This window comes from Ictidomys tridecemlineatus, unplaced genomic scaffold (assembly GCF_052094955.1).
Source record: "Ictidomys tridecemlineatus isolate mIctTri1 unplaced genomic scaffold, mIctTri1.hap1 Scaffold_600, whole genome shotgun sequence".
NCBI classification, from domain to species: domain Eukaryota; kingdom Metazoa; phylum Chordata; class Mammalia; order Rodentia; family Sciuridae; genus Ictidomys; species Ictidomys tridecemlineatus.
In genome coordinates, this window is record NW_027524086.1 from 22,257 (window position 1) to 93,999 (window position 71,743).

General features: G+C 44.4%; 1 protein-coding gene across 17 annotated transcripts; it reads left to right on the plus strand.

Annotated features, from left to right (window-relative positions):
* Positions 1-4,384: 4,384 nt before the first annotated feature.
* LOC144374164 (uncharacterized) lies at positions 4,385-27,965 on the plus strand. Of its 17 annotated transcripts, none has more exons than XM_078037092.1 (15): positions 4,385-4,840; positions 6,229-6,443; positions 9,509-9,717; positions 9,965-10,090; positions 15,407-15,594; positions 17,074-17,267; positions 17,504-17,709; positions 18,782-18,896; positions 20,204-20,319; positions 20,486-20,716; positions 21,795-21,909; positions 24,211-24,308; positions 24,474-24,590; positions 25,560-25,674; positions 27,594-27,965. In XM_078037092.1, the coding sequence occupies exons 4-15, from the start codon at positions 10,049-10,051 to the stop codon at positions 27,797-27,799; spliced, it is 1,743 nt and encodes a 580-aa protein (XP_077893218.1). In that variant the 5' UTR covers positions 4,385-4,840; positions 6,229-6,443; positions 9,509-9,717; positions 9,965-10,048; the 3' UTR covers positions 27,800-27,965. The 17 variants fall into 17 exon arrangements, with proteins under 17 accessions (XP_077893218.1, XP_077893209.1, XP_077893206.1 ...); XM_078037083.1 differs by lacking the exon at positions 4,385-4,840 and adding an exon at positions 5,009-5,109 and having other exon boundaries at positions 9,878-10,090; XM_078037080.1 differs by lacking the exon at positions 4,385-4,840 and adding an exon at positions 5,009-5,109.
* Positions 27,966-71,743: the final 43,778 nt, after the last annotated feature.

The window sequence follows — 71,743 nt, forward strand, 5'->3', positions numbered from 1 at the left end:
ATTATTATTGGCTGACAGACCAATCTTTTACTTCCCAAGTAGTAATCTTCATCCTTGTATGAGTAGACTTTTATTTATTTATTTATTTTGGGGGTAATTTTTCTTAAAAGGCCATAACTCTAATGTAATAAGGATTATATTAATATCCCCCAAAGAGACTTTATATGACTATGCATATTAACTGCACCCCACAGAACCATCATGCTGAGGAATAAACTTAAATGCTAAGTAGGGTACCAGGAATTGTCCTGTCTCTTTCCTCTATGAAATGTGAGCTCACTATGCATATAAAACACACTGAAGCATAAAGCAGTAAAGTGAACCCTGCCTAGTGCAGTCTGGATAATGAAATGGAAAGTTTGTGTCTGAGTTGCCCAGAATCTTCCTTTTTCCCTTGTTACTACAACAATCATGCTATTCTCTAGAACTTGCAGAGAATGCCTGGGGCCCTTCATGGGGTCAGGCTTGTGAAACACTGAGTAGGTTCAGTAAAGCTTGTCAAGGTGTCTGTGCAGAAGGGATGTTACAATAGTAAAAGCACAGCTTAATTTTAACATGTCAATGTTTTATTTAGACTTTACTGAAAATTTTCTTGTATTGGTCAATATTTTAATTGTAAAATTCCTTTAACCCCCATACTAGAATAAAAATTTTAGTGTAAGGAAAAAATGGTTACTAAAGGTTTAAGATACCATTGAACAGTGGCTTTTTAATTTTTTTGAACACTGGCTATTTTTAAGTGCTTTTAATTGAATGAAACATGTTAAATTACACAGATATGTGCTTTTTAAAAATATATGCTAAAGATTTATTGTACTTTAATGATAAATTTAAATAAAATTATCAAATTAATAACTTTATTATTTAGTTTGTTAAGATAATATTGAATAGGTAATATTTAATAGGTGTGACCTCTGGGATGCTGAAATGTCCATAATATAAAAGTTTTAGCTACCTAAGACATGACATATTGCCGCAGTCCAGCTGCAGCAAAATAATCCCGGGGGGTGATGAACAACTTGTGTACATTGATACAGCAGGAGTGAGAGCCCTTTATTGTAGGACAGAAGGAGTATTTATACATTCCACACAGCTCATCTTAATTAACATAAACTAGATACAGCAGTCAACCAATAAGGAATCTCCACACTCAGGGTTGCTGGCGTTACCTCACAAACCACTCTCTCTGGCAAAATGCCAGGCACCATCCAGACTTGTTTACAGACTCTAACAACATATATCAATATATATTACAATTTTTCTATTATAAAATCTAAATTAAAACTTTGTACCAGTTCTAACTTCAGGATTATTTATTGTGCCTCATGTAATATGTTCCAGTTGAGATAAATTTAGTTATGCTATTCACAAAATTATTTTGTGAATAGCATAACTAAATTTATCTCATTTACATATTTATACACTTGCAAGAGACAAATGTAAACAATTTCTTATCTGCCATATGTTGAAATGCTTTAGTGAAAACATAACTGCCTATACAACAAAGATGGCATTGAATATCTGTATAGGAATGTAAAAAGTTATGTTAGCATATATCAGATGTGTGTTTGTATGTTTGAGTTTTTTTATCCAGCTAGTTTTGAAACTTAGATTGAACAAGAAAGTGCTATCATGTGGCTTGTTTTTGATGATATATTGTTATGAGGGAAAGCATACCCTGTGAACTCGCCATTTACTAGCTGTGTGACCTTGGGCAAATCACTTAAACTCTCGGAGTCTTCACATTCTTACTTGTGCGAAAATCAGGGAGGAGTTTTAGTAAATGACCTTTTTTAGTGATATTTGTGTCTATAATTCTGTGAATTGGCTAATAATACATTTTGTATTTTCATGGTCATAGTAAATATTTAAATAATTTCTTGTGTGGGTTTGTTTTTTTAAAATGCCATCATTTGGGGGGACTTTTAACAATTAGTCTAGGAGAAATTGTTATGAATAAACATTGGTTGAAAAAAAGCTTCTGGTCTTTTGTAAAGAGAAAAATGAGATTACTTTGGAAAGTTGTGATTATCATTGATGTTAGATCTGAGCTGTCAATGGACACATCATTATGATTTCTCTTTGTTTTCTTAATAATAAATTTCTTGTCAGGTTTCCATTAGAATAATTACATAAGTCAAAATTCCCTAAGCCCAACTCCAATTTGTTTCTCTTTGGTGAGTATACCATGAAATATTTATATAATTTAATGCATCTTTATTTGCTTAAAGTGCTTAGGCTGCTTCTTTCTCTTGTCATTTTAACCCTCAAATGATCCATCTGACTATTCTTTTTTTCCCTGAATATCTTTATATCTTTTATTTTAGGAATTGTATATTTTTCTGACTAAAATGCTGGTCCAGAATGACTACAATTATTGTTTCTTTCATGATAGGAAATTATTTCACAATTATAATTAACTTGCCATTTTCTGTATGTATGATTTAAAATGAGCTCACAATTAAATGCAAGCATTCCTCAGAGTATTTGAGTGGCTATGTATTGTCTTCTGTGCTTTTCTCACAGATTTGGCAAAAAGATCGCTCATCCTGAATGAATGGCTCTTGCAAGGTATTTTGCCAATCACAATCCTAATTATATGAAAGGCCTAAAATATTTTTGAAAGTGCTCAAAAGTGGTCAGAAGCAATTTTCTTATCAGCCCTTGTGTCTGATTAAAATGCCCATAAGATTCTCTTGGGAGTAGTGGGGAAGGTGAATTTTAAACATGGTACTTAACATGGTATGATTCTTCTTTGTGGCAGAGCAAGTTTGATCTTTAAGGAATATAGTATTTTGGAAGACTCTGTTAAGTAAATTGGGAATGATTTTTTACTTCATCCAATTCTGTTAGGATCTGATTTGTTGGATTCTAGTGAATCAGAGTTTTAGTGAAGTAGGTTTCATTATATCCCCAAAGAAAACACTCTGAATGAATTTTTACTCCATAGTATTTTTCTGAGATGACTGTAGGTTCTAGCTTTTTTTCTTCTTCTTTTTTTTTTTAAAAAAATAAGAAGACTAAGTCTCTTGAGTGTTGAGTGACTTATGCAAGGTCACCAAGAAGGTCAATGGCAATGCTGGAAATAGAATCTGGGTCTTGTGACTTCTAATGTGTTTCTCTTAGATACATGTTACCTCCTGAAATTAATATGTTAATGAAATTCCCTTATGGTGTGTATAATTACCAACTTTAAGTCTGAAGTTAGCTTAGGCAAATCCTTTCATCTTCCTCTGCACCTCCACCAACTCCCATATGTTCCAGAAAACATTTTATGTAGAAAGCTATTGTGTGCAAGTGTGTGTGTGTGTGTGTGTGTGTGTGTGTGTGTGTGTGTGTGTGTTTGAGAGAAAAAGAGGGGTAGAGGAACAAAATAGATCAGGAAAGACAATTTGTACCTGGAACTCCAGATTGGCATATACCATCAAGAAAATATTTTAAGATCCCAGAGTTTACTCCAGCACTGTAAAGCTTAAATTAAACACATTATTACATTTATATTCTTTTGTAGAACAAAGGCCAGATGTCCATGTCTTGATTCCATGGGTAGACATGTTCCACGACTCTATTAGATCAGCATTATTTTGAAAATTATTTGCAAGCATATTTACATTCTTTATCCAAATTACATTTACACAAGATTATCATAAGCACACAGAAATCTAAGAGAAAAAGCCAAATCTTTTATAATATATATTTTCGTAATATTTAAGTCCTTTTGAAAATCATATAGTATAATGCAGTGTCATTTATAAGATATAATTCCCCATTCATACAAGGATAATAGTTTACAACTATCTTCTTCAAATGATCAGAGTCAATGCTATAATTTTCCAAAAAACATTTTGAAGAGGAAAGAATACAGATAATAGTGTCACTGTTTATCTTGGGCCTGCCTTTTTCCTCTTAGCAATTTTGTCTTCAGGCTGCCTTCTTCTGTAGTGGCAAATTCTGAAGGCAGCAATCAAAGGTTTAAAAAAAATTACGATTAAACCAAAATATTAAGCAGAAGTGCCCAACCTCAGTAACTGTACATCTTACCACATCTGTTATCCTTGGACCAACCACAGCCAAGCACCAGAATGCTACACACTATAGAAGGGGAAGAGTAGAGGATAGAGAGGGCACCCTAATGTCTCTAGTAGTCATTCTCTTTTAGTTGACACTTCCTTTACCTAATACAATCAACTACCATCTATCTGATCCATACCGTATGCTGCCTCTTCGCATCCTTTTGGCCATTTGAAAATACAGGGAACTGAGTCATCTTTCCAGGTGACCTTAGTTATGGGATTGTATGGGGAACACTGGTGGAAGGTCAGGGTGACAGCAAACTCTTCGGGACTTCAGCAGGAAGGCTGCTTGGGGAACTGGAGGGCCCATCAGGGCACAGAAGCAGCTCTGGGGACTCCAAGGCCCATCTCATGGGGAGCCTGGGAAGCAGGGTCCTGGGCTTTCTTTCGGTTTAGTTTTTCTTAGGTGCTTAGTCCCAGTACCCTGGGAGAGTCTACCACATCGCTGACTGCACAGGGCCACCAGAGGGCAGTGCTACCCTGAGTGTCGTGCCTGCTTGAAGGAAGGTCCCACTTCCCGACCTGAGGCTGGGGGTGAGCTCACCACATTGCCCAGGAAAGCCCTCGCCCGCAGCTGGCTGTCCAGGAGGCCCTCGGAGGCGGTCCCTAAAGCCAGGGGAGTGGCGGGCGCCTCCCCAGGGCCCTGTCCTCCTGGGCAGCAGTCCCCTCCCCCTGGCTGAGGAAACCCGAGCATCGGGGCAGAGTCCACAGGGTCCCACGGCCACGAGGGGCAGCCGCAGGCCTCACACGAGGGGATGTGTATCCAGGTGAGGACCCTGCGGCACCCTAGGTCCCCAGCTGGGGTGACAGCAGGGCAGGCGGCAAGGGCGCAGGGCCCCGCCCCCAGCACGCAGACCAAAGGGGAAGCGCCTCAGAGGCGTCCCCGGGAGACGGGGGCGGGGCCTGTGCAGGGCGGGAACTTTGAGCCGCGGTCGCAGGGAGCTCTGAGAGGGAGGAGCCCGGAAGTAGCGCCCTGGAGGCGGGGCTGCGGGTCCCGGATGGAGGGTGCAGCTCCCGGGATCCGTGACAGGAGAAGGTGAGTGGCCGGGAGCGGCCCCGGTCTAGGTGCCCACGCGAGGGGGGACCCGGAGGACTCTGCCGCGCCCTGGAGCCTCGGTACCGGCTGCCTGTCCCCTGGAGCCGCCGGGGCGGTCCCCTCAGCGCCCACCGCGGACCCCGCGGTCCCGGTTCTCACCTGAGGGCCCTCCTCCTGCTGTTCACAGCGGGTGGAGTTTGACCTACAGGGTCCTGTTCAGGACGCGGTGGCCTCAGCCGGGTGGCCTGCGCCGCGGACCTCAGAGGAGAAGAGGGGGCCTGACCCGCAGGCCCCTGGAGAGGGGAGGGGAGCCCAGGTGACCTGGGGGCAGGAGGCGTTTAGAAGGGAGACCCGCCCAGGTTTCAGGTGTCACTGACTCTGTGTCCTTTTGTTTTCCTGTGGCACCTGTGGATTCAGGGGTTTAAGTCCTGTTTCCTTCCTGCTCCTGGTGGACATGGGAAGAGACCCTGCGGGTTTTAAGGATTCAGCAAAGCAGTGCAGTTCCTGGAAGTGCCATGGAGAGAGCAGCGATAGGGTGGGCATCAGGGGAGGGAGTCCTGGGGCCCCAGGTTCTCCACTGTGTGTGAGAGAGTCGCCTGGGGACAGCTTTTGCAGAATGTGCCCTGGGATGATTCCCAGTGACGGCGGTTGATTGCTAAAATGGGTTGTTTGCATGCTTGGCTTCAGACACCAGCCTAAGCCTGATTCCTCTAGGAAACTCCAGGGAAATCACGAGGTGGACAGTCCTCTTGGACCTTTCGTTTTAGAGATGAGAAAAGTGAGCTGGCAGGGTTTAGGTGATTTTCAAAAGGGTATTTTAATGAAAACCTCAGTGTTTCCTGATGCATGCTGTTGTGGGAGATATGCTTCCATTCTCAAGTGACCAGGGATTTGTATTCAGCCTGGCAGAGATGAATTGAACACCTGTAAGGAATGTGAAGTAGCACGTGTTCTGACTGCTCAGTGTCCAGTTAAGTCAGAACCTAGGACACGTGAGTCTGTAAAAGAGCACAGTGTAAGAGGTTAAGGTTGCATTTTGCCTAATACAAGTTATTGAGTTGAAGTTGCATTTGATAATTTTAAAATATTTAAGGAAGTACGGTGTTTGGTCCGTTTCAGGATTTATTCAATAGAGTATCGGATGTTGTTTCTTTTGACGGCACTGCGGAAATGTGAGCGAGAACAAGTTGGAGACATCTTTCAGGTGGAAGCATTGCCTGAGGAGGAGGTCATCAAGTTGGCCAAGAAGCCATTTTGTGAAGCCCCTGTTGACTCAAGGCTTTTGAGGAAGAATTCATGTGTGGAGACTAATTCTTCATGGGCCTTTGCATTTGGTGAGTCACGGAACATATCTGAGTAGATAATCATTTACCAACATGTCCACAATAATCTCACATATTATGTATGACAGGTCATGGCTCAGTAAATATTACCATTTCCTTTTTTGCATTTAAGAAAACTAATGATGGCATAATACTTTCTTTCATTTTTGCCTTGAAGTACGTCAGTATCTTGACCAAGCATGATTGTTGGTAGGTAGGATAGCAAGAACTTGAACTCAGGGATTTTATTGTCATGTATCAATCTATTGTTTTTCATTTATTTCTATTAATATATCCAGGTTGGCATCCATTACATTTTTAGCTTTTGACTTTCCCACCTATGGGCACCCTGACAGCCCTCAACTCCCTGTAAGCACAGACAACTCTGTAAGGAACATGAGGATAAATTTCCCTGTGCATGTCCCCTTTTGAAACTGCTTAAGCACTATGTGGGTAATCTATAGACAGGTGGAATTTCTAGGTCAAAGTATGTATGTTTACTTCTTTGACTAAGCACTGCCAAGTGGCTCTTCTGAATAGCTCTGTATGTGGCCAGGATTGTATTATCTAACTTTCTAACTTTTGCATGTTGAGTAGATACAAAGTGAGAGGACACTGTTTTTGTTGGTATTTTTCTTTTCTTTCTTTTTTTTCTTTTGAGAGAGAGAGAGAGAAAATTTTAATGTTTATATTTTAGTTTTCGGCACACACAACATCTTTCTTTGTATGTGGTGCTGAGGATCTAATCCGGGCCGCATGCATGGAAGGTGAGCATGCTACAGCTTGAACCACATCCCCAGCCCAGTATTTTTCTTGATATCTATTCTGATGCTTTTCTTTGGGGTATTTTCTCCTGTGAAAATGGGCTTCCTCTGGATGCCTCTGCCCGTTCCTCTACTTGACCTTATTTTCTTCTTTTTTTTTTTATTTTTATCAAAGTGACTTCTTAATTCCAGTTTTATTAAAGACATTGTCCCTTGTTTGCATAGTCTATATCTAAAGCACTAGTCCTTGCATCAAGGCCCAGCTTGCTCTCAGCTGCCCCAGGAGGGGAACAAACTTTGTCAGTAGCCAAGAGACACCCCTACAGGGGCCACAGTACTCTGGTCCTCTGGTATCTTGCCAGCAGTTCTTCCCACGCTCAAAGAGGGTTTCAGACACTGAGTCAATGGTCCGGGTGGTCATTTGTTGCCTTCTAATCTCAAGTTGAGCTCCTCTGAGAGGTGATATTGAAATCCTTCTGTGTACCTGACCCATCATTTTAAATGATGTTCCAAGTTCACTTTTTGGTATATGTGTGGTTCTGGGGATTGAATCCAGGACCCTAAGCCTGTTAGACAAGTGATGTACCTGAGCTACACATTCAGAGACCCCTATAAATGTCTTTCCCCTTTGCCACAGGGTCTAAATTGCCAAGGCTGACATCAAACGTTCCTCTTGCCTCCCTGGTGGCTGGCATGACAGGCGTGCACCTGGGACTGTCACACTCTAGCCTGTAATGGGAACTCATGTGCCTCTGTCCAGGGCTGAGCATGGTTCTGCAGAGCTGTGCTCCAGGCTCCCTGCAGGGCTGTGGAGGCCTCTGCTGCCCAGCAGCCCTGGTGTCCTCTCCAGTGCTCCTCCCAGCCGAGGGCAGGCAGCTGCCCATTGCTGTAGGCTGACTTTATTTTCTTCTTATGGCACTCATACGTTCTCAAGAGTATGTTGGATTATTTGTCCATTACGAGTCTAACAGGTCCTCTAGAACGTTCAAACAATTAGTAAAATTCCTAAATAGTAAGTGAGCATGCACAGAAATTGGGCTAATGTTTTGGGAAGAACAATGTTGGATGATATATTCATGGCTTGAATATATCATCCAACATGAAGTTATATTTTATTATTTACAAAATAATAAAACAATGAAGCAATACCATGGGCTGAGCTAAAATATATCCCCAGGATCTTAGGCATTCTGATCATCTCTGGGTAATGAAATGGAAGTAAAGGTATCAAAGCCAATGATCATCTGTTTCCAATTTTCTGTGATTTGGTTCAAGTTGTAAAGTGGTGATATTTATTAATTAATGGATCAAATAGGTTCATAATTGTTTTAGAGTATAATTAGGTGCCTTCAAACTTTTGACTGTATGTGCACATTTGAGAATGGTTCCAGCCATTCTGTCATCCTTTGGGTCATTCCCCTTCTATGTCCTGTGAGACATTTTCTATGTGAGGCTTTAAAAAGAAGAGAATATTGTGTAAAGAAACCTTGGGATCTGTGCAGTATAAAATTGAATGGGTTAATTCAGAAATCAGAAATTCTATTGAAAGATATTTGCATGAGCCAAATAAAACCTATTTTTAGGCATCCTGGTGAAGACAAGGTTTTATCTTTATGTCTCATTTTCTATGTTTTGTTGTTGTTGTTGTTGTTGTTAGAATGAAATTCATATGTTGCCAGACCATTCTATCAGATGTGTAACTAGATGTCATTTAAATTACCCACTTTTACATGGTAGACATTTTTTAATGAACGCTGCCTGTCTGCACCTTTTTTAAAAACAGGACTGGGATCAGAAGCCCAAATACCAATGGTCAGCTGGAACATATTTTTCATTTGGCCTACCTGTCAGTATTCCCTGAGGTCATCTGTGCAATCAGCTTTGTTACTCCTGCTCCCTCACTGGATTTCATAGAAACCATTGCTATGTATCGATCAGGGACACAAATCCCACAACATTGCGTTCTTTGAATATCCAGAGTCCCACTTTTCACTTTGCCATGCCTGAGATCAGCAGAAATATTTATCAGCAAATGTGAGATTTTCAAAGATCCAATTCTATGTGCTCCTTTCCCAAAGAGCCTTAGGCAGGGATATAGCATACATAAATATTAAGTAAAGGCCATAGTTTTTAAATTGTCATCCATTGAATAGTTGACACATGTCTGAGATACTTTTTATTTTGGAGAAGGTATTATTTAATAGGGAATTCCAACAGCTACGTAATAGTGAAATGAGAAGTCTTGCATCCATTTAATTTTGTTTCTGATGATTTTTATGTGAAAGGATAAGATACTTCCTTGTTCCCTTGCAGATGTTGCCCACTTCTGTTAATGGATGCGGGGTGTCACCTACTACTTGCATATCTGCATGTTGGGCTTGACACTGCTATCGTACTTGGTAGTTGGCAGAAAGTCAATACTGAAGTTAAGTTCTTGTGTTCTAGCAGCAGAGCTGAAGATCCTTGGTGTGCCACATTCTGCAATCCATGCTGCTTTGTTCATGTTCCTTATTGACTTCCTGGTGAGCATCATGGTCTTCTGGTCTTGAGAATGGCCAAGCATTGCACTGTGAATGTGGAAGATGGGCATGTGGAAGGCTCCAGGGAGGAGGGATCATTGATCATGTACTCTAACCCATGTGCCTGTTTAATGACCTGCTTTTTTTATTTTTGGGTTTTAAGGGAGACACTGCACTCAAACACTTCTGTGCAGCTGGGAATTCAGGCTTCTGCTTCACCTTTAAGTAAGCATTAATGATTCCTTTCCAGAAGACATGAGAAGAGAGAGTGAGCCTCTGATATCATGCAGGTTCCTTGCATTGCCCATGGGCTAGAGGAGAGAAGAGTTGCTTCATGAGATTTGATCCCCTTTTTCCTGAAGAGTTCCACACAGAGGTGAGTCCCCAGCATATTTAGACACCATTTCAGACCCCTTTGTTGACGGAAATGAATCAGAGCCCCTGATGATGTGGATGAGCTAAAGATGGATTTGCTATGAATTTTCTATTTCGTTTCTCAGGGCCTGAGTCAAGCCAGCCTTTGTGCTGTCAGCACATGAGCTGCTGGTCAAATGTGAGGAAGTGGTCTTGCTTTATGAAAAGACCACCCTGATTCAGTGAGCCAGAGGCAATCTGCAGTACCTGTTTTCCTGTAAAGGCAGATTGCTGTGGATGGCCTCTGGCCTCATCATGCAGCCCTGCTCAGAGTAGGGGATTGAGGATCCAGGCAGATCCCTAGTTCCTTTTAACCTTTATTACCATTGGGCCACCCCAGGGTACTTGGACTGTACCTGGTCTTCTGGCCTGGGTCAGGGGATGTGAGGTTTGGAATCCCCCTCTGTGGCAGGATCCCAAGGCCCCCCAGCCTCTTGAGGGCAGGCACATCCTTCCCTAATTGTGTTAGAGGGGGAGACTTTTCCCACCCATCCTCATTCATGCTCATCACACATTTTGTAGCTTGACACCTGAGGACCTTTATTCATTAACTTAGTGGTTAGTGGTGATGGTTGCTAAGACTAAATGACTCTTTCAAGGTTACATCACTTGTATGGTAGGGCTAGAGCATGGATCTTTCTAATTGATTTCATGGGACTCTCTCATGGAAACTGTGACTGCCTCCTAAACACACACTCTACATTTGGAGTGTCAAAATTCTTGGCACTGCCTCCTTGGAAAGTGTATCTTGTCTTCTACATGGGAATTTCACAAATATTTTCCTTTGGTTTGTGGAGGTCATGCAGAAGTGATTTTATTTGAAATAGCCCAAACAAGAAATACCAGTTGTCTTTTTCGCACATGGATATGTGTAGTGAACACCCCTTTCTGTGTGCTTGCATGAGTTGCTCCTTTGAATTTGTTGAAGAATGGTTGGTGGGGGAGCAAAGAAACGAGAGATGGATATCAATGCTTGTCCAGTATTCTGAAGTGAAGAATGTATTGAGGATGTGAAGGCTTTTCTAGCCAGTTCCTATGGCTCACTCAGGGATCAGTCAGAGGATTCTGTCTGGTAGACTCTTTAGAGTAGATGTCAAAGTGGCCTGGTCGTACCCTGTCCAGGACTGAATGCTGAGCTTGAGTGGAAGCTTCTTGTCAGTTCAAGCATTTCCATGAGTCTGTCCTCTGTTCTCTTTGTTTGTTTGTTTGTTTTATTTTTTCAGTTTTCAGTGGACACATCTTTATTTTATTATATGTGGTGCTGAGGATCGAACCCACTGACTCGCGCATGCCAGTCGAACACGTTACCACTTGAGCCACATCCCCAGCCCCCTCTGTTCTCTTTTTTCCCAGCAGTTTCTAACAGGAAAGGAGAACAAACATTGAAAGTACGGTGATTGATTATTTATACCAATGTTATTTGAATCAACTTTGTATAATTCAAAATTAACTTTTTGCTAGTAAAATTTCATATGTTGAGGAAATATTGAAAATATTGGGGTTGGGGGATGAGGATGGGCAAATCAAATATTTTTGAGCACCAAGACCTGTTTTTTTTTAACTTAAATAATAAACTGCCAGAGGACCACACCAAGTAGATATTTCCAGAGACAGTGGGAAGGTAGTGGCACATGAGGAAGGGAAGAGCTCTCAGGATGGGAAGAGGGGGCCGCTTCAGGACTCACTGGGCATGGCACGAGGCTACTGGCCATGATACATGCCTGGGCCCATTGAGTGGGGCAGATCCATGCTCTGTGTCCCTCTACACTCCTCTGTAGCCTGTGTTGGCAGCAGATCAGGGAATTGGGGTCAGAAGTGCTCCCAGTAATATAGGCACCAGCCCCCAGAGTGTGTTCCTAGCCCTTTCCCCACCTGGCCTGACTTGGTGCTTGTGTTGATGCAGGGCTGAGACTCTACAGTCATCAGAATGTGTCTGTGGTCCAGATCCATCCTGCATGGCCAACATGCTCAGACCTTCAGCTGGGTCCTAGGCCTGCTACAACCAAACTCTGTCAACTGGGTGGCCAACCACAGAGGAAGGGCCTTCCCTCAAGCTCCAGGGGCTCAACACACTAGGTGTTGGGCGGTCCCACTGCCAAAACACCTCACAGGTTCCTAGGGGACTGTCTCCCCAACTCTCCCAGCCCTTGCCCACTCTCCTATTGCTGCCCACGATCTGTGGTTCCCATATGGGCATCCCGTCCTGGCTCCAACCTCACATAGCTGGTATTCCCCAGTCTTCCTGGTATCTGGGTCCAGACTCTTCTCTTCCTACAAGAATATCAGATATTGTATTTGGTCCCAGTTGAGGCTGTGTTCCATCATGTGAGCTCTTAGCTTCATCACTGTGCAAAGACTCTTTTTCCACACAAGTTCGCACGACTTTTGGCTGGCTAAGAATTTTCAGGCGACACTTTTGTAATGAGTACACTTTCCTTCCTTCCGATCTCTCCCCAGTGAGCATTCCTCACACCCTTGTCCTAGTTCTTTTATGGCAGTTTCCCTCCTTATGGCTGAGAGGACCTAGTGACACCTGGATTCACACGTTCTCCTTAATCACCAACACACTGCAGAATTCTCCAAAGGGCCATATATGCTCCTGGAAGTTGGTGGTGGAAATAGTTCTCCATCCATTAATCACTAGTCACTCACTAATGTCCTTGTGTCCTTGACAAAGGCTCTCCCTTTCCTGGTTTTCCTGAATAGAAATCCTCTTGCATCTTGGATGAATAGGGTTATACATTGTGCAGAGGTTGTTGGTCCACTGAGCATCTTAGAGACTGTTCTTTATGGAGCCTAATGATCCTCATTGGGGAATGAGGCCAGGGTCCTAACTGTGGTTAGTGTGAGGACACCATGGGTTCAGAAGAGGGAAAGAAGGACAAGGGAAACTCAAATGTCCCTTCATGGCCCCTGGAGTTAGAGGACTTACCTCTTTGCACCTGGGATCAGGAGACCTCATTTCCTTGAGGACATGCACACTCAGACGTAAATCTTGAGTGTGGGTTCCTTTCTGGGGTCCAGGGCTGTTGTTAGCCACCAGGAAAGACAGTGCTCTCCATGCTGAGTGGAGCCATTTTTGCCAGGAAAGGGAGCCCATGGTCACGCCTTGTGCAAAGCATCCCACGCCAGGGGCTCCCATCCCTACATTCCTGTCCTGAAAGGAAGCCACTCAGAGGCAAGGTGGGTCCAACCACCTCCCATGTGTTCACTCAGCACTGTGTTCCGGCATCACCCCAGTTAACAGTCTTGATGGGATTGGACGTGGCTCAGAATGTCACCCTCATGAGCTCTACCCTGCTACAGCTGCAGTTCTGCAGTGGGAGAAACTCAAAACCTCGAAACACATGCACATGAAAGAAAAGAGCAAGAGCCAGAGCCCAAACAGGCCAGGTGTGGCAAAGACAGCTGGAGTGCCTAGATTGGGACTCAGAATTATGTCAGTGGGGTGGCATTGCTGCTGGCACCAGCATGATAACAGAGAGCCAGCCCTGCTCAATTTGGGGAGCAGTGTGTTGGGGAAGGCAGCAGAAATTGAGAGGCAGGATTGAGTTTGGACCTAGGAGGAGGTTGGGTAAAAGGCCAGTGTGGGTTGGAGGGCCTGGGCAGATAGAGAGAGGCCAGGGCACACCCCAAAGCCTGGGGACTGCACTTGATGTCCAGGGTTGTGAAACACTGCCTCCCCTCTTACTCACAACTGAGAGCAAGAGGCATTGATGAGTTCAGTTTGTGTGCAGCTGCATCCAAGGTGGCTTGGCTAGGTACCTCTGTTTCCTTGACTCAGGAGGCTGGGAGTCCAGGCTCCACTGAGTCTCAGCTGGGAGGATCAGAATCTGAGTTTATGCCTGTGTTCCTAGTAGGATCCATGTTGGCTGAGCCTCAGTGTTTTTGTAATGAGAGGATGGGTGACTGTCATGTCTTTATCACAGGACATACTTGCTAAATGGATTTGTTTGCTCTGAGGAGGAAAGAGAGGGGGGAGTGGTGCTGGAGACAGGGATGCAGACAAGGGTCATGGACTTGGCATAACTCGGTCTTGGAGATGATATCCCATCACCTGTACCCACTTCAATTCCCATGAATCAGGAGGCTGAGCCCCCTTGAGGTGAGGGGTGAACCGGTTCTGGGCAGCAGGATGCTGTGGTACCTCGGAGTCTCTGTGAGACCCCAACACTAGACACACTTGGCCCTTTTGAAATCTTAGGAGAAGCTTTGGGAAGTTGTAAGGCAGAGGGGAGCAGCCTCTGCATCTCAGTGCCCTCCAACTTGCCATGGTGTAGAGAGGGAACTGCAGCCAGGATAGGACAGACATTGGCCACGTCCCTGTGTGGGACACAGGCGTGATTGAGTTAGAGTGCATTATTTTTCTCTCTCCTTCTTCTGATTGCCCCATCTCTACATTTGTGCTTTAGCCACCTGTGAGTCCCATCTCTGGTTTCAGAGAGAATAGAGGGTGTTATGGGCCAATAGACACAATAAACCCTAGAGATTAGATGCTACCTTACTTTCCAGAAAAGATTGGGCACACCATGAGTTGCACAATGATGGGACCAGGGTCCAAAAGCTGCTGAGAGGGAAGGACTGGTTGTGAATGCATTTTTGAAGGCTCCAAGCTGGAACTCTAGTGGTACCAAGCAGGGCAGATGCTGGTGGGGATGTTTGGGTAGTTGTTGGTGAACACATGCGCACCTGAGATGGGTAGGCATGGAGGAGAAATCAGCAGCCCATAGGGCTTTTGAAAGTGGTCTTATGTGAAAAGAGGCTCAGGTATGGGCACAGGAAATGACATCATTGCCTTGACAATGGATCAAACAGAACATGGAACCCTGGTATCCAGGCACCCACTTCACTGACCAAGCCATCCGAGCTCATTTGGTTGGAGAAACTGGAGTGAGAAGGATGTTCCCCTGTCCTTGTAAACAATGCCGAGCCTCAGGCTCCCAGGAATCTCAGGGGGGCCAACTAGCCCTTTCGTGGATACACTGGGTGAGGCTTCATCTTAGACGCCAGATCCTCTGGCGATTGTTGCAGAGGAGCTCAAGAGTAACAGTGAGTAGGACAGGGCAGGTGAGCCCAGCAGGCCCTCTAGTCTGATCCCTGATGAGTGGCCCAGGACTCCTATTCTGACTGTGTGTGTGTGTGTGTGTGTGTGTGTGTGTGTGTGTGTGTACTGATGGGAACTGTCCCATTGTGCTTTGACTCTAGTGTATTGGCACAAGTCATTTTTCTGTTTGTCACCATTTCCATTTTGAACCCACCATTCTTGGTCCCAACCCAGGGTGAAAATGATCAAAACACGGAGGAGCCCTTCAGCATACAAAGCCTTGAACCTTACAGGCAGGACCAGCTTAGGAATGAGCTCCTGCCTGACATTGGTGGGAGGAACCTACATTTCAGCAGCAACATGGGGTTAATCTCCTGGGATTTCATCCCCACCCAGCACGTGCTGGATCTCTTGTTCCCAAGGTAAGCACCAGACCACCAAGCCCAAGTGTGTAGCCCCCTCATGCCTGGGTCTTGGGGCTGCCATGTACCTCTCAGGGACCCAAAGGTTTGTAATACCTAATGAGATAGAGGACCACACTCATAGTGGAAAGTCAGCCCCGAATGGGACGAGTCCTGGAGGTGCCTGCCACAGCCTTGCAAGGGCAGTGAACTCCCCTCTGAGGGAGAGAAACCATCCTGACTCCAGCTGATCCACAGAGGTCCGTGGAGCAGTCCCCACACCGGGCACCACAGCTCAATGGTGTGCACTGAGCTCATTCCCAGGTGGACTCAGCGAGGCCATGTGGTCTTTCTGGTGTGATGTTGGCTTCGTGAAGAACGTAAATCTGTGCCAGAGGCGTCTCAAAACTCGGGCCTTGGGAAAAGCACTTTTGGATTAATAAAGACGTTAGTTTCCATAGTGGGACAGAGCATCCTAGCTGGGACATAGCTGGACAGGGGCTTTGGACATGGCAGCTCCCACACCCAGAGATATGTGGGAATCAGCAGTTTGGGCTCATTCACTGATGAACACAGAGAAAGCACCCACTGTGTGAAGACACGTTTCCAGTCATGTTTCATAATCCAGTGAAAAATGAGGTGCAAATGACTGCCATTGTGTCCCTTTTCATGGGGGTCAGGCTAAAACCGCAGGTGCCATGAGTACATATCCTACATGTGAATGCATTCCTGACTCCATGAGGCATAACTGCACGTTGTCCTCTTCAGTGACTGTGGTGGACCCCTGGACCAACTTCAACATGGAATGGGCTTGGGGTCAAGAGGGTGGGCTCCTGTTTCCACAATAGGGACCTGCAAGGTGATTTGACTTGGGAAGGCTGAGGAAAGACTGCTCTCCCCAATTCTGTTTTCTGCCTGCAGTGTAAGGTGTGGGGCTTCAACAGTAGGAGGGGTAAGGCGGGGAGTTGTAGGTAGTCATGGTCCTCTGGGAGAGCCCCTGGGACAATGGATCCCCCCACACCACACCTCCCTGTCCTCCCCCAGGGCCACAGAGATGTGGTCTGCACTCATGGGAAAAGAGAGGTCCACTGCTACTCAGGGGGACTCAGTGAGAGCTCACAGAGAATGAGGTAGCACTGCAGCCCACGCCAGGGGAGGAGTTGTCTCTTGAGCCCTGAGAAGAGTGGGCAGGAGGACAGACACTCCTGGAAGGTGCATTACAGGTTGGAGAGCAGGTAGCCAAGAGGAAGAAGAGTGTCAGGCCTGCCAAGAGGAGGGGAGAGCTGGTCAAACCATGGATCTAGCGCTCCTTCATTGAAGGTTCTTTGCCTGTGGCGACCTGTCCTGTCCCTGCCTGTACAGCCACTGTGACTTGTCTGGGGTGGACTGGTGTCTTCAGAGCCAGGGAAGGTTCAGGAGTGTAGGGTCAGAGGTTTGCTCTGGAGGCCGTGGCGAAGGCAAGGCCAGGGTTTTGCTGACTCCACACCTGCCTCCCCACAGTGCCTCACCTTCCTTCCTGGGGACCTGGGTGAACTTCTTCATCGAGGCTTCCCATCAGCCTCCAGGCTCTCTGAGTCTGCAGCTGCTGCTTCCGTATATGTATCTCTTCCTGGAGCACCAAGCACACCACCTCCTGGCCCCAACTGAAGATGGCATATCAAGCCAGGCAGAGCCTGAGAGCCAGGCGGACTATGGTGAGTACCTAAGGGTATATGAGGAAAGGTCCGACTGCTGTCCCACTGCATGGAGTCTGTATGCCTGGTGTTGTGCTGGAAATTAGGATAAGCCTTTGTCCACTCAGGAAGTGACCCCAGTCTTCAAAGAGGTCCTGTGTGGGCTAAGGGCCTGAGTTCTTCCTGGGAGCAGGGGTATTGTCTGTCTGTGCGAAGGTCAGGGCAAGGCAGTCATGTTGGCATCTTTTCTCCTCTAGCTACAAGCTCAGTTCCTGTCACGGCTCCTAAGCCAACCCCAGAGCCAGAGCCTTCTCCCTGGGAAGGGGCAGAGCTGGAGTCCAGGACATCAGGGGTCTCCACTCAGTACTCCCCACGGCCCCAGTACAACAGGCGGGTGAGAGGCAGGTGCCTCATTCACGTCTACCTGGAAAACGAAAGGACAACACAGTATCAGAGCATCCTGGTGAGTCTTCGAGCAGGGGAGTCTCCTGGGAGCCCATACTGGGGAAGACCGAGTCCACAGCAAACACCTTGGACTAGGCCTGTCTTCTTGAGCTGGAGCTTCTGGAAGGTCAGGAAGGAGAGCAGAAAGTGAGGAAGAGAGAGGCGGGAGAGCAGCAGCATGCCAGGTCTGGGTGCGAGTGGGCCTGCGTGTTTTGGGGTGTGCAGGTCAGAAGTGCAGGAGTGAGTGCTGGGTTCAGAGGAGGTCAGAGAAATATCGAGGGTGCAGGCCATCCTCTACTGACCTTGGTATTGAGGAGGAGTATATTGAACCATGGAGGTTGAAGCAGAGGAGTTGGAAGTCATTTTCTTGTGTGTGAGAGGGGATATGTTGCTGGTTGAAGGGAAGGGAGCCATTGTAGAATGATTAGGGTGGGTAGGTGTGGGTCACAGACAACTGGGGGCCTTGGAGGGGCCCATTAGTGTCCTAGTTTGCATGTATATGAATAGATATTCAGCGGCTCTCTCTGCAGAATTTTCCTGGGTGTGGAGTATCCATCATGAGACTCTGGTGTCCACCTCCAGGGGAGCCATGTTGAACCACTGCACCTGCTGGGTCCGAACCTCCTGATACCCCAGAAAGCACTGACACTCTTGAGCCCAGCAACTTCCATGCCTATCATTAAAGAGTCCTAGTGTGTGTTGTGCCCTGGCTGTCAGGACCAAAGCACCTAGGGTTTGTGCCTGGTCCACACAAAAATGCAGCTGCATCCCAGACCAGAGCAGGGATATGGAAGTCCACTGGACCATTCCTCCCATATTGATGGGACTAGAGTGTGTCTGTACAAAGCCTTTTGGTCCTTATTCCCTTGTCCCTGTAGGGCATAGCAGGTTGAAGCAAACTTTTGTACCAAGATTGGACTAGAGGCTCATAGGAAGACCCCACATGATCACATGAAGGCCTCAGGTAGCAGGGTATCAAGATGGTGCCCTTGTGTTGAGAGCTCACTTGTCTCTGATTGTCCTTGAGCACTGTCCTCTGGGTAGCTACTCCCAAATTCCCTCTCTGATGAGCTTTCTCCAACCCTGCTCAGGTGACCTGCCAGGACACGACTCCAGTCATCATCCGCAGGACCTTAGATGCACACTTGCTCCAGCAGGAGGATCCAGAAAACTACGAGCTTCTGCAAATTGTCTCGAACCATCACAGTAAGTGGAACCATCAGAGGGTAGGGAGCAGTGAGTCACAGTGGGCTCACGATAACTGGGAGCCAAAACACAGTGTGCGTTGGCCCAATGCCCAGGAAGAGTATGGTGGGACTTGTGCACAAAACAAAGTGTAATGATGGGGCATAAATCTGCAGGTTCTTCATGTTCCCCAGGGGCTGTGGACCTGCCTATCATGTTTTCTTTCCTTGGCCTGAGGAGGCATTGCAAAGCTATTATCCACGAGGGGCCAAGAAGAGAGGCTTCTTTGTCTTGTGTCAAAGAAGACAGACAACCACAGGGTGCCTACTTTGGCAGCCTTTCCTGACCTAGATGAGTACATGAGAAAAGCAGTTCAGTGAAGAATCATTTCTGGCTTCCAATCTTTCTATTCACTGCAAACTGAGTCCATTTAGGACCAGAGGCCATTTCTAGAGAGAAGTGTGTGGTAGAATAGAACCCTCCACAGCTTGTAAACTCTTCTGAGAGAGAGAGAGAGAGAGAGAGAGAGAGAGAGAGAGAGAGAGAGAGAGAGAGAGAGAGAGAGAAGAGGGGAGAGGGGAGAGGGGAGGAGGAGGAGGAGGAGGAGGAGGAGGAGGAGAAAAATGAAAATAAGTTGAAGGAGGAGACAATGAATAAGAAGGTCAAGATGACTATAAGAAGAAGCATGAGAAGAAGATGAAGAAGAACAAGAACAAGAAGGAGAAACACAAGCTGAACAAGAAGTATAACAATAAATTGATTAAAAATGTGAATGAGAATTATACTCATGAGGAGGAAATGCAGAAGTGGGGAACTCAAGAGAAATATATTGCTCTGGATGGCACAGCCCTGCTGTGGACATCCTCCACCCACGCTCAACACACCTCCAAACCATACCCCTCAAATTAGTGTAGCCCTGTATGAGTGGATGAATCCACTGGCAAGGTGGAGGCACCCACCATCAAGTGATTCCCCCAAACCCATGTGATCATTGCTGCAGTGGGGAGAAAACCTTCAACACATGAGTTTTGGGGACCAATCCAGATACAAAGTCTAGCTGTTTCTCATTGGTGGGTCCAACGTGAACTAAGAGGTTCTGGGGTGCGAGGGGCTATTTCCTTGAATGGTGTTCCTGTAGTGGACCTCCTGTGCATAGAGGGTCCTCAGGGAGGAATCAGTGGGGAGTCTTTGGTGGAACAGTAGCTGGATTTGGGGGCTCTCAGGTCTGTGTGTGAGACCTGAGCTGGCAGAGGCTCTCAGTTTTGGGGGATGTTGGGTAGTGTATTCCTTGAGTGTCACCTACCACGCCTCTGCCCCTGCCTCTCCAGAGCTGAGGATCCCTGCTGATGGGAAAGTATATTATGCCCTGGATGGAGGAGTGAATTATAATTTTCTTCTTTGGGAAACAGATGCCAGCAAGTCGTTGAAGGTCAAGCCAAAGGAGGTAAACAGCCACCTTTTTCAGTCTTTACTCCTGGTGCCACTCCACATCCTCCAAGGGGACAAGAACCTCAGGTTCTGGATGGATGTTGCAGAACGCCCACAGAGCCAACTTCCAGGCTGGGTGGGGTGCAGTTGCTGGGTTTTGCTGATGTTGTCATCCCCCACAGTTCTTGGAGCCTTCTGTGGCAGTGGCATCCAGGATCCCAGCAGCTGTGAGCAGCAGCTCTACAGTGGCTGCAGGATCATTGCCCCAGGCCACCCAAAGCAATGAGTGGTGCATGAGAAAAGTCACCAGTAGCAGCTCCTCTCTGCTTCACTCCAGCGAGCAGGTGGAAGACAGCCGCTTTGTTCACGTCCTCCTAGAGGGACAGAGCCTGAGGGAGACAAAGCGCATCCTGGTAAGCCCGACAGCAGGGCTGCCTCCTGGGTGTCCACACAGTGGAAGGCAGGAGACACAGCCAACCCCGGGGCTGTGGTGGGAAATAGAGAAAGGTCCGTCTTAAGGGCTTGACTTGAGGAGGAAGAGCATCAGCATGCCCAGCTCCAGCGGTGAGTTGGCCTGTGTACTGTGGGTTTTGCAGGCCAGAAGTGCAGAAGGAAGTGCTGTGGACAGATGAAGGCAGAGATATGTCCAGGGTGCAGGCTGCAGTGCCTACAACTTGGTATTCTCAATGAGTGAGGTTGGAGCAGAGGAGGTGGCAGTGACTTGTCACATGTGTAGGAGGGGATGTGTTCCTGGTGGCAGGGAAGAGAACCTCCTTAGCATGACTAGGTGTAGGAATTTGGGGTCGGGATCACCTGGGGGGTCATGCCAAAGCTTTGGAATGTCAGCCTTTGCATGTATGTGAATAGGGAGCTAAAGGGGTTCTTGGCAGAATTTCTATGGATGTGCAGGAGACACGCTAATGCTACAGGTGTCCAGCTGCAGAGGAGACATGTTCAGTGACTGCCAGTGCTGAGTCAAGTACATCATTACAACCAGACTCGCACCGAGCTTCCAGAGGCCAGGGCCTCTCAAAGCTATCATGAAACACTCAAGTGCACACTCTTGTATCTGAGTCTGTTTTGTGTAGTGGCATAAAGGACCAAAATTTTCAGTGCATTTGCCTCTTCCACCCACAAAGGCAGCCTGCATCCCAGAGCACACTTTGTGTGCAGATCCCTTGCCCATTGATGCCATCTCAGTGAGATGAGAGTGTGTCTGTGCATAGGCAGTTTGGTCCTTTGACCTGAGTGGAATGTGGCTCCCCAGGGGGAGGGGAGATGGCAGGTACAGGCAGATATTTGTACCAGGATTGTTCTAGTAGCACATTGCAAGAACCCAGGGGGTATATGGAGGCCACACTCAGGTAGCAGGATAACAAGATTGTGCCCTTGTATATGTAGCTGAGATTTCTCCTGAATGTTTGACCACAGTCTTCTGGGTAGCTCCTCTAAAAGCCATTCTCTGATGATATTTGTCCCACCCTGATCCAGGTGACCTGTCAGGAGATAGTGACAAGCCTCATCCACAGGGCCTTGGACCAAAATATGTTGCAGCATGAGGATGTGGACAACTTTGAGCTGCTGAGAATGATGTCTGAGAATGAGAGTAAGTAGGACAATCAGACAGGGGGGAGATATGATCCACAGTGGGCTCAGGATAACTCACAGCCAAGAGAAAGTGGACCTTGGCCCCAAAATACCAAAGTGTGGTGGGCCTGGTGCAGGAAACCAAGTGCAGTGATGGGCGTGTCCAATGTGGAGGGGCTCAATGAGGCCCCAGGGGGCTGCTGGACCTTCCTAAATGTGTTCTCCCCTGGACCTGGTCTGGCAATGCAAAGCTAATATCAATGAGGGCAAGGCAGAGAGAGGCTCAATCCATCATCAGTTTGGTTTATGGCTCACTGATAAGGATGCCTTCAAATGAAGAGGAGGAGAACATGGGTCCTGATTGGATCAGCATTGCTGTGGACGGAAGCAGCACAGGTTCTGATCCATGGCCAGGATATGAGAAGTCCTGCCTACTCAAGAATGTCAGGATTGCAGCAACTGGGAACAGGACTCAGTGAAGAGGAAGTCAAGGCCAGGGGACAGCCTCTTTGGGTTCTTTTGGGAACAATTCCAAGTCCTCTGTGCCTGGGTGCCCATCTACTGAAGATATCAGAATGGCCAGGTTATTATTCCTTCCAGCAACAAAGAAGGGCTCTGAAGAACGTAGGCCACAATGCTGAGCTGTCCACAATGCTAGTGCTCTTTCCTTTTTTGTGAGCCAGACACTCCTAGCCTCCACCATCCCAGCCTGTCCACAATAGAACCCACCATCTGTCGGGCACGTAAGTGAGTTTTCCCATTTTCACACACCGCCTCATTTGGGTTGGCTCTGTCTCACACATGAGGAAGACTGAGGTGCAAGGAGCTGGGCAAGGGGCAGTGTCTGTGAATCTCAGGGACTTGGGAGGCAGCGCAGGAGGATGGGGATTTCCAAACAGCCTCAGAAACTTAGGGAGACCCTGTACCCAAGTAAAAAGGCCTGGAAATGGTCTCAGTGCTTAGGTGCCTCTGGTTTTATCCCTGGTAAAAAATTACGTCAATAAGAAATTACCAAACTGAGGATCTACGAAGATGATTTCAGAAACAGACTTTCAACCCAAGCATCAGTTGAGAGCAAGCTCCAGACCAGGGGAGGTTTGTGTGTAACAGACGTCAAAAGGGAGGACTACCGGGGGCCTGGAACCCACTAGGTGTGATGGCATCTATGCCTTATGGCAGGAGGGTGGCAGTGATGCTGGCCCTCTCCTAGATTTTGGAAACCTTGTTTTCATTGGGGAAGCTTTATGGAGGTGGAATCTATTTTAGCAATCCTGGTCCAGATGAGGTGCTGACTACCACAGGTAGAAGCCTACCCAGAATGTGGTGTCTGTTATCCAGTCTTTCCTGACTGTGACAATGACAAAGAAAGGAAGTCACTTGTCTTTGGTCTTGGTTTCACTCCCGGCCATTGATTGAGAACTGATTTCATCTTGGACTACTGAACAGAGGCTGCATCTGGGCAGAAGAGTGTGATAGATTTGAACTCTTCAGAGGACGCCCCACCATTGCCAGAGAAAGAAGGAGAAGGAGGAGGAGGAGAAAGAGACACTCCCGAGTGGGTAGAGGATCACACGATGAAGATCAGGAGGAAGAAGAAGAAAAAGCAGGAGGTGAAACAAAAGGAAGGGTGAAGGGAGATACACAAGAAGAAGAACAAGAAGGAATCATGTAAGAACAAGAAAAAGACCCAGAAAGAACTACAAGAAGATGCAGGACAGAAAGAAGAGCCAGAAGTAGAATAAGAACCAGAATACAAGTACCAAGCAGACAGCTCATGATGAGAAACAAGGGGAAGGAGAGCGAACCTAGAAAACAATAGAATTCTCCAGGGCACCACCCTGTTGAAGTCCTCCCATGTCCATGCCCAACACACCTCTGATGGATACCACCTCCCCTCTGCGTATTTATCCATGAATGGATTCATCCAGGGCAAGGGGATGAATTCACCCACCATCCAACGCTTCCCTGAATGCCCATGTGTGAGCATGGCTGCCCTGGGGAGAAAGGCCTAAGCACAGGAGCCTTTGCCAATCCTGATGCACAGCCTAGCAGTGTCCCTTTGGCAGATCCAACCTGCACTGAGAAGTTCTGGGGCCCAAGGTGCTGTTTCCATTGCCAGGTGCTCTTTTGGTTTAGAATCCTGTACATCATCTTCTCCAGGGAAGAATCACTGAGGGAGTCTTTGGTGGCACTGTAGCTGGATAGGAGGGCTCTCAATTCTGGTGCAGGCTCGCCCTGGCGGAGACTCTCAGGGGGTGTGGGTGTTTTGTGGTATAATCCTTGAGTGCCACCTAACAATTCTGTCCACTTCGCTCTGCAGAAATCAAGGTCCCTGACCACTCACTCGTGTATCTGTCCATGAATCCGGGAATAAAATATTTCATCGTGAGGAAACGCCCCGAAGTCAAGGGAAAGGAGGTAAACACCTACCTTATTCAAGCTGTACTTGTACTGCCATTCCACTCCCACCTGGGGAAATAAGAAGCCTCATCACCTAGACATATGTGCTAGGAGCCCATAGAGCCAACCGATAGGCTGGGTGGCTTTCTGTTTCTGGGTTTGCTGATGTTCCATCCCCCACAGTTCTCAGAATCAACCTGCAAGTCCTCCAGGCCGCTTTCCCACAAGCAGGTGGGAGACACCTGCTTAATTCACGTCCACTTAGAAACACAAAGTCCAAAGATGGCCAAGAAGGTCCTGGTAAGCCTGGGAGCAGGGGTGTCCCCTGGTGCTTACACCTGGGTGGGGAGCAGACACTGGTCCAATACCATGGAATACTCATGCCCTCTTGCATTGGAGCTTCTGGAAGATCAGGAGGATAGATGGGAATCAAGAAGGGAGAGGTCAGTGTGAAGGGCTGGAGTTGAGATGAGGGAGAGCAGCAGCTTGTCCACCGCCATGTCTGAGGGAATCTGTGTGTCGGAAGGCAGCATGCAGTCCAGAAGGGCAGAGGCGGGTATGGGTGACAGATGAGAACAGGACAGGACCCAGGTTGCATGTTCCCCTGTATGGGATGTTGACGTCTATGGAGGACAGCAGTGTGAGGTTCTGCATGTTCCTTGAACAAGGAGCTGAGAGGGTCTCTCTGCAGAGTCGATATGGATGTGGAGCAAGCACACTAAATGTCCAGGTAACCCAATGACCACCCTTGCCGGATGAGGTGCCCTCCTACACCCCAGCCAGCACTGAGCCTCTGGAGGCCAGGAGCTCTCGTGACTGTCTTTCGTCACTTCTGTGTGTGGTCATGTTTCTGGGTCTGTTTTTGTCCCTGGAATCCAGACCAAAGCCTCTCGGTTTTGTGCCTAGGCCATTCCCAATGCCGCCTGCATCCTCGGGCAGACCTGGGATCTTGGAGGCTATTGTCCCATTCCTCCCAACTTTTGGGATGAGATTGCATCTGTATGCAGGTAGTGGGGTCCTTTCACTTCGAGAGGAGTGCAGCTCCACAAAGAGCAATGGCAGGTCCAGGAAGTCCTATGTACAAGGATTTGGCTAGTAACCTATGGGAAGAGCCCGCCCGATGAGCAGGAGGCCAGCTTCAGGTAGTAGGGTCATGGATGTTGCCCTTGTATTTAGAGTGGAGGTGCCTCCAGAATGCCCCTGCCCACTGTCCTTGAGTAGTCACTTCAAGGCCCATTTCCTGAAGGCCTGTCTCCCATGCTGCTCCAGGTGACCTGCCACGATAGGGCTCCTGTCGTCATCCGCAGGGCCCTCGAGCTACACTTGCTTACTCAGGAGAAGCCGGAGGAATATGAGCTGGGCCAAATCATCTCTCACCGTCAGAGTAAGTGGGACAATCAGATGGCAGGGAGCAAGGGTCAGGATGTGGACTCAAGTTAACTCTTAGCACCAGAGTAGTCTCTGACCCCCAAGAACACTCCAACAGGGTGTGTTTGGGCTCGTGCACAAAGCCAACTACACTTCTGCTGGTGGAAGGTCTCGAGGTCCAATGGTATACCCCAGTGGATATTGTGGCTCCCCACCAGGTGCCTCCCCTGGACATGAACAGGCATCTAAAGCTGACATCAGTGAGGAGTGAGGAGGAAAGCCTCTTTCCAGGAGCAGTATGGTTCTGTGGTCTGGGATAGGAGTGGTTTCAGAGGAACATGGGAATGCATGGGCTAAAGAGGGAACTGGCATTTTGTGGATTGAAGCAGTAGGATTGAAAGCCTTCTGTATGATCAGAAAACCACTGCCTGGGCAGAGCATTGCCAGGATTCTAGCAAGCAGTAACAGGATGAAATTGCGAAGAAAACACAGCCTGGGGGACAGCCTGAATCATCTGTGTTTGGGCAAATTCCCTGGTTGTCTGTACCTGAGTCCACCTGCCAAGGAGTGATCACAATAGCCAGGTTATGATCCCAAATTAAAGTCAGAGGAGGGCTTCCTGAGCACGTAGCCACAGAGCTCATCTGATAATAATGCCAGCACTTTTTCGTTGGTTGATTGGTTGGTTTTTTGTGAGCCAAACACCACAGCAGCCATTATCCCAGCCTATGTATGCTGAAGACCACCATCCCTATGAGTTCTAGGATCAATTTTTTCCTATATTAACCTACTGTTAGGTTAGTAGAATCTATGGAAGAGGAAGTCTGTCTGGGGCCTTGGTAGCCTTAGAAATTCATAGCAGAGATCCCCACATCCAACCCAGAAGGGATGGAGAACAGGCTCTAGGTTAGAGGAGGGTGACAGGAAACAGGTGTTCAGAGGAAGGAGAAGCTGGCTGTTGTATTCCCCCACCCAGGGTCATGACACCACTGGGCCATACACCGTGTTGGAGGGAAGCATTCCCTTTGCTGGTCTTTGGAACCATTGTTCTCAATAGGGCAGCATTTGGAATGTGGCCTCCATTCTCTGAGGCTGGTCCACATGGAGGTGGGCTCCACCAACACAGAAGCATGGCTCTAATGTGGTATCTGTGCTGGGTAGCCTGTCCTCACTGTGGCCATACTTGAGGAAAATAACTCAGAAGAGGAATCCTAGGCATTTTTCTCTGGGTTTCATAGCTTTCTCTTTGGTTGTGCACTGAGGCTGTCCATAAAGCTCTAGTGTGTGGCAGTGGAGAGTGCCTCAGCCCTTGCCACAAAGGCATAGAGTGAGAGAGAGGGAACGAGGCTGGCAGAGAGGGAGAGAGAGAAATGTGGAGAGGAGAAGGAGGACCTCTAAATGGAGAATGAGGATTCAGTGGAGCCAATAGGAACAAGGTATTTTTTCCCAGGGCACAACCCTGTTTAGGTTTTCCTCCAACCATGCTCAACCTTTCTTCCAGTCCCTCTCACCTCCCAGTAGAGTATTCATCTTGAATAAGAATTTCATGTTGACATCAGAGCACTCACCATCCAATGCTTCCCTCCAAACCCACCTGTGAAGGTGGCTCATGTGGGGTCTGAATCTTCGGCACAGGAGCCTTTTGTGGGAGATTTCAGATGTAAATCTAGTGGTGTGCTTTGGCAGATGCAAGAGGACCTGGGATGTTCTGGAGTCCAAAGCCTTTGGTAGGAACAGACATTAGGTCTGTTGAAGTGCTCTGCCTAGTTCTTCCTCAGGGAGGACTGTGGAGGTGGTCTTTGTTGGTATTGGTGCTGAATTGGAGAGCTCCCAGGTGTGTGGCTCTGACCTTTTCTGGCACAGGCTCTCAGATGTTGGGGTGTCCTAGGGAGCACCTCCTGAGCCACCTTATTTTGTACACCCCTCTCTCCCCAGAGCTGAGGATTCCAGCGCAGGCCAACGTATTTTATGCAAAGAACCCTCACACAGAATCCAACTTTGTGCTGAGGAAAAGGAGCCTCTCCCAAAAGAATGATGAGTGGATCCAGCCTCAACCTCCCTCTCATCCTACAAAGAAGGCTGCAGCCCTCCTGAGGATGCTTGCAAAACCATTCTGCTGCTGTGTGCCTGGGCGGGGCTGAGGCAGCCCAGGAATATTTACATTGATTACTATTTGCTTCAAAGTTTGAATCTATAGTTTGCCATTGTCCTTGACCTTGTTTAGTAACACAGTTGTTAATCTATCCTGTATTTGTTGTTTCCATTAATATATTATTATTTTAAAATATATATGTTTTTGTTACCTGATCTACAGTGATGATTTGAGTATACTAAATGTTGCAGTGATTCCTAAAGGACACATCCAAACCAACAGGAAGGAATGTTTCCTTGTATCAGCAAGAAGTTTGTTTTTTAGGAGTTTGGCAGATGGCATTATCTGAGTCAGTTTTCCAATGGGGGCAATGAAGTATTGGCTATCATGGTACAAACAGAAACAAAGACACACAAACACACACTAGAGAACACACACACACAAACACTAGAGCACACACACACACACACTAGAGCACACACACACACACACACACACACACACTAGAGCACACACACACACAATGAGAGATAGATAAACTGTTGGAGTTGGTCTCTTCTGAAATACTTTGGAGACATGGTTCTGATTTCTCCCATTTTGGAGTATTTTCAATTGCATAAGGTGTCCTGCAAATGAATCCCATGTCTGAAGAAGACATGCATGTGTACTTCCCATGCCACTTTCCACATAACCCGAAGGTCATGTCATGTAATATTTTTCATGGAGCTGTGTTTTGACTGTGAACCATCCCTTGAGGTCAGCTGTGGAATTTTCCACTGGTAGCATCACAATGGGGATCCACTCTTTGGATTTGGGGATATTTCTGATTTTTTTGATTCAGATTGGAAAGATATATATATATATATATATATATATATATATATATATATGATTTTTGATCAAAATTGTGCATTTGATGATAATGAATGCCATGCATCTAGGAATCTGTAGACTCTAGACAATGAATGAATGTCTACTGTTGCCTGGACTATTCTGCAAAATCCTGTAGCATTTGATCTTGTGTGAGGGCTTCATAGGGCTTGCAAAAAGTCCAGGTCAGATGGTCCTGCATGAAGTTTAGCTCCTAGTGGTCTCCTCCACAGCATAAATGCCAAGGAGAAACCCACTTCTACACAGAAGATGGGAAGCTACCTTATGAAGGTGATCGAAGGTGTTGGACCCTCTTGCTAGGACTCTTTTTCTATTGGGCCAGAACTGTGCTCTGGATGTGCTTGCTGAGAAGAGCTTGGAATTTCCTGACTGAAGCAGTTCATGCAATCTGCTTCCACTTGCAGGAACAAAGTGTGTTCTTGTTGAGCACTTTGGGCTGTCCCTGGTTGAACTAGAGTGTCAGAAGCACTTGTAATGATTGACATTCATGGTTTCACATTGAAGCCTCTGTGCCATCTGTCAACCACTGATGGCTGCAAGTGGGGCCCTGCCTTTCAATGAGTTTTCTGAAAAAGTAGGAGTTTTGAAGAACTGATCTTCTCAGCATTCCCCTTGCCTCCCCAAGTTGGGTGATGTCAATTATACAGACTTCCTTGGGAGCACACATTTTATATTGGGCTGGAATTGGACTCTGGATGTGTTGCTGAAAATAGCTGGGGAATGGGAGAAAGAAAGCTGTTTGCTGCAAGAAATTTCAATTTGCTTTGTTGATTAACTTTGTTGTAAGTGAGCACATGCTATTTGTTTTCTGTGTGACCTAGAAGATATCAAAAGTGCTTCTTACAGGTGACAGGCATGCTTTCACATTGAATCCTCTGTGCCATTGATCAAAAACAGTTCACTCATGTGGGTACCTGCACTTCAAGTGAATGTTGTAAACAAGTGTGACAAATAGATGTCAGTGAGACTTTGGAGAACTGATCTTCTCAGCTGGTCCTCTTTTTCCCTGCAAGTTGATGATGCTAGATTCAAGAGAACTCTTTCTGGCACCCTTCGTGTTTCATGCCTGAACTCTGCTCTGAAAGTTCTTGAGGAGAACAGCTTAGAAGTGCAGAAGTGAAGCTGTTTGTGGAAGCAGCTTCAAGTGGCACAAGCTAACTTGTTCTCAGTAAGCACATGGGGATTTTTTCCCTGGTTGAAGCAGTGTGAATGAGAACGGCTTCTCAGAGCTGATAGGCATATTTGCATTTGGCAAACTTTGCCATCTGTCACCCAGAGTTCCTTGCATGAAACCTGCATTTCCAGTGTTTTCAGAAAAGTCTGATGAGTGAGTTTCCATGGAATTTTGTGGAATTGTTCTTTTCAGCAGTCCTCATTGCCTTCTCAAAATTGGTGACCCTGGTGCAAGGACTCTCTTGTCAGCCCACATTGTATTTTGGGCCTGACCTCGGCTCTGAATGTACTTGCTGTACTTCCCATCTTTCCTCTCTCTGGTCCACTCCTCAGATCCCATCCTCCTTTCAATAGGGCCTCTTCCAGGAAGCCTGCCCATGTGCCTCCCACTTGAATTAAACTTCTCCAGTGCACTTGTTTTCAAAGCAGGGACTCCAAGGACAGAGGGCTCTCCATTCTGCACACTGAAATTTCGCAGCAGGGAGGACTCCTCCATGCTTGGATGGCAGGGCTGTGATCACCTGGAAGGTGGAAATAGGAGGCTTCCAGGGGTCTGGTGGTGTTCGTAGCCAGGGTACTGGTGACTGCAGTGCTTTTAATCTATGGGCCTCAAGGAGCCTTATGCTGCAGGTTTGTGTACTTCTGCATGTGTATGCACACAGTTCTTCATGTGGGAGAAAAAGCAATGTCTCCAAAGTTTGCTTTATATTATACTCAACTGGTAATTTACAAACCCCAGTGTCCCATCTTAGCCCAGAGCCATTCCATCAGCCCAGGGCCAGTGGGTGGTCCAGCGGTCAGTACTATGTACAGCTCCCAGGTGGCTCCAGTGTGCAGCTGAATTTGAGAGCCAATGTACCGTAGGATTTTCTCTTGAGGTTAGAATTCATTGACTTCCTCTTATGTCATTTCACTGGTTCAGGATATTCCTCGTCTCATGAACTATTCTGTAAAATCTTCAAGTTAGCCATCTCTGGTCATTTCTTCCCTCTGATGGCACCTGGTTCAACAGCTTGTTGTTGGGTGGGGTCGGTCATGGGAAGTCCTGGGTCACAGAGAGGGACAGGAAGACCATAATGTGGAATGGTGGTGTAGAGAGTAAGGGTGGGGCCAGAGCCCACACTGTGGTTAGGGTAGGGAAGGGATCTGAAGAGACTACCTTGAAAGTGAGTTCTGGCTGCGTTAACCAGAATCAGGGCCTGGAATTGGAAGCCATGACAGGGCTTCTGACTAGAAAGGACACATCCTTCTGGGTTGAGTTGGAGGTCCATCCAGGCAGAGGAAAAGAGAGAGGATGCAGGAGAGGTGGAGGGTCTAGATTACAGAGGAGCTCCATCATCATATCATAGAGTGTGAATTTGTTTCTTCCAGTTGTTGGTAAATGCTAATTCATTCACGTGTTACATTCACATCCACCTCGTCCATTGGAAAGGCCGCTCAACCACCACAGGCAGTGATATCTTGGTGGATGTGTGCATTCTAAAATGAGGTGAAGTTGGCGCCAATAGAGTGTGTGGGCACTCAGGCATTGGCAAGCTTGCTATGAAGAGTGAATCCTCTAAATGTTATTGGGCTGCTTTTGAAAGCTCGTGTGGTTTGGCTAGATGTAGAATGCTTCCACACAATTTATCATGGTGTATATTTTAGAGAGCATGATCACTGAGGGGCAGGTTGCTGGTGTGAAGCCATGAGCATTAACATCTATCAAGTTTCTCACCTGGAGTTGGCTACCTACAACTGGTGACAGTGTTTTGCTACTGCTGAGCAATACTGAACAAGTCTCTGGGCCAGTAATTTATTGCTGAACTACATCACCAACAAAAAGACACTGAGTGTAGGTGAGGACCAGAAGAGCCCAGGAACCACCTGACAGCAGCCCTGAAGTCCTGAGCTATGGTACATCATATGCCAACTCAACTGGGTATCAACCTTGTCTTCCTGGGCTCATTAGAACTGTGTGCTTCAACTTTCAGAAGCAAATGCAGAATGATAGAATCTTCTCTGAGGACACTTTTCTAAGTCTTGTTTGCAGCACATCTTCTAAGTCTTATTTGCAGCATGTCTTCACTGGAATGAGTAGTCATTTGACATTCTGTTGTACTTAAAATTTCATGAGATTATACCCTACTTGGTAGGTTCTGTGAAAGTGACTCAGCCTGAATGCATTTTACGTGCCAAAATATGGCTTGTCTTTTCTCCTAAACCTATCAGGGCAGTCAGAGCAGCCAAGGAGTACTATAAATTCAGGCATAAAATGGCCAGATAGACTGGGATCACTGTACATCTTTCTAGAATCTTCTTTCATGCTCTGGCTTCCCTGAGGTAAAGTCTGGAGACTCTGTGATCCAGATTTGTTAGCAAGTAGTTTTCTTGGGAGGTTATGCTAGAAAACTCCAGGTGGGAACAGGAAGTGATTAGGAACTGCCAGTTGTTGTCACTAAGTGACTAAGCACAGTCCTGCTAAGGAGTGCTGGGTGTCCATGTAGATCATGCTGCTAATAGAAGCCCTCTTACAGGGTGAGAGAGCTGGGAGTTCTCCACCCCCTCCTGCCAGCCATGACGGGAAGCTGCTGCTGGCCTTCACTGTAGGCAAATGGGCTATGGTGCTGGGGGCTGGAGGTCAGCTGGGGTGTGAAGAAATGGCATAGTGCTGGACAATGTCATCCAGCTTTGAATCCCCAGACTGGGATCTTTAGCAGGGCAAGGACAGAGACTGTACTCAATGCAGCGTCTACTTCTCAGCATAGTGCCAGGCACACAGCAGACCTTCATCAATACCCGTAGAATGTGCTGGCTCGCCCCAGCCCTGCTCCAGGCCTCTCTCAGCTGGGCTCTCTGCTGGTCCTGTCTTTTCTAGTGTATTCAGCTCTTGCTTCTTCGTATTTCACTTTCCTGAATTGTGTTCTCTTTCTCCACACTCCTGTGGTCACTCTTTCTCCACACTCCTGTGGTCACTCTTTCTTCACACTCCTGTGGTCCCAAATGGCTGTCTGATGGGGCTGTGGCAGAGAGATCTCATTACTACCAGAGATGGAGTTTTTAAACCAAATAAGACACGTGCTCTGCTACTAAGGATGGTCTTCAGCATAACGTGAGGTAGAAGGTTTGAAATTAGGATTGTCCTCCCAATCTTAAGGCATGTAATCCCTGTGTGCAGACCAGGAAGTGCCCTGGGAAGAAAGGCAGGTATGGGTTTGGAATCAGAGACCAGCATGAGAAGAACACTTTCACTGCTTACTGGACAATGATTTTGGGGATGTTCTGTAACCTCTTGGGGCCTCAGTGTTTCCATATCTGAAATGGGGATAGTTGTATGACTGACTTCAGGAGGTGGGTAGAGAGAATCCTAGAAGTAGAAGAAGAAAACCCACAGCATCTGTGAAGCACCCTGCCCCCATCTTTAGTCTTTCCATGATTTTCTAAGCATGTGTTGATTGGCTGTTGGTTATAGCATGCCTGTATATCTACCTGAGGTCCGGTCTAATCCACATGGACGGAGAAGTTCACTTTTGCCCAGTTGCCACATTTGCAAGGACACCTTCTAATAGAATTGGATCTAGGAAGCTGGGGTCCCTTTGCAGAACATACAGGATCCACAGCAAAATTCAAGCCCTGAGACAGAGAGCTTCTGCTGTTGTCCTCATGTCCTCGTGGGCACTGCAATGCCTTTCTCCACCGATGTTCATTGAGAGCCTGGTCCAGGCCAGGCCAGGGCTCCCTGCTGAGGATGTGGCAGAGAATGAAGCACATGCCAGGCTGGCTTGTAGGGGACTCAAAAATCGGGGGGAAGACAGGCCAGTGATGGTGAAGACAAGACCAGTTAGTTGACTTGTCTGAAGGTCTTGGAGCCAAGCACTCTTCTAAGCACCTTATCATAAAAGCTTCCTCATCCCTCAATAGTTTCAGGAGGAAAAGTGCTTTGGTTGTCTGCTGACACGAGTAGGAGACTGCGGCGAGGTCCCTAGATCACTCCCGGGTGGTCCTGGAGTCAAGATCAGCCCTGCCCCAGGTAACCGCTCCCGGCCGACGATCTGTGTCCTGAAGAAAAAGCCGCTACACACGAGATGCCTTTTCGAATGCTCGGTTTATTCATGCCAGGTTCATCACATCACAGGAGGCACAGGAACAGAGGCTGGCGGGACTCAGTTCGCTCGATGTTGACCCACCGACATAGTGGGTCTGAACTGGCCAAAGAGCTCAGCCTTCCTGGCCTTTAAATACTATAGTTGTTTACAACACTTCAAACCAAAAACTTGTTTATTTTATAACTTCTATTTCTTATCCTATCTTAACAGATTGTGTCTATATTGCATCACATCTTGCTTACATCTTGCTTATCTAAATTCTCACCTTTGTTTGTACTAAAATACATCAAAATATGTTCACCTTATATCCTTATCTATTTCACACACTTTTCTAGCTTAGGCACCTTTCTTCATCCAAACATGTTTACTTCAAACTCTCCTGTCATTTGTTTATTTCAAATTCTCCTGTCATCCCCATTTTCCATAGGTGACAACTGAGGCACTGAAAGATCAGGTCACTTGGCCAAGGTCATGGAGACAGCACAGGGGGAAGTGTTGGCTGCAAACCCTCCCAGGTGGCTCCAGCTTTGAGCTCTTTATCACCCACAGCCTGTAATCTCTTGGTCATGCTGTGGCCACTGTGACTTCTCTGTCACCAAATAGTGATTCACTGCAGGGCCTTTCCCGAGTCCTCTTCCACCTCAGAGTGCCTGTGTCTCACAGAGAGTTAACCAGTTTCCTGGGCCCCACTGGAGTTCCTGGTTTTGCCAGTCTGGGGTGGGGTCTGAGAATGTGTGTTTGTAACAAGGTCTCAGGTGGCCCTGAAGCTGATGGGTCTCAACAGAGGTGACTTTCCCCCTCCCCTCGGGTCATTTGACAATGCCTGGTGACCTTTTGTGTTATCACAAGTCAGGGGTGCTGGTGCACAACTCAGGTAGAGGCCATGGGTGCTGCTGAATGTCTACACTGCACGGGGAAGACCTCTACAGACTAAGAAGGATCTGGCCTGATGGGCCAAGGGCGCCAAGGTGAGGAACCCAGTGTGGAGTACAAGCACATGAACTTGGGTGTGTGCAGTTATAGCCTCGGGGCTTCTTTCAAAGTGTCTTCTGTCAGTGCAAAACTCCAGAACCTCTTAGTGGCAGTGTTTCTCACAGGCTCTGAGCAGGGATGCTGGTGCTGCTGACCAAGCGACTCCACTTTGAGTAGCCAAAGTGAAGTGGAGTTCTTAAGACACCATGAAGTTCTCAGAAACACAAAGTGGACATCTTCTGTGTTAGATCAGAAGAAAAGAAACTCTGAGTTGGAATAATCCCCTTTCAACTCACCTAGTTGCAAGTTTGCCCCTAAAGCAGCGCTGAGACAGCGGGGCCAGGTGGGGGACAGAGCTCCACTCCTCTCCTAGCTGCAGGCAGAGGCCTGCTGAAAATGAGGAGGGAGCAGAGGTGGGTGAGAACTGCCTTGCTTCAGTCCCTAAGCATCCAGTCAAGTCTATTGTCACCTGAAGTGGTGTCTTCTTTTCCAGGGCCCACGCTAGCATTGGGGTTTGCATCTGCCTGACTTTCAGTTCTGTGAATGGAAGGTGGAAACTGGCTGCTTGAGACACGGTTGCTCTCTTGGGAGAGGGTGTGGGAGAAATGACAGGAACCCCAGCCCTCCAGAGCCCGCACCCCTGCCCCTATGATAAATGGCAGCATTAACAAGGTTTGGTTGAGAGGGTCCCCCAGATTTGTGACTTCCCATGTCCGCCAGCAGATGTCACTATGGCTGGCAGAATAGAAGGCCTTTCAAGAGTGAGCTGGGGTGCCGGGGAGCAGAGGGGGAAAAAATGGCATCAAATAGAAGGCAGAAGCCCAAACTACCCTTGGCCTAGCGGGATATAGTCCATACTATCATTTTAGGAATGGGGGACATTCTCCAATAAACCCACTATCTGGTCATGTCATTGAGGTCCTGCTTTTGAGATTTAGGCAGAAATTCTCCAATGAAACACAAAGTTCCCGGCTTCTCTCAACTGATAAAGTCTCTAGGTTTTGGCTCCTGGCCTATATGTATCATGAAACATTTTCTTGAAGGAAACACACACTTTGCACTGAATAAACATATATTTGATATACCTCACCCAGAGAAATCATATTGATTGTGGGACTGCAAATTGGTGCAGCCAATTTGGAAAGCAGTATGGAGATATCTTGGAAAGCTGGGAATGGAACCACCATTTGACTCAGCTATTCCCCTTCTCGATATATTCCCTAAAGACCTAAAAAGAGCATACTACAGGGACACTGCTACATCAATGTTTATAGCAGCATAATTCACAATAGCAACACTGTGGAACCAACCTAGATGCCCTTCAGTAGACGAATGGATAAAAAAAAATGTGGCATTTATACCCAATGGAGTATTACTCTGCATTAAAAAATGACAAAATCATAGAATTTGCAGGGAAATGGATGGCATTAGAACAGATTATGCTAAGTGAAGCTAGCCAATCCCTAAAAAACAAATGCCAAATGTTGTCTTTGAAAGTAACTAAGAACAGAGTTGGGAGGAAGAGCATGAGAGGAAGATTAACATTAAACAGGGGTGAGAGGTGGGAGGGGAAAGGAAAGAGAAGGGAAATTGCATGGAAATGGAAGGAGACCCTCATGGTTATACAAAATTACATACAAGAGGAAGTGAGAGGGAAAGGGGAAAAAAACAAGAGGGAGAAATGAATGATAGTAGATGGGGTAGAGAGAGAAGATAGGAGGGGAGGGGATGGGGGATAGTAGAGGATAGGAAAGGCAGCAGAATACAACAGTCACTAGTATAGCAATTTGTAAAACAGTGGATGTGTAACCAATGAGATGCTGCAATCTGTATACGGGGTAAAAATGGGAGTTCATAACCCACTTGAATCAAAGTGTGAAATATGATATGTCAAGAACTATGTCATATTTTGAACAACCAACAATAAAAATTAAAGAGAAAAAATATTGATTCATTTTACAAATTCAGCAGCGTATTCTGAAATTCCTTTGTATACATATAATTTTACCCATTTTTCACAATTATTTGATAGGTGTCATGGATGTTTTAATTGTTAGAATTTGTGTGTGTGTGTGTGTGTGTGTGTGTGTGTGTGTGTGTGGTTTGGAAACTTGGCATAAATTTGGCATTCTTCATGGGCCATGTTAGTATACACAACTGCTAACACATGCTTAGCAGTAATTATAAGTCACATTTCCTTCCTTTAATCTTTCCCTGACAATGTGCCTTTCATGTGTAAAGACAAGTGTTTTCAAAATTGACTCTCTGGACAGATCTTTGGGCTCAGGTGTCAGTGTTCCAAACTGTGCCAGAAAACACCAAATCTGATTTCATAGGCTGGGCTGTCCTTAGCTCTGGCCTCCAAATTTATTCCCCTTCCTGGCTGTACAACCCATGAGACTTGCCAGAAAGGAAGAGCCATGGAAGACTTTAAGGAGGACAGCCACAGGATCCTCTTTGCTCCTAGCCTCTTGAGAAAATAATAAAAACAATAACATCAAGCAAACACATGGTCTAGAACCTTCTTCTGTAAATAATTAGTATTTACCATATTGATATGTGTGCTGTGGTCCAAATTTTATTTCATTGAGAGAGAGAGATAGTGTGTGCGTTTGTGTATGTGTGTGTGTGTGTGTGTGTGTGTGTGTGTGTGTGTGTGTGTGTGTTTGATTCTGAAGAATCAAAGCCAGAGAACAGAGAAAATTCTATTAGCTGCATCTGGACAGCATTTGGCCTCCTTTCCTAGCAGGGAAGAATCTGAAGTCAATGGCAGAGCTTGTTTGTGGTGTAGCCAAGTGTCTCTGCAGCATTTTCGATGCTAGAGGTAGCTGCAGGTGAATGTGAGGAAGTATTCTGCTGGGGATGTGGCTCAAGCGGTATCGCGCTCGCCTGGCATGTGCTGTGTTTGATCCTCAGCACCACATAAAATAAAATAAAGATGTTGTGTCCACCAAAAACTGAAAAATAAATATTAAAAAATTCTCTCTTATCTCTCTCTCTCTCTTAGAAAAAAAAGTGAGGAAGTGGTCTTGCTTTATGAAAACACCACCCTGATTCAGTGAGCCAGAGGCAGCCTGCGGTCCCTGTTTTCCTGTAAAGGCAGATTGCTGTGGATGGCCTCTGGCCTCATCATGCAGCCCTGCTCAGAGTAGAGGATTGAGGGTCCAGGCAGATCCCTAGTTCCTTTTGACCTTTATTACCATTGGGCCACCCCAGGGTCCTTGGACTCTACCTGGTCTTCTCGCCTGTGTTCAGAGGTTGTGAGATTTGGAATCCCCCTCTGTGGCAGGATCCCAGGCTCCCCAGCCTCTTGAGGGCAGGCACAGCCTTCCCTAATTGTGTTAGAGGGGGAGACTTCTCCCACTCATCCTCATCCATGCTCATCCCACATTTTGTAGCTTGACACCTGAGGACCTTTATTCATTGACTTAGTGGTTAGTGGTGATGGTTGCTAAGACTAAGTGACTCTTTCAAGGTCACATCACTTGTATGGTAGGGCTAGAGCATGGATCTTCCTAATTGATTTCATGGGACTCTCTTATGGAAACTGTGACTGCCTCCTAAACACACACTCTACATTTGGAGTGTCAAAATTCTTGGCACTGCCTCCTTGGAAAGTGTATCTTGTCTTCTACATGGGAATTTCACAAATATTTTTATTTGGTTTGTGGAAGTAATGTGGGGGAGATTTCATTTATACCTAGCATAAAGAAGAAATATCAGCTGTATTTTTTACACATAGATATTTAAAATTAACCGTACTCTGGATGTGCTTATATGAGTTGCTCCTTTGAATTTGTTAAAGAATTGTTGGCTGTGGAGCAAGGTAATGAGAAATGGATTTGATTCATTCTCAAGTGTCCTGAAGTGATGAATGTATTCAGGATATGAAGGTTTTTCTAGTCAGTTCGTTTGGCTCAGTCAGTGATGTCAAAAGAATGTGTCTGGTAGACTCTTTGGAGTAGATGTCAAAGTGGCCTGGTCGTACCCTGTCCAGGACTGAATGCTGAGCTTGAGTGGGAGCTTCTTGTCATTTCAAGCATTTCCATGAGTCTGTCCTCTGTTCTCTTGTAGAAAAGTGGTTTCTAAATGGAAAGGAGAACAAACATTGAAGGTTTGGTGATTTGTTATTTATACCAATGTGATTTCAATGAATTTTCTATAATACAAAATTAAGTTCATACTGGTAAAATCTCATATGTTGAATAAAAAATTAAAATATTGGGGGTGGGGGATGAGGATTTGCACATCAAATATTATCGAACACCAAAACCTGTTTGTTTATTTGTTTGTCTTTTAATATAAATAATGAAGTGCCAGAAGTCCACACCTGGCATTCTGCCTCAGCCACCTCTGTTTCCTGCCTCCAGGTGGCCCGTTTGATCTGGGTGTTTGAAACACACTTTCCTGGGCTCACAGGCTCCCTGTGCATTCAATAGAGAGCAGCACCCAGGCATGTTGCCATCGCACTGAGTAGATATTGCCAGAGGCAATGGGGAGGTAGTGGTAGGTGAGGGAGGGAAGAGCTCTCAGGATGGGAAAATGACACAAGGCTCCTGGTCATGGTGTTTGTCTGCGCATCCTGAGTGGGGCAGATCCGTGCTCTGTGTCCCTGTACCCTCCTCTGTAGTCTGTGTTGGCAGCAGATCAGGGAAAAAGGTCAGAAGTGATCCAGTAACACAGGCACCAGCCCCCACAGTGTGTTCCTAGCCCTTTCCCCACCTGGCCTGGCTTGGCGCCTGTCTTGCCTCAGGGTTGAGACCATGTAGTCATCAGAGTGTGTCTGTGTCCCAGATCCGACCTGCATGGCCGACAGGCTCAGACTTTCAGGCGGGTCCTGGGCTGCTGCAACCAAATCCTGCCATCTGGGTGGCCTACAGCGGAGGAAGGGGCTTTTCTCTGGCTTCCTGAGGCGCAACACAACACGTGTTATGCTATCCTAACGCCACACTCCCTCACAGGTTTCAAGCAGAGTGCCCCCCCCCAACTCTCCCAGCCCTTGATCACTCTCCTACTGCTGCCCACAATCTGTGGTTCCTCTGTGGGGCATCCAGTCTCTGCCTCAAAAATAACACAGTCTGTTTCCCCCAGTCTCCCTGGTCTCTGGGTCCAAGCGCCCCTCTTTCTACAAGAATATCACATATTGGATTTGGGCCCAGTTGATGCTGTGTTCCATCATGTGAGCTCTTTATAGCTTCATCACTGTGCAAAGACTCTCTTTCACACAAGGTCTCACCTAGTTTTGTGTGGACAAGAATTTTTGAAGGACACTATTCTACTAGTACACTTGCCTTTTTTCAAGTCTCCCCCCAGTGAGGCTTCCTGGCACCTCTTGTCCTAAGTTTTGTCCTGGAAGATTTTCTCCTTCTGTGTGTGCTCTTATAACTGAGTCTGTTTTGTGTAGTGGCAGTCAGTCCCAAATTTTCCAATGTATCTGCCTAGTCCTGCATCCCAGATTAAACCTGGCATACAGGCCACTGGCCCATTGCTCCCATCTCAGTGAGACGAGAGTGTGTCTATGCACAGACAGTTGGGTCCTTTGACCCTGACTGGATTGTGGCTCCATGGGGGTCGGGTGGTTTGGGAGATGGCAGATACAGGCAGACATTTATTTATACCAGGATTGGTCTGGCAGCACCATGCAAGAACCCAGGGAATTATAAAGAGGACATGCTCAGGTAAAAAGATAACCAGATGATGCCCTTGTATACATAGCTAAGGTGTCCCCTGAATGTCCTTGAGCACCTTCTTCTGGTTAGCTGTTCTAAAACTCATTCTCTGATGACATTTCTCCTCCCCTGATCCAGATGACCTGCCAGGGGGTGGGTACGAGCATCATCCACAGGGCCTTGACCACCATTTTCTCAACAACAAGAATCCAGAAGACTTGGGCTGCTCAATGTGGTTTCTGAGCATGAGAGTACATGGGACATTCAGTGGGGAGGAATGATCTACAGGGGCTCAGGGTAACCCACAGTCCAAAAAAGTGGGCCTTGGCCCAGAAAACAGCCAGAAATTGGGCCTTGTGCACAACAGAAACTGCAGTGACGGGTGAGTCATATCTGCAGGTTCTCAGTGAGGCCCCAGAGGCTACTGGATCTTCCTAAATGTGTTCTCCCTGGGCCTGGTCAGATGTGGCAAAGCTAATATCCATGAGGGTCAAAGAAGAGAGGCTGGTTGAATTGGCAGTTTGGTTTATGACTCACACATAAGGATGTCTTCTAATGAGCATAAGGAAAAAGCAAGGCCCAAGTGGGATCAGCACTGATGTAGACTGATGCAGCACCATGGCCAGGATGTCAGAAATGAAGAATGTCAGGATTGCAGCAACTAGGAACAGGACTCAGTGAAGAATAAGTCAAGGCCAGGGGACAGCATGGTTGGGTAGTTTTTTGAAATAATTTCAAGTCCTCTGTTTCTGGGTGCCCATCTCATAAAAATATCAGAATAGCCAAGTTCTTATTGCTTCCAGCATCAAAGAGGGGCATCAGAAGCAGAGAAGCCACAATGCTGATCTGTCAACAGTGCCAGTGCTCTTTCCTTTCCTGTGAGCCAGCCACTCCTAGCCTCCACGATGTCAGCCTGTCCACAATGGAACTCACCAACGTTAGGGCATGTATGATCAGTTCTCCAATTTTCATACACCAAGTTTTTTGGGTTGGCTGTGTCTCACATAGAAGGAAGGCTGAGCTCAAGATAGATCAAGGAAATGGGCAATGTGGAAGTGGCTGTGAATCTCAGTGGCTTTGGAGGCTGTGCAGGAGGGTCAGAAGTTCAAAGAGCCTCAGAAACTTATGGAGACCCTCTACCCAAGTAAAAAGGCCTGGGAATGTGTCTCAGTGCTTAAGTGCCTCTGGTTTTAATCCGTGGTACAAAAATAAGTCATTCAATAAGGAATTATAAAACTGAGAGTCTATGAAGGTGATTTCAGAAGCAGCCAGTTTCAACCCAAGCATCAATTGAGAGCAGGCTCAAGACCAGTGGAGGTTTGTGTATAACAAAAGTCAAAAAGAAGAACTAGCTGGGTGCCTGGAACACCTAGGTGTGACAGCATGTTTGCATTATGGAAGGAGAATGTCAGTGATGCTGGCTGTCTTCTAGATTTTGAAAACTTTGTTTTCATTATCAGATGTGGCATCTATTTTTGAATGCCTAGTCCAGATAAGGTGTTGACTAGCACAGGCAGAAGCATGACCAAAATGGTATGTGTCTGTTAGGCAGCCTTTCATGACTGTGACAGTTACAAAGAAAGGGGAGTAAGTTCTCTTTTGTCTTGGTTTCTCTACTTGCCATTCATTGAGAATTGATTTCATCTTGGGGTCCTGAACAGAGGCTGCATCTGGGCAGATAGTGTGATAGATTTGAGAGAAAGAAGGAGAAGGTGGAGGAGGAGACAGAGGACAAACTGGAGGGGGAAGAGGATAAAGACATAAAGAGGAGGAAGAAAAGGAAGGAAAAGTAGAACGAGGATGTGGAAGAGGAGGAGAAGGAGGAGGAGGAGCACGAAGATGAGAAGTGGTGAATGGGCAAGAAAGAAATCTTGAAATATTAATATAGGAACAAGAAAAAGACCCAGAAATAGGACAAGAACGTGCAGGACAAAAAGAACCAGAAGTAGAACAAGAACCAGAATAAAAATCTAAAACAGAGAGATCATAATGAGAAACGAGAAAGGAGAGCTCATCTAGAAAACAATATCATTCTTCAGGGCATAGTCTTGCTGAGGTCATCTTATCTTTTTGCTCAGTGTACCTCTAATTTTACACCACCTCCCATTAGTGTATTCACCTATGGCTGGATTAATCCATTGGTGATGTGCAGCCACCCACCATCCAACGCTTCCCTGAATGCCCATGTGTGAGCATGGCTGCCCTGGGCAGAAAGGCCTAAGCACAGGAGCCTTTGCGGGGGCCAATCCTGATGCAAAGCCTAGCAGTGTCTCTTTGGCAGATCCAACCTGCACTGAGAAGTTCTGGGGCCCAAGGTGCTGTTTCCATTGCCAGGTGCTCTTTTGGTTTAGATCCTGTGCATCATCTTCCTCCAGGGAAGAATCACTGAGGGAGTCTTTGGTGGCACTGTAGCTGGATTGGAGGGCTCTCAAGTCTGTGGCGCAGGCCTGCCCTGGCAAAGACTCTCAGGGGTTGGGGGTGTCTTGTGGAATAATTCTTGAGTGTCACCTACCAATCATCTCCACCTCTCTCTGCAGAAGTCAAGGTCCCTGACCACGCAGTCATGTATCTGTCCATGAATCCGGGAATGAAGTATCATTTTATCCTGAGAAAACGCCCCACCATGAAGACAGCCTGGTTCAAGGGGAAGGAGGAAAACACCTACTTTATTCAAACTGAATTTCTGCTGATTGTCCCCTGGTGCTTACACCTAGGTGGGGAACAGACACTAGTCCAATACAATGGACTACTCATGCCCTCTTGAATTGGAGCTTTTGGGTGTTCAGGAAGGATAGATGGGAATAAAGAAGAAAGTGGTCAATGTTAAGGGGTTGATCTGAGATGAGGAGAGCAACAGCATGTCTGCTGCCATGTCTGAGGTGGTTCTGTGTCAGGTGGCAGTGTGCAGGCCAAAAGTGCAGGGACAGGTATTTTGGGAGATGAGAATAGGACAGGATCTAGGTTGCAGTTTCCACTCTATGGGATCGAGGATATTGTTACACATGGGGGAGGACAGCAACAGGAGATTTTTCATGTTTCTTGAACAAGGAGCTGAGAGGATGTCTCTGCAGAATCGATATGGATGTGGAGCAAGCACACCAAATGTCCAGGTAACTGCAGGACAGGAACCCTTTCCAATGACCACCCTTGCTGGATGAGGTGCCCTACTACACCCCAGCAGCTCTGAGCCTCTGGGGCCAGGAGCTCTCGTGGCTGTCTTTCAGCACTCCTGTGTGTGGTCTTCTTCCTGAGTCTGTTTTTGGCCCTGGCAATCAGGACCAAGCCTCTAGGTTTTGTGTCTGGGCCACACCAGATGCAGCCTGCTTCCTCAAGCAGACGTGGGATCTTGGGGGGCACTGTCCCATTCCTCCCATCTTGATGGGATGAGATTGTGTTTGTATACAGGTTGTGTGCTCCTTTTACCATGAGTGGAATATGGCTCCACAAAGGGTAATGGTAGGTCCAGGCAGATCACTGTACAGGGATTGGGCTAGTGGTCCATAGGAAGAGCCCACAGGACTACCAGGAGGTCTTCCTTGGGTAGTAGTGTCTTAAGATGGTGCCCTGATATTTAGAACTGAGTGTACCTGTCCTCTTGAGTGTACCTGTCCACAGTCCTTGAATAGCCACTTCAAGGCCCAGTTCCTGAAGACCTGTCTCCCATGCTGCTCCAGGTGACCTGTCAATACAGGGCTCATCATCATCCACAGGGCCTTCAAGCTACACTTCCTAAATGAAGAGATGATCTGGCCAAGACTGAGCTTGGCCAGATCATCTCCAACTGTCAGAGTAAGTGGGGGATTCATATGGTGGGGAGCAAGGTTAGGAAGTGGACTCAGTCAACTCATAGCACCAAAGAGTGCTCTTTGACCCAGAAGAACATTCAAACAGGGTGTGTTGGGGCTCATGCATAAAGAAAACTACGTTAATGCTGGTGTGATGTTTCCAGGTGTGACTATAGTGTGACGCCAGGTATCCTCTCCTGGTCCTGAGCAGGCCTCCAGTGCTGACATCAGTGAGGAGCAAAGAGGAAGGCTTCCTTCCAGGGCCACTGTGGCCCAGGTCTCTCTGATAGGAAGATGGGGATGCATGGGCTAAGGATGGAACTTACAGTTTTGTGCACTGAAGCAGGGCTATTGAAAGCCTTATATAGGACCAGGAAACCACTTCCTGGGCAGAGCATGGCCAGGATTCTAGCAAGCAGAAATGGGACTAAATTGGAAGGAAATTACAGGCTGGGAGACAGCCTGAATAGTCTGACTTTGGATTCTCTAGTTGTCTCTACCTGAGTTCACCAGAAGTGATCACAATAACCCGGTTATTATTCCTAACTAAAGTCAGATGAGGGCTTTCTCAGCACATCTGACACAAAGCTGATCTGTTCATAATGCTAGTGTTTTTTTTATTTTCTATTTTTGTGAGCCAAATACCCACAGCAGCTGTGATCCCACAGCAATCTGTCCACACTGAAAACCACCATCTCTACACATTCTAGATTAAATTCTCTCATACCTTAACCTACTAAGTCTGTTCGGTTAGTAGTGTCTTATGGAAGAGAAATTCTGCAGCCTTCGTAGGCTAAGAAACTCATAGCAGAGACACATCTACCCAGAAGGGATAGAGAACAGGCTCTAGGCTAGAAGAGGGCTTCAGGAAACAGGTGTTCATAGGTAGTTGTAGCTGGCTGTCTGAACCCCATGGGGGTCATGGCATCCCTGGACCAAAGCACCGTGTTGGAGGGAAGCAGTCCCTCTGCTGGTCTTTGGAGCAATGTTCCTCAGTAGAACAGCATTTGAGATGTGGCCTCCATTCTAGGAAGCCTGGTCCATGTGGAAGTGGGCACCGACAATGGCAGAAGCATGGCTCCAATGTGGCATCTGTAACTGGTCAGCCTGTCCTCACTGTGGCTATATTTGAGGAAAATGAATTAGAGTGGAATCCTATGTTTTTCCTTCAGATTTCATAGCTTTCCATTTGGTTATGCTCTGAGGCTGTCCATAAAGTCTTAGTGTGTGGCAGTGGGGCTCTACTCAGCTCTTGCCAAACGGGCATAGAATGGGAGACAGAGGATGAGCCTTGGGGTGAGGGAGAGAGAGAGAGATAGGAGGAGGAGAAATTCTACTGGAGAATGAGGATTCAGTGGAGCCGACAGGGACAAGGTACTATTGCCTAGGACACCACCCTGTTCAGGAATATGAACCATGCCCAGCCTTTCTTCCAGATCCTACCACCTCCCAGTAGTGTATTTATCTTGAATGAGAATTTCATGTTGACATCAGAGCACTCACCATCAAATGCTTCCCTCCAAACCCACCTATGAAGATGGCTCATGTGGGGACTGAATCTTCGGCACAGGAGCCTTTTGTGGGAGATTTCAGATGTAAATCCAGTGGTGTGCTTTGGCAGATGCAAAAGGACCTGGGATGTTCTGGAGTCCAAAGCCTTTGGTAGGAACCGACATTAGGTCTGTGGAAGTGCTCTGCCTAGTTCTTCCTCAGGGAGGACTGTGGAGGCTGTCTTGTTGGTATTGGTGCTGAATTGGAGAGCTTTCAGGTGTGTGGCTCTGGCCTTTCCAGGCTGAGGCTCTCAGATGTTGGGGTGTCCTATGAGACACCTCTTGAGTGCCACCTTCTTTTCATATACCCCTCTCTTCCCAGAGCTAGAGATTCCTCACCTTGCCAATGTTTTCTATGTAATGAACCCCCACATTCAATACAGCTTTGTACTGAGGAAGAGGACCACCCCAAATGAGAAGGATAAGTAGATCCAGCCCAAACCTCCCCTTTGTGAGCATAGGAGGCTCAAGCTCTCCACAGGATCCTTCTAAGAACACTGCCCAGGCACTGTGTGGCTGGGCAGCACTGAAGCACCTTTTACATTTATTAATATTTGCTTCAAAATTTTGAAGTTCTAATCTGTAGTTTGACATTAGATATTTTTTATTTATTCCTTTTAGTAAACACATTCATTACTATATCATGTGTTTGTTGTTTAAACCAAGTACTTTTTAAAATATATATATTTTTTTCTTGTCTGATACTTTGATGATTTGAGTATATTAATTATAGCAGTGATTCTTAAAGCACACATCCAAAGCAACAGGGAGGAATGTTTCATTTGATCACAAAGAAATTTTGTTTTTAGGAATATGGCAGATGGCATTATCTGAGTCAATTTTTCAATGGGAGAAATGAAATATCAAATGCCATGACACAGAAAAATACAAGGACACACACACACACACACACACACACACACACACACAATGGCTCACACACTCATTGAGAGATAGATAGTTTGAGTTGGTCTATGCTGAAATATTTTGGAGAAATTGTTCACATTTCTCCAATTTTGGAATATTTTCAATTGCATAACTTGTCTTGCAGATGAAACCCAAGTCTAAAAAGGACATGCCTGTGTGCTGCTGATGCGATTTTACACATAATCTGAAGGTCATGTCATGCAACATATTTTGTGCACCTGTGTTTTGACTGTGAACCATTCCCTGAGGTTGTGTGTGGAATTTTCTACTTGTATCATAACAATGGGGATCCATTGTTTTGATTTTGGAACATTTCTGATTTTAGTTTTTCAAATTCCAATGTTATGTAATATATATATTTATATTTAATATATATTTAATTTTTCTTTACATTGTATTTAGCAATAACATGAAATCATAAATTTATTGTGTTAAACTTTCCCCTTCTTACACACAGTAAATTAAAATACTATTAACCTATTCATGCTTATACCACTTAAAGTTACCTTTAATATGACTCTTAAGACTGCAAAATTTTGGAAATGATAGAGTAAGGACTAGTAAACCTTTTTCTGTAAAGTATCAAATAGTCAATATCTTAGGCTTTGTAGACCAAAAAGCATAAATCAAGGATATTGTGTGGGTATTTATATGCCACGAGTAAAAACACATTTCAACATTTTCTCCTTATCTCTTCACAATAAAATAGCCAGGGTCACAGGTCTTATAAAAAACAGCTGGTAGGTTGAATAGGGCTCAGGGGCCGTAGTCTCTGATTTAAATCACAAAACCAATGTGTTTTTGAGCCTTCTCTGAAATTTCTTAAAACAGCCAGTGAACATGATAAGACCACTCACAGGAGGGCTAGAAGGAGAGGAGAGTTGTTTGGTGGCCCGCACCCCACCTGGCCCCAGTCGGCGTTCACTGGATCCATCACCAGCGTCCTTACCACCTTTTCTTTCCAGGCTCTGGCAGTCCTGAGCACTCTGCCTGACACACAGTAGGCTTGAAAAAATGGGAGACAGTGTTTTTTCCTCACATGCTCAAAGGAGGACATGCCAGCTTTCCAAGCACTTGGATTCCACTGTAGGATCACTCTTTAACAGGCTGAGTTTTCATTCTCTGGAAACTCTGATTCCAAAAGTTGTCCAAGGAATAAGCTGAGCATTAGTGATTTTTTTTAAAGTTCTTGAGGAAAATCTGATGATTCCAACCAAAAACCTGTGGCTCAGAGAGAGCATAATCTCATAATTACAGAATCAACTCCAAACCCCAGATTGGATGTTTTCATGCCCTGATTTATGGTCACAGGTGGTTCTTGCCCTCTTTGTGAGTCTTGGATTCCATATGTCAGCCAGTTGTCAACCAGTGTTCATTGAGGAGCTATTAAATGGCACACTAAGTGCTAGCAATGCATGAGGAGGCAGAGGTCCTCCAACACTACAGCCTCCCTTCCTTACCTCCCTCCCTTTACCACCCCTTAGTTTTCCTCAGCCCTGTTCACCACCTGGTATCTAAAATGTGTTCTAGTTTCCCCATGAGAGCCAGAGCCTGGTAGCAGCTGGCCCACTGGTATTCCCAAGGCCTGGAACAGTGCAGGGCAGCCAGGCAGTGTGCTCAGCCAAGACCTGTGCTAACAGGGGCCGGAAGTAGGGAGCAATCTAGCTGTGGGGGCCAACTTGCCAGCCCACCCAGGGCAGGGCCTGAGTCCCAGCCTCCTCTGTCTTGGAAGCAGCAATCAAGAATGCAGCCTGGTTTTCCTCCCAGATATTTGGTCTGAAACCGTGGATTTCAGCCTCGGTTCATTCATTTATAAAACTTAGAAAACACTGTAAGGATTAAACAGGATGAAGTCCCATGTGCAGCAGAAGCTCCCAAAGTAGTAGGTCTATGTGTTGGTTTCTCTTATTACCTGGAATTTTATAAACAGACCACAGTTGTAGAAGTTCTCTGAACATGTCCAAAGAGAAACTGAGTAGCCAGCAGTGTGCCTGTGACATCCTAATGACGAGGTCTGACAACTTGCATCTGCTTTCTGAAATATATTTATTGAGCTTCTGTCACATACTGGACACTGTGCTAGGGTCTTGGGACTTGGGGTAATAAGCCAGACTCAGCTTTTGCCCTCATGAAACTTACATTCTGTGTGGAACTGGTGACAGATGAGAATCACCAGAGCCAAGAATCCTACAGCACAGCCCTGAACACATGAAGGCACTGAGGTCTATGTGGCCTTCAGGTCTGTGTCAGAGTCAGAGGTGAACTTGACGTGGAATCTAAGGAGTCAGAGGATGGTTCCCTGAGCAAGTGCCACTGGAGCCCAGATTTGGACCATGTGAAGGCATTCATTAGAAGAGAAGGAGGCTGGAGCTGGACATGGAATGAGAACAGGATTAAGGCCAAGGCCAGCTCGGAAACTTGGAGATTTCACCTCAGAAGGTGGCAAAGCCAAGCAGTCAGGGGCTGAGTCTGGTCCTTCTCGAATTTTTGTGTGTCGCAGGTCCCTTGGACATCTTGCTAAAATGCAGATTCTGGTTCCAGGTCTGGGTGGGCCTGAGAATTTGCATTTCTAATAAGTTCCCAGGTGCAAGTCTGCTGGTCCATGAACTGAGTTTGGGGGAGGAAGGTTTTTAGGCCATGTCTTTGTACTAAGAGACAAAAGGGATTTTCCGAAGACCCCTCTGGATGTTATGAACCTGTCTTACCATTATCATGAAGCAAAAATCCTCTGCCTGGAACTTGTGAATTCTTGGGAAATCTCTCTCTCTCTCTCTCTCTCTCTCTCTCTCTCTCTCTCATGCACACACACACGCACACACACGCACACACAGACACACATGAAGGAAGGAAGGAAAGACTGGGGGGGGACGGGGGGGAAGAGAGAGAGAGAAAGAGTTGACATCCTTGCTTTTTCCTGGTTGCTGCTGTTGATTTTTTGCCAACATTCAACTCAGCCCCAATCATAGTTGACACTGCCTTGAACAGTGCCTTTTCCCAGTGGGAACTTCGTTGCCTGCGGGTTGCAACTTAGAAATTCTGGAAGGCAGTGGAGAGACAGCCCTGTGCACCCACACTTGCTTCTTTTTTTTAAAAAAAAATCCTAGGCTTGCTAAAAAGAAAACACACACACACACACACACACACACACACACACACACACACACACACACAGGTTCAGGTAATCTTTGGAAAGCAAAGATAACCACACATGAGATTGAAATGAAATCTTACAAACACTAATGCATCTCAGAGTCAGTCCTTAGAGGATTAAAGAACTTGTTGACCTTGGCTGTTGATGTCTAAGCTGAGACCCAGGTCAGAAATCTCAGCACTGCAGTCCCCCCAGGGAGGCTGGTCATGGCGGGGTTGAGATATCCGGAAGGTGACTGGGAAAAGCCAGTGGGCGGGCACAGAGGAATGCAGGTCCAGGGGTCAGGGTGATGAAAGTGGATTTGATATGTTCTCTGGTGACATTTAGGAGGACAGGTGAGAAAGAGAGCTGCTGACACACAGCCTCCACAGCACGCCTGCCAGGTACACAAGGCCTTCTAAGACCACCTGGGAGAAAAAGATGGGCCCACAGAACACTGCCCTGTGAGCAGTCCCAGAGGCTCTTGTTGAGTGTCCCCAAGCACAGGTTGAACCCCCTGCTCACTACTCCATTTAAATAAGCACTTCCATAACTTTAAATCCAAGGTGGCTCCTGTTCAGCATGAGCACCTTTCCTGGCAGCTTGTGCAGCACAGTGAGTGAGCAGCTGCTCACCAGGAGCAGTTTGTTCAGGGCATTGCACATGCTTCAGCCCAAGGCAGCAGCAGCCAGGGCACAGGGCTTCCGAGACACACGGAGTTCAGCCACGAGCACATGCATGTTGCAGGGAGCGTCACTCCAAATGAGCACATCACTTCCTCATGGGCATGAGGAGCCTGGGAAAACCACCATCCAGAACAAACTGCCAGAAAACTGGCTTCTCATGCCTCAAGAGCACAGGTGTGCCACTGAGCGTGTCGGTCCAAAAGAGCAAACTGCGTCTGACCGGTTAGTCTGTGAACAATCCCAGGTCCACCGAGAGCAAGCAGGCGACCCCCAACCTTCTCACCAGCTTCCCCCCACCCAGCTGACTCTGACACCCTCATTTCTCTCCTGCATACTTCACTCCTTACACTTGAAAAATTTTTTTCAAATCCTGAGCATCTTTATCATTTTAGGGTTTTCATTTCCCATTTTGCCTAATAAATAAATGTATCAAAACCTGAAAGGAAATGAAAGTTGTAAAGAACTTTTGGCCCTAAGGGGGAAAAAAAAGATGGTAAGCTGGACTTGGAATGTGGTTCTTTCGATCCTGTTGACTTATTTAGGGAATTATATTTTCCACTCCCCATAAGCTTCTTTATTAATCTTATGCACAAAAATATACCAAAGATCTCAAAAGAATGCATCTCCTTCTCAAGACATCACACACTATTGTTCTAGGAGTCCTTAGGCTGGTTTTGACCCTCACCATCATAAACACCCCATTAGCATTTATTGAGCACTTATTATGCACCGGGTACACATACAGCATGCCCTAGATATAACCTGTATAAAACACATGGTGATCTCATAACAGAGTGGGGAGGGGATATTTGAGTTAAGACACTAGTGCTGAGTAGTTTAAACAGCTTTTCTAAAGGGAGACAAAAAGGAAATAACAATGTGATTTTGAACCCCAGTCTGACTGACTTCAAGGCCTGGATGCTAACCCTACAGAGCAGGCAGTACAAAGCCCAGTATCCATCCCCTTGTGCTGCAAATGCCACCTTGATTTTGCTTTGGCCGTCAACACGGCTGCCTCCTGAGGTCCTGGACATATTCTTGGCAGAGGTTGGTGGCTCAGAAGCCAGTCACTAATTATGGGGGTTGTGCAGAAACATGTGGGTTCATGGAACCTTCATATCATGTGCCAGGGTTCATGGAAGAAGGCCACTAAGCCACACGGACAATGCTGCTAGGTGGACATTGCAACCAGCATGTGCAGAGATTCTGAAGGAAAGAGTCAAGAAGAGAGCCCTGGTGCCAGCCCATCCCACGGCTCTCTTCCCAGCGGCTGAGCCAGGGCTGCACTGAGTCACCAGAAGATGCATGGTGTATGGGGTGCTACCACAGGGCTCACCCAGGCTTCTAAAGGTGCCAGGGTTGTGTACTAAGTGTGGCTTTGGAGTCAAACACACTTGGCCTCCAATGTGCACCTCATCCCTGTTTACTGTATTAGCACATTACTTAGGAGACCTCAGCCTTGTTTCTTTCTTATCTGGAATATCAGATCATTGTGTGTCCACTCCCTATTGAGAGGAAGACCAAAGGAGGTCAGGTGCACCAAGGCATTTGGGACAATGCCTGGCAGAGTGGGTTTTCTGGAAATGTCAGCACGTCTCATGAGGACAGTTTCTGAGAGGGAAGGAGAGGGAAGGAAGGCACAGAAACACAGAGGCCCCATTAGTACCCTCAGTGAGGAGTAAAAAAGGCCAACTGAAAATGAAGAGGGCTTCACAGCACATTACTGCTCACCATTGTTGACACAGGAAATCAACACTTAGATCAGGAAACAAACATACACAATGAGCCCCAGTTCCTGGACAGCCGTGGATCATCTTCACTCACTTATTGATTCTTTCACCCTTCATTTTAGCCAGGCATCATCCAGCCTGCCATCTACCCATCCTTTCATCCAGCCAGCCTGCCACATAGTCATCCATCCACCACCCACCCACCCACCCATCCTTCCATCCTGCCCTCCATGCTGCCATGTATCCTTCCATCCATCCATCCACCTACACATCCTGCCATATATCCATTCGTCCATTCACCTTCCCTGGGAGGCTGGTCCTACAACAGCTCCTACACATACCCAGGTTCATTGCACCTTAGGAATGCAGGCAAATATTCCAGTAATATCCCCACCAGACTGCATTGCTCTTCTGCTGGAACCACTCTGTGGAATCCCACCACACTTAGAATGGAATCTAGAAGGCTGTCCTCGCTCTGCCCCTGTCTCTTCCTTAACACTCTCTCCCATCTTCACCCATTCAGTTCCAGTGGTCTCAGACAAGCGAGTCCATTCTGGACTCAGGTCCTTGGTATCTACTGCTCTCTCTGCCCTAGATGCTTCTACCAGCTCGGTGGATTGCTAGACTCTCACTTTTTCAGTCCTGACAATCACCACTGGAGAAATTCCACTCTTGACTACTCTATTTAAAAGAAAATCTTCCCAGCTCTCTCTCTCTAAAACCCAATAATTCTGGTTTACTTTTGTGAAATGCAATTAGCACTTTTCAATAAATATATTTAGTCATTGTTGAACTTTTTTGTGCATTAGATTTTTTTAGACTGGCAAGAATATTAGCTGTGCCAGGGAAGGGATATTGTTTCTTCTCCCCTCCCCAATGCTATATCCTCAGCATTAAGAATGATGCCTGGTTCCTAGTAGGTGCACCATCACTGTTTGCTGGATGAAGGAATGAATGCATGAATACATGTTTACATACATGAAAAAACATTAAAGAAATAAACTTTGTACATTCATGACTGTAGTTGGTCTGAAAGGTCCATATCCCTCACCCCCTGCACAGGTGTAGACATCACAATGGATGCAAAAAAGGGTCCTTCCTGGTAAATTGCCATGGCCAGTCTAGATAAGGAATCAGAACAGATGAGCAACTTGGGCCTTGGAAAGAGGGAGTGCTGAGTTTCAAACCCAGCTTGATTAAAATGAGTTGTCTCTCATGTTATCCACACCCCTGTCAGCAAAACAGGGATCATATCTGCATGTGTGCATAGGAAGGTATAAGGACCAAGACCCAGTGAGGTCTCCCCACCAATGAGAGGTCCCCCCTGACTGCCCACACTTATGTTGTCCCAATTTCTGCTCTCATAATTTTGTTTATATGAAATGACTGTTATCATGATGTATTTTTCTATATAAAAATTACCTTTTTCTTTATACCATTACATGGATATTCTCCTGCCTCCTAAACGGAAAGGCAAGTCTGCCAGGATCAGAGCCATACTGTCCACTCCCAGGCCCCAGCTATTAGAATAGGACCTGGCACAGAGTAGGAACTCAAGAAGTAATAGCTATTTAAATGAGTAAAGTCAATGTTAAAGCAGTTGGGACAGTGCTGGTATATCACGAGAACTGTTGTCTCAGCAGGTGTCATTATTTCTATTTTTTAGACTGTTGGGAGCACTGTAATTCCTGTTCCTGAAGAAAGTTTTCCTGAGCTGCTGCAGGGCTCCAGACAGCCCAGCATAAGCCTGTCCCAGTCCAGAGGCTCCCAAATCTCTCAGCCATTGTATTGCTAATTTTAAAACTTCCAGTGCACCCATGCCTGATTTCCTTCAGTTCCCTAGACTCCTGGGTCTATGATAATTGCTGTGTAGCTCATTTACCATCTGGTATGAAATTTCCAAGGTCTGGCTATTTAGAGTAAAAATGCACTTTCCCTCCTATCCACATGGGATCAACTGGGTTCTGAGTACTTTCTCAGACCCAGTCTCATACAACCCTTTCAACAAACCTGGGACATAAAAAAAACTACCACTGGCCCAGTTTTATAGATTAAAAGGTAGAGGTAGAGATTTGAGTTGGCTGACTGAGCTGACCCAGCCAATGAGGAGACAGAACCTAGAGATCTGACTTGGACCAACCTGACTTGTGTTCCTCATGGCTCTCCTGTGAGGCTCATCTTCAGAGCTTGCTTGGGGCTACCTTCCAGCATGATGCAAAGTTGCAACGAGAACCTCAGTCACTTCCTCTTATTCAACTTTCCAACCACAATCTAAAAGTTAATCCCAAGGAGGAAACAGGAAGACACGCAAAGCAGTGTACCCAACTTTCCAATAAAGGAAAATACCTGAGGGCAATTTTGATATAAAGCCCACTTTGTGCTTTTCATTTGGACATTTCTTCTATACCAAATGGGAACAAACACATGGACCAGATTTAGCTCTACAGCATCATCTAGCCCAGAAGCTACATTCATATCTCCCGGGGGTGTAAGAGAAAGCCCCCTAAATACACAGAAAATTCCAAAGATCTGATCAATGGAAGTGATTTAAAGTAAGCCCCATGCTTACTTTATATAGAATCATTTATATGCTGCTGTTCTTGTTTACACAATGTTTTTTACCCTATAGATAACCTTGACCCTTGTCTCATTTTTGTGTGTCCCATATCACGGATTTTTCATGATCCAGTCAAGGAATATGAAAGTTCCTTGCAAACTCATTACAGGCAGAATGGCTGCTGCCAACTCTATTTTTATCTCTTGTTTCCCTTTGTAACTATTTTCATTATAAACAATAACTGTGTTCTGCCATCTTAATATCTAAATTATGTTATTTCCATAGAAATGCCTTAGATGGGCTTTAAGAAGAAAGTTCAGGTATGAGTTCAGTGAATTCATTCAGTTCTGAAAGCACAACTAATTCAGCTCAGTGATCTGAGTTTTTTGGTAACAGAAGCTGCAGAATGCTGTCCCTCTCCTCCCTCTTTTTAACTCACTTTAGTGTCTTGTAGCTTTGCGTAAACATGAGACCTTTCCTTTAGCATAAATGGACATTATATACCTTTTCAATTAGCATAGTCTTTGAAAAGAGATGCAGAAGACCTAAAAACTCCTTAAAAATCTTTTCTGCTTCTGTGCTTATTATTTGCCAAGAGGAAATGTGTTGTTAAAATGCAATGTTATTTTCTCCTTATGCTGCTGATATAACGTTTTTGATGTTGGACTCTAAGATAGCTCCTGCAGCTTCTGGATGGTTTCCTTTGGGTTCATATGCCCACTTTCATTATCTAAAATTAAATTTAAAGGTTATACATTATAATCTTTGTGGATCCAGAAAGAGCTTATTAGATTCAATTTCAGGCTGAGGGAGAAGATACAGGGCATTTAATTATTATTATTTATAAAATAAACAGATGGCAAGGGTATTCTTATTTAGGTGAGAAAAATCCAAGACAAATGCTTTTAGAAGTGATCCACGTATTTTTTTTCTTGTGTAATTTCTCTAAGCTCTTAGCTCTAAAACTTTTGCATTATATGTTTTCCTGTTGTTAGGCATTCAAAATATTATTGATGTATTATTAGTAGGATTATCCAGCTGTGCCTGTTGTTAATTTTACTTTCTAAAATTTCAAATATTTTTAGGCATTACTTTGGTGTCTGAGAATATTTGAGGATACCTAGGGGACATCTTTTTTTTTATAAAGATAATGCAAAAGATTGAGAGAGGCAACAATTGGAGATTCCAGATGGCCATTTTAATGACTTTCAAATAGCTTCAAATTATTTCATCATCTCATTTATGGAGTTTGCTTTGGAAACATATCAGCAGTTCCCACTTGGATTTTGCATTGTTTTCTGCATGCTTGTGTGAATACAAAATGTTCCCAGAACAGACCTGTGTTGGATGTCCTCAAGATCATTTCTAGAACAAAAATGAACCAGTGAACACAGGCACCGGCTCCTGACTCTCACTCCCTAAATAGTCATTAAAGGGGACAGGATCCACAGATGTGCCTTCCAAGTAGTTTGCAGACAGAGTCCAGCAAGGACAGTGGGCTCTGAAATATCTGATTTTTATTACCATTTCTTAAAAACCTGGTGTGCCTTAAAAGCCATTTGAACGACATATCTATTATTTCTCCTGAAAACAAAGGTTCTAAAACAAGTGAGTAGGAAAAAAATAAGAAATTATAAATCTAATAAAAAGTGTCATGAGATAGGAGTCTGTGAATATGTGGTGTTTTTATTCATAGAATATCCAGGTAATCAAGCCAGCACTCTTGGGGAGGTGATTTTTTTTAAGTGGATGGAATGATGAGCCCCTTAATAATGAAGAGCTGCTTGCCAGAGCTCACCCAATGGAACATGAGAATCCCCCACTTTAAATGGAACTTGTGAAACTTAAACATTTTTTTAAAAATTACTGAAAAGTGGTTATAAAACCCTCTTCTAGGGTGAGCAGAATCCATGAAGGTAGAACTTGTGCTTTCTCTGATTAGAGACTGCTGTCAAAGACATTCTGCATTTATAACATTAGAAAATAAAAAAAAATCTGGAAGAAGTGAAAAATATTAAAAAACAGTGTTCTCAACTTGCAATGCAATAAAATTATTTGTGTGCCAAGCTTCTTTTAGTACTGCTGTGATTTTTTTTCCTGAAAGTTTTTCAATTTGATGGTAATTAAATATGCAATGAAAAAATGCTGCTTCAGGGAATCCCCTTGCAAGATTCTGTGTTAATGTAATGTATTTGCAATTGACTTGGCATCGAACAAAAATGATACTGTGTGCATGCCTCGTCTTCATCTAAAATTTGTTAGGCAAAAGGGGACTTGTGTAATGAAGGCCTTGTCTTTTCATTAGTCCCTGAGTTTTCCCAAACTATGGCCTTGCTACAGAAAAAGGAGCACAAACAGTGTGATGGACAGGAAACTCGACTCTGGACGTTGACCTGTTCAGCTAATTGCAGAGCCAGCACAAACAGGAACAGGGCCTCACTTTTGTTCTTGGCTCCTTTTCCTAATCTAAACTGCAGGGATGAGCAGAAGTTCATCATTTCCTTGGCCTTAAGTAATGTCTGTTCTCTTTAAAACCTGCTAACTTGAGAGCACAATTCCCAAACCTCTGGGAGGAGAATTAAACCAATCCAGGTATTAGCAAGCTGTAGAGATGGCCTCCAGTGAATGGGAAGTCAGCAGGCATGAAACAAGAACCTAAGACTTTTGGTGGAGAGTGCAACACAGGTCGAGATGCTTCAGATATCCTGAAGATGCAAAGGAGATCTCTGTGTGAAGCTTCCCCAGGTGTAGCAATAAGAAATGAGGTTACCAGAAGAGAAATAGAAACATAAAATGGCAGGAAAAGAATAGTAGGTATCTCTGAAGTCTCTTCTACCCTCCTGAAAAAGAGCATCCAATATCTAACCCTCCAGCCTCAGAGACTGCACTATCCAGAAGTTTCCCAGAGCCCTCTCCCTTACCTAGTGTCCACAAGAACTCCCTGTCACTTGCGATCTGCTGGGAGGGCTAATGTATTATGTCCTGATATGGCAGATTAAAAATGAGATCAATAAATGCCTAAAGCAGATGGGCTTTTGAGATGTCCCATTCAATCTGGGTCTAAAGGGTAAGGTGAGGGGTGGGAGAAGGCAGTCAGGAAGGCAGGGGCAAAAGGCCACTTAAACAGTTGATCTCAATCCAAAACACTGCACCGTGAAGAGCCTTCTAGGTACCTGTCCTTCCTTTTCCAGGGTTCCCCCTTAAATGACAAGTACAGCCAAAATAGTTTGTGTTGTGGGTGCTTTATTATGTCTGTGTGAGTGTGTTTTTATTTTCCCCTCAATTTATCTTAAAATCATACCTTTTGGATAAGCATGAGACATTTAAATGTTCAAACTATGAATTTGTCTCTCTAAAGGAGGTTTAGACAAAGCGAGAGCATCAGGGTAGGGATACTTCCTGGATTCCTCTTCTCTTGAATCCTGCCCCACCAGTGAATTAAAGGTCAACTGTACCCGAGCTGCCAGTCCCCTCCTCTCCCAGTTGGTTGAGGTTTCTGGGGCCTCTCCCATGAATCCAGAGTCATTTCCCTCCGAAGATGGAAGGAGGCCTGACTGGTAATAGTTTCCATCCCACTAATCAACTCACAAAGTTTGCAACTCTGTCTAAGGGAAGAAAATACTGAAAGGCGTTAATTTCTATGGTTTTTATTAAAATAAGGGAGAGGTTTATTAGATTTCCAGAAGGGGATCCTTTTAGAAACAATACTTCATCTATTTCCTGAGATGCTTTATCCACCTTGGTTGTCAAGCTGAACTCCAGTGGCCTGCCCCACAGACAGCCTGATGCCCAGGTTTGGGCATGCCTCACACTTCAGCACCCCAAGGCCCACTGGACTCTGTCCCTGGAGGCCAGAAGCCACAGGCACTGAGCAAGCAGTGGAATGCAGGGTGGAGCAGGCATCTCCCTACTCTGCACCCCAAATCCTCAATCCAACTTTGCTCCAGAGGCAAGAAACAGACTGGGAGAAAAGTTAGGAGTGCAGTAGAGGGTGAAGGAAAAAAAAATGTAAGGAGAGAAGCCTTGGTGGAACAGCTCCCCCACCCAACTGGAGCCTCCAAGCCAGAGGACCAGAGAGATGTGAGAAGGAGGGAGAAGATGGGGTCTTTAGAGGGGCACCTGGAGCCTCCCTGGAAGGCTGCAGGGGTGTGCCCCGGGCCCTGCAGAGCCAGGAGGGCTGGCAAGGAGCTTGGGCAGGAGGCCACGGGGCCAGCTCTGGAGCAGAGCTGTCCTCTCACCTGCCGCCCACTGATGTCTGCAGCTTCCTCCTTGGCAGGTCGCTGCACTTGGTTCCAGTCCCACTGCTGGCGCCCCAGCCTCAAGCCACACAGGGAAGCTGTCTCTCTTGCCTCTCTGGGTCTCTTCTTCCTCTTGCCCGGTGGCTCCTAGGATGTCACTTTTACTCTGTCCCCCTGATGATGCCCAATGTAACTCCTCTGCCAAGGGCCAAAGACCCACCTCTCTGGGTGGCAGACACAGTGGCTTTTGCAGCTGGTTTGAAGTGGACGTTGGCTCTGATTCTTGTTTAGTTTTCTTTTTCCCTCTTTGGTTCTGATTTTGGATTCTTCTTCTTCTTTGTTCTTCTCCTTCTTTCTCTTCTTCTTTTCCCTCTCCTCCTCTTCCTCCTCCTCCTTTTTGTGACTGGGAGACACTTGATTTCTTTATTAAGCATCCAAGACCACCCAGCCCTTTTTGGTTTTGGTTTTTGATGCAGGGTCTTGCTAAGTTGCTTAGGGCCTCACTACGTTGCTGAGGCTAGTTTTGATCTCACAATTCTGCCTCAGCCTCCTGAGCCACTGGGATTACAGGTGTGCACCACCAAACCTGAAAGACCTTATTTTGATTTTAGAAATATTATCTTCTCTATATTTCACATCCTATCAACTGGCTATTAGCTTCTGGTTTTAGAATATGTTAGCTTAACACATCTATATAAGATTTATTTAATGAATGTTTCCTTACAATCATAAAAGTAACACAGATTTATGGAATAATATCTATATTTTATTAGGAAAAATATCAAAAAGATAATAAAAATCACCTTGAACATGTTATGGAAACAAAACATAGGGCCAGTGAATGTACAATAATATGTACTGAGGTACTGAGCACATTGTTTTGAGAGATTGAGACTGCTCTATGTTAACAAACAGTCCCCCCCAAAATATAATATTATAAAAAATGTAAATTGAGGAAATTATGAAGCCCTAGATAGGTACAGATATCAGCGTGGTATGTATGGTCCATCATCTCCAGCAGAGGTTTATTAGAATGCACCTGTTACTTAGGGAGGGTCCAGGAAGATGCCTGATCTTTTTTTGTTGTGAATATGGTAGTAAATTTTATATAGAAAACTGAATCCTTGGCTCTCTATAAAGGTATAGCTTTAGTTACAACTCTTAATGTAAGCATGAATAAAGTCCAGTGTGCATGAATTGATGTGGCTTAGCCACATTTTATATTTTAAATGTTTTTGATAAACATAATGCTTAGAATAGAAGTGAATCGAGTTTGTTTTATCTGTGCCAACCACTGGACCTTTATACCTCATAAGAAACTGAAACCAGAATTTAAGGTACTTGCTAAAGTCCGAAATGGCCAGTGGCAGAGACAGTACCAGAACTAAGGACTTCTGACTCTCAAAACAGTCCTTTCGTTCCCATGACCAAAAAAAAAAAAAAAATAGCTTTCTGGTATTTTTCTCTAGAGTAACATGAACATGCTATAGCCAGTCAGCATTATATTTTAGTTTATTGAGTAAAATTTTATAACAATTTTGAACACAAATGTCTATGATTCTCAGATGTTCATGGTGGTCAATTCTGTTTTCCTCTTTAAGTTGTGATGGGCTTCTCTGTGTTTACTGTGTCAAGTTATAGGTTTATTAGTTTTCTAGGGCTTCTGTAATAAAACACCACAGAATGGATGGCATAGACCAAAGACATGCGTTGTCTCGCAATTCTAGGGACCAGAAGTCCAAAAATATTTGCAGACTGGGTTGTCTCAGAGGCTGTGAGGGAAGGATCTGTTCTTGGCCTGTAAAAGGTGATCTTTCCCTTGGCATATTTCTATGGCCAAACTTCTCCCTTTTTTTCCCTCTATATGGGATAAGGGTCTACCCTAATGACTGAATATGGTAATTTGGTGTTTTAGTGAGCTTTTTTCTCTGCTGTGACTTGAAACTCACAAATGGAAGATCTTTCTTCCTACACCATAATCCACCATTTTACTAAGTCCTTAAGACTTAAAAGAAACTTTGTAAAAACAGTAAAGAATTTTTATATGCCTTTCATCCAAATGCCCAATTTACTAATTTGCTTTATCATCCTCTCTTGGTGTTTGCCATGTTCTTTTCTGTAGTATGAAGAGTAATTTACAGACATGCTCATTGATCCCTAATACTTCACTATATTTCCTCAAAAGACATTAACTTACGTATTCACAATGCCAGCTGTCCTTTGTGTAGCCTGAGATCAACATTGACCTTAGGAGTATACAATCTACAAACTTTAGTGAAATGCCATTCACTATCCCACCAAAATCCTTCATCAAAATCCTTCTATTTAGTATTTCAATGCTACTTTACTCCCTGCACTTTGTGCTTTACTGGTTCGCAAAAATTTAAGCCTCAGTTCTTATCAAGAAATAGAATTTCACATTATTACTCATGTGCACACACGGGTGTACTTACAAATATGAAAAACAAAAAAATCCAAAGCAATGCTTAACACTGTTGTGCTTCCTTGATGTTTTCCAGGTCACAAAACAGATCATTAGGATAAAGTAGTTCTGCCTGTTTTGGTTTTTGGTTATATCTTCAGTGCCTAGGAGAGTGCTTTGCATGAAATAGAATTCGATAAATATGTTGACTAGACTGTCATGGAGAGAAAAAGCAGCAGGCTTAAGTAGCTTAGTAAAAAGTGCTTAGTACTGTAAAATGAGGCCGTGACTGTATCAAAAGCTCTCTTCATAGAAAGGAACTGCTCAGCTGGTGAGTACCGACAGGAGCTGGGAACTCGTGTGTCTGGAGTGTGGCTACTGTGAGAGCCAGGGACCCACAGGATTAAGTAGCAGTGTGGAAACAAATGGTAATTGCACAAGACTTTTTTCTTAGTCATTTTTACTCTTTTTAAACACTGAAGCTTGTCTCAGCTGGGATCAGTAGGTGCAAAGGAGGAGTTTTGGTAGGTAGCTGAGCCAGTGTTGTGAAGGGAAAAAGCACGTTCATGGGATCACTGTGGTTGAGGCAGTGGGAAGCAGAATGAGGGGTCCTTTTGGGAAAGTGGAACTCAGGCAGAGGAGACTGGGGCTCTTGGTCAATTTTTTTTCATTTCTGGAGATTCTCATTGTAGGCCTAACATACATGATACCGCATTTATTTGTATTTTAAATTCTGTTCATGTTACATGTTTCCTTGGCTTTCAGCATTTATAACGTTTCATAGTTTCATAAATTGAAAATCTCTCTTTAAATGATGCATCCAGCTGAACACAGTACTCTAGATTTGATCTGAGCACTAAGAAGGATAGACAATAATTTCTCTTGTTCTAGACTGCCCTATTGCTTGTGACTAAAACATTCAGGGGTTACTCCAGGGTTTTTTGTTGTTGTTGTTTTGAGGTGTGTGTGTGTGCATAGAGTGTCACAATTCACAGATTAAGTTTTATGTTTAACTAATTATTGTTAGGATATTCAGAGAATAAAGAAACACAATCTCTTCCCCCAGAAATAACCACATGAGACAGAAATACCTTTTTCTTTGGGGGTATTGTGATGGCTCCTCTGACCTTAAGGGTCCAGAGGGGGAGAGAGAGAGAGAGCGCGCCCACACATGCTGTCCCCTTTTATTGAGGAGAAGATATTTAAATGAGGCAAGGGGTCAGGTTTAGGGGGGCTGAGTCTAGGTTCATGATGTCTGCTGTCAGCAGGTTGACTGACCTCTAGGAAGGCCACACCCAAGGGCAGAGTAAGAGAAGGAGACACATAAAGGATGTTTCCATGGAATATTCTGTCCCAAACAGGAGAAGGGTTAATATCACAAAGGAATAGGTGAGCGTAGTTTGACCCACGGGGCTGTAGAAAGGCACGCCCATGCAGGAAGACCCAATCACCCACACCCTAAAGATCAGGGCTGTTGTCTGGGTACCTAGGCAACCAGATCACAGAGTGATCTATGATGCTGCATCAATCAGCAGGGGAGACAGACAGGGTCACATGCTAGTTTGGCCTCCCACACTAGACCTCACTCACGCATATGATAAGCCAATATATTTTGAGGTCCTACTAGGTGCCAGATGCTGTTCAACATTCTGATATATAAAATAGACATGATCCTTCACTTTTCAGAGGTAATCGGCCAGCTGTGTTTTGTGTAGTCTGAGATTAAGGTTTTTTTGTTGTTGTTTTGAGATGTGTGTGTGTGCATAGAGTGCTACAATTCACAGATTAAGTTTTACATTTAACTAATTATTGTTAGGATATTCAGAGAATAAAGAAACACAGTCTCTTCCCCCAGAGTAAAAGATAGGAGCTAGGGTACATATCAAATTTTACTAATTTTATAGGTTACTTTCTTTACACTGCTGTGATACAATTTTCCGTGAATCTCTATGGTTCTACCCTTTTACAAGAAGTCTGCATTTGTCCTGGACTTTAGAACACAAGTCTGGATTTGTTCTGGCTTTAGAAGACAATGTCTCTTTCTTAAGAAGAGACAGACTTACTGATCATTACTAAAAATTAGAGACTGGTAAGCTCATAGTCCTTTATTCTAATGCAGTACACTGCTAAGAATTAGTCTTTTCATTTTCCATAGGAATAGACTTTTAGGAAAATGCTCTTCTACTTACTACTGCTCTTTTTAAGTGTAAAATGTTCTTTGTCTCTGACCCCAGAGTCTGGTGCCTTCTGCCAGCATCCCTTAAACTATGGCAGGATTAACTGCAAATAGGACAAAAATCTTAAGCCTCAATTCTTGACACATGTCACTCAAAACCCTTTTGCCTCACTTTTCCTTGGTCCCTAATGCGGTGCCCAGTATCAAGCAGACCTCAGCTCTCTCTTCATAGCATGTTGCCAGGAGGTGGTTTCCATACTTCTTACTTTTTGTCCTAGAGCTTCTCCAAAATCCCCTTGCATCAAGAACCTGCTCAGTATGCATGTGTGCACAGCAGGGACATGTTGAAAACAGTACTCATGGAACAGTCACTGGCCCATGTAATAGGATCAGCAAAAGCTGGAGGAAGAGCAGGACTAGGGAAGAGGGCTTTGCCTTGTGGATAGTTAACTGTCGGGTTACTCTCTTCCCCCAAGGAATAAGAAGGGCAGTAGAACCCATTCAGAAAATTGGTGATTATATAAGACATTGCATATGTACCCCTTAAATACAAATGGAGAGGCCAAGAAAGCAGTTGAGGATGTGTCTCAAGTTTAGGGGCTATCTAGACCCCTTCTAGAAAATAGGTGATGAGTATTTGTAGTGTTTTGATTTCAATAAAATGAGAGCAAGGTCATCTCCTTAGAATAAGTTTGATTCTCATAGTAAGTGGAAAACGCCTGAAACAGTTATTGTGAGAAGTTTGGAGAGTTGATAAATGGGGGCTACACAGGGTCAGCAAGTTTCCAAATGAGGATAGATAGACGACAGTTCTGAAATGAACAGCATAATTTTAAACAAATCTTAACAACTTAAAGACAGGAGGGGATGCTGTGCAATTTTATAGTCAGAGAGCAGGCATAGAAAATGATTTTAAAAGTGAGTTTTCAGTATGTTGATTGAGGCACCTATGGAAAGTCAAATGATAAAGCCCAGGTTTGTAAGAAAGCAGCTGTAGGTGAGGTCAGAGAAAGAAGGAGAAATGGACACAATCAATACTAGTAAACTCTGGTAAGAGTTTGGGGGAGGAAAAAATGTTCCTTTTTTAAATAACTTTTTTGTGTACTGAGAATTGAATCTAGGGGCACTCTACCACTAAGTTATATCACAATTCTTTTTACTTTTTTTGACACAGGATCTCACTAAATTGCCCAGGTTGGCCTGGAGCTTGCAACCCTCAGTCTCCTGAGTAACTGGAATTACAGTCATGTGCCACTGTGCCCTGGGATAAAAATTTCCGAGTAATTGATTGATTCTTTCTAGGCATTTGAGTCTATGCTTATTATTTCATTCCATTTATTTTTTATAAAAAGATAAGCATATATTATTGATATATTCCTTTTATAAAATGGGACACTTTAATTTAGAGAGACTGTGGAACATGCTTAAGATCATGAAGCTTACAAATAGAAAAGCTAGAAATAAAATCCAGTCCAACTCCAGAAACTGTATTGATATTTTAAATGTTGTATAATTATTTTAACTTTTTATTATCTAAGACTTCCAAATACACACAAATCTTGCATTCCTAGTACTCAACCACCCCTCTTCAATAGTTACTAACTTGTGGCTGGTCTTATTTTTACTGTTGTTTCCCACTAAACTGTGAATGTCATTTTTTTTACCTGAAATAATTTAGTGCAAATAGCAGATTTGATCATTTTATTCTAAGATACTTCAGTATTTGTCAGGACCTATATTCTTTTTCAAAAAAAATTTTAATTGATTTTTTTAAAAAGAAATGACAGCAGAATGCATTACAATTCTTATTACACATATACAGCAAATTTTTTCTCTGGTTGTATATACAGTATGTTCAAACCAATTTGTGTTTTCATACACGTACTTTGTATAATGATGTCTATCACATTCCACATTCCTTGCTAAGCCCCTTCTCCCTCCCTTCCCCTCCCACCCCTCTGTCCTCTCTAGAATTCATCTATTCCTCCCATGCTCCCCCTCCCTATCCCACTATGAATCAGCCTCCTTATATCAGAAAAAACATTCGGCATTTGTTTATTTTGGGATTGGCTAACTTCACTTAGCTTTATCATCTCCAGTGCCATCCATTTACCTGCAAATGCCATGATTTTATTCTTTTATTGCAGAGTAATATTCCATTGTGTATATATGCCACATTTTTAAATCTATTTATCTACTGAAGGACATCTAGGTTGGTTCCACAGTTTAGCTATTGTGAATTGTGCTGCTATGAAATTGATCTGGCTGTATGGACCTATATTCTTGATCAGCATTCTTATTCATATCTTAAAGATGAGCAAACAGTCTCTGAGAAGATAAAGTCCCTTACACAAAGTCACTGAGTTATTAAGTGGTCTAAGACAATACTTTTTCACTTCCTCTGAGTATTGCCACTCCTGTTCTCTGATTGCCCTTCACTGTCTTCTGTGACCTAGGAGAGCAAGAATTGCACCTGCAGTGTTTTGGGTATTTTTCTACTAAGACCAAGTACATTCCTGTATCCTGGTTCAAAATGAAGGAAATACATGAACTCCAACTTTTAATATTTTGGAACTTCTAATGTTAGGAGCATGGGACTTGTATCTTTAAAATACTATTGGCTTGTTTGATCACAGTTTGCCTTTAGTAGTATAGAGAAATTTATTGTCCTAATAATGCAATATAATTTTAGTATAAAACAAACTACATACTTGTAATATTTCTATATTTTTTAAATATTTTTTTTCCTTGGGGTTAAATCTAGGGGCACTTAACCAGTGCGCTACACCTGAAGTACATTTTATATTTTAATTTGGGACAGGACTGTCCTCCTGCCTCAACCTCCTGAGTTTCTAGGATTACAGGTGTGTGCTACCATGCCTGTCTAGATATTTTAAAAGTCTTGGTTTCATTTTAGGAATATAATAATTCCTAATAATATCAAGAATTTCCCAAGGTAAGTGGAACTTGGGATCATGAAAGCAATGACTGTCCTCTTTGATGTTTCTTCCAATGTGAACTAGCCCCCCACACAGTGCTTTGTACATAATAGATATTTACCCAATAAATGCACCTTATTCCTTATTTTGGCAATTGTTGTGACACCTTCCTATCTAAAATTGCAACTTAGACTTCCAGAGGAAGTGATATGATGATTTCTTGAAGTCATCCCAGAAGAGTGAGAAATGTCCTACAGGTCTGAATTCTCAGCTTGCCTGTTCCCAGCCCTTACTGTCTAAAGGATAGTCAATGCCTGTTCCTACCCTGACCACTGCTCAGAAGAGTGAATTTATTCTGAAGCAATCAGGCTAATTCCTGGAACTGGGGTTGAGCTCCATTTCCTCTGAGGTACAAAAGGTTTGTGGAGAAGGGTGAACTCTAGAATTCTATTCAATTAGAAAAAATGAAGAGGAAATTGATGCTGGCTATGATAACAACTAGGCACCACTCAGTTTGAATAGAAGGAAGCAGGAGGGTTTATGAAATATTAAGGAGATAAAAGTGTTGATGATGTGCTGTGGAAAAGAGAGGAAGATGTTTTGCCTTGGAAACTGATGGTGTATTTGATAAAATAGGAAACCAAGCAAAATACATTTTACAGTCCAAAGTGATGAGTTCTGTTTTAGATGAGTTGAATTTGAGATGCTAACAGGAATCCAAATAGTAGTTTAATATGCTCAAGAATAAGATTTAGCCTGAAGATACATATCTAAGTGTATAAAAAGAGTTGGAATCATTTAATGGATGTCTCAAAGAGTGAACAGAAACAACAACAACAACAACAACAAAACAAAGAAGCAGCAACAACAAAAGCAAAGAGAAGAATTTAAAAATTCCTGAAGAAGAAGATGAGAGTAAATGAGAAAATACAACAATAGAGGTAGGAGAAACAATCTGGCATGTTTATTATCAGAGAAGTTGAGGGAAGAGACCATTTCAAAGGATGCAGACAAATCAAGAAAGATATAGACAAAAACCTATTCATGGCTTTAGTGGCAATAAGGACCTCAGAGACTTTGGAAATAACACTTGCAATGGGCTTCTGTGGACCACAGTAAAATGAATGATGAAGAGTAAGAGAAGGTACCTGTCATCAGCTACTTAAAAGAGGAACAGTAAGTATTTATTAAATCAGGAGAGACTTGAGAGTGTTTAAATCCTGAACAGCAGCTCTGATTCAAGGGGCTGACATCGGAATACACACTTCAAAGTCTGCTCTTCTCAAATTCCCGTCAGTCTTGAATTACTTAATCCCCAATCCAGCCCAGGATGGGGATTGGGGGAGAGGAAAACAGAGAAGGAGAGGAAAAGCACAAATGTTCACCCCTTAACAATAGCTGGAAAGAAAATAGATCAAATTAAAATGCATCCGTAGCAGTGGAGTCATTGAAAGGTGGTCAAGCAGTTTAGAACCAAATTGTGGAGAGAAGCCCATGCTTGGAATGGCAGCCATTCTGTGGATCCCACGGCTGACCAGTCACCTGAGAAGAAATTCAATACACACAACATCTTCACACTTCCAGATAGTTGGATTAAACCAGAATGAGTAACCTTGTGGTGGGATCTCTTAAGAATCCATCTAGAAAGGTTGTAGAGGAATTGTTACTAGTTACGACCCCTTCTCCCACCCATGAAAAAGGAGAGCAGTGTGGAGGAGACCTGCCCTGGAGCTACTGGCCTCACCCAGTACTTTACACAGCTCTGTGGGCTCCTGGCAGTTGTGGACATGGGAAGTAAGATCTCAGATCCATGTGGGAAGGCAGTTTTTATCCTAGGCAAAGGAAAGGGAAAATGTGTGGATTGCTTATTTCCTTTGCTGTGCAGAAGCATTTTAATTTGATGATATTCCACTTCTTGATTTTTTTTATTTTATTACTTGTGCTTTTGGAGTCTTGTTAAGGAAATTGGTCCTTGTGCCAACATGTTGGTATGTTGAGCCTATGTTTTGTTCTAGTACTTGCAGAGTTTCTGGTGTAATTCCTAGATCTTTGATCCACATTTAGTTGACTTAAAGACAGGGTGAGAAATACATGTCTTGATCTGTATTGTTTCATTTTTTTACATATGGCATTCCAGTTTTCTCCCTACCATTTTCTTAGAAGTCCCTTTTCTCCAACAAATGTTTTGGCACACTTGTTTAGTATCAGATAATTGTAGTTATGTGGATTGATCTCTGTGTCTTCTATTCCATAGGTCTTCATGCCTGTTTTGGTGCCAGTATCATGCTGTTTTTGTTACTATAGCTCTGAAGTATATTTGGAGGTCTGCTATTGTGATGCTGCCCACATCACTCTTTTTGTTCAGGATTGCTTTGACTATTCTGGGCCTCTTATTTTTCTAAATAAATTTTAGAATATTTTTCTAGTTCTCTTAAAAATGTCTTAGATATTTTGATGGAAATTTCTTTGAATCTCTATAGTGCTTTTGATTTATGTCATTTTAATAATATTAGTTCTTCCTATAAAGAACATGGAAGGTCTTTGCATCTTCTAAGCTCTTCTTCAATTATTTCTTCAGTGTTCTATAGTTTTCATTATAGAGGTTCTTAACATTGTTTGTTAGATTAATCCCAAAGTATTTTATTTCACTTGAGGTTATTGTTAGTGGAATAGTTATCCTAATTATATTTTCAGTAGGTTTGTTATTGGAGTATAGGAAAGTGATTGATTTATATATGCTGATCTTGGATCCTGCTACACTTTACTAAATTTGTTTATCAGAGCTAGAAGTCTTCTGTTGAAGTTTCTAAATATCAAATCATTCATCAGCAAACAGAGATAACTTGAGCTCTTATTTGTATTGCCTTAATTTTCTTGTCTTGTCTGATTGCTTTGCATAGTTTCAAGGACTGAGTTGAATAGGAGTGGTGAAAATGGGCATCCTTACCTTGTTCCCAATTTTAGAGAAAATGCTCTCAATTTTTTCTCCATGTGATGGTGATCTGGGGTTAGTCATATATAGTCTTTACAATGATGATGTAATTTTCTTCTATCCCTAGTCTTTCTAGTGTTTTCAACAAAAATGGGTGTTTGTCCAATGCTTTTTCTGCATCTATTGGGATACTCATGTGATTCTTGTACTTAATTTTATTTATGTGATGAATTACACTTGTTGACTTGCATATATTGGACCACCCTGGAATGAAAACTCACTTGATTGTTGTACAGTATTTTTTACAAATTTTTTTTGGGGTAATGCAGTTTGTTAATGTTTTACTAACATTTTTGCATCTATGTTCATGAAGGATATTGGCTTGAAATTTTCTTTCCTTGATGTGTCTTTGTTTGGATTTGGTATCAAGGTGATACAGTATTTGTAGGATAATGTTGGCAGTGTTTTCTTATTTTTAATTTCATGAAATAATTTGAGGAGTAATGGTATTAATTCTTTTTTATGTATCTGGCAGAACTTGGTTGAGGATGCATCCAGTCCTGGGCTTTATTTGTTGGAAAGCTTTGGAGACCTGCTTCAATTTCATTACTTGGTACTGATCTGTTTAGATTTTTCTTTATCCTTATGGTTCAGATTTTGTATTTGATATGTCTCTAGTAATTTGTCAATATCTTCAAGAATTTCTAGAATATTTTCTTCAATAATCATAAATTTTCGAAATAGTTTCTGATGATCTACTGGATTTTATTGGTATCTATGATGATATTTTCTTTTTCATCTCTAATTTTGTTTATTTGAGTCTGCTTTCTTTTGGTTAATTTGGCTCAGGGTTTATCAATCTTGTTTATCCTTCCAAAAAACCAATTCTTCATTTCATTAATCCTTTGTATTTTTTATTCTCTATTTTACTGATTTTGGCTCTGATTTTAATTATTTTCTGTTTTCTACTGAATTTGCTGTTGATTTATTCTCCTTTCTCTAGGACCTTGATACATAATTTTAGATTATTTCTTCAGTATTATATATTTCTTTCTTTTTGATGTATAAACTTAATGTTATAAATTTTTCTCTTAGAACTATCTTTATACTTTTCCAGAGATTTTGATATGTTCTATCATTTGTTTGCAATTTTTTTCTATTTCTCCCTTGATTACTTCTGCTATCCATTCACCATTTGCAAGTATATTATTTAATTTCTAGGAATTATAATGATTTCTTTTCTTTGATTTATCTTGTCATTGATTTCTAATTTTGCTCCATTCTCTATCTTTTTCTATTTACTAAGAATTTTTTGTGTGATTTGAAATACAATATATTTTGGAAAATGTTCCATGCACTGCAGAGAAGAATATGAATTCAGTCCTTGATGGGTGAAATATTCTATAGATGTCTGTTTGGTCCATTTGGTTAACAGTAATTTTAGATCTGAAGCATGTTAGTTTATGTCTGGATGATCTATCTGGTGGTGAGAGAGGTGTGTTGAAGTCACCCAGTATTATTGTATTTGGGTTTATTTGATTTTTAATGTTGAGAAGAGAGTGTTTTCTCTATGTAGATGCACCATTGTTTAGGGCATAAATATTTACAATCATCATGTCCTGGTGTTGTATAATTCCCTTTTCCAGTATAAAGTGACATTTGTTGTCTTTTTAAAAATCCTAGCTAATTTTTTATTTGTTATTTTTAAACATGCAGACTGTAGAGTGTATTTTGACATATCATACATACATGGAGTAAAATCCATTCCAATTAGGATCCCATCCTTGTGATTGTACATAATATATACTTAAACTGCTGTGTATTCATATATGAGCAAAGGAAAAATATGTCCAATTCATTCTACTGTCTTTTCTATTCCCATGCTCCTCCCTTCCTTTTATTTCCCTTTATCTAATGTAATGGACTTCTGTTCTTTCCCTCCCTACCCTCCCTTGTTGTGGGTTAGCATCATGTGTCAGAGAAATCATTCAGCCTTTGGGTTGTTGGGACTGGCTTATTTCACTTAGCATGATATTCTTCATTTCCATTCATTTACTGGAAAATGCCATAATTTCGTTCTTCTTTTATGGCTTCTTTGTCTCTTATGATTAATTTTGGCCTGAAATTTACT

Bases quoted from the DNA above. Each gene is read 5' to 3' on its own strand.
- LOC144374164 (XM_078037092.1), top strand. From the start codon at position 10,049: ATGAGATTTGATCCCCTTTTTCCTGAAGAGTTCCACACAGAG. The intron at 17,710-18,781 runs GTGAGTCTTCGA...AACCCTGCTCAG, and splicing joins CACAGTATCAGAGCATCCTG to GTGACCTGCCAGGACACGAC. The intron at 25,675-27,593 runs GTAAGTGGGACA...CTCTCTCCCCAG, and splicing joins AATCATCTCTCACCGTCAGA to AGCTGAGGATTCCAGCGCAG.